Source organism: Benincasa hispida, chromosome 9 (assembly GCF_027475165.1).
Source record: "Benincasa hispida cultivar pf3 chromosome 9, pf3_genome.v1.1, whole genome shotgun sequence".
NCBI classification, from domain to species: Eukaryota; Viridiplantae; Streptophyta; class Magnoliopsida; order Cucurbitales; family Cucurbitaceae; genus Benincasa; species Benincasa hispida.
In genome coordinates this window covers 55183919-55256007 of record NC_143486.1, presented here as the reverse complement: position 1 = coordinate 55256007, position 72089 = coordinate 55183919, and the positions used below count along the sequence as shown (strand labels likewise).

At 38.1% G+C, this 72089-nt stretch overlaps 1 protein-coding gene, 1 long non-coding RNA gene, 2 other non-coding genes and 2 pseudogenes across 6 annotated transcripts; 2 read left to right on the top strand and 4 right to left on the bottom strand.

Annotated features, from left to right (window-relative positions):
* The first annotated feature begins 12044 nt into the window (after positions 1-12044).
* LOC120085749 (RING/FYVE/PHD-type zinc finger family protein) lies at positions 12045-34124 on the top strand. 2 transcript variants are annotated; one of them, XM_090317566.1, is made up of 7 exons: positions 12045-12524; positions 14990-15349; positions 19335-19553; positions 19657-19989; positions 20509-20598; positions 20780-20824; positions 32788-34124. In XM_090317566.1, the coding sequence occupies exons 2-7, from the start codon at positions 15104-15106 to the stop codon at positions 33694-33696; spliced, it is 1842 nt and encodes a 613-aa protein (XP_090173692.1). In that variant the 5' UTR covers positions 12045-12524; positions 14990-15103; the 3' UTR covers positions 33697-34124. The 2 variants fall into 2 exon arrangements, with proteins under 2 accessions (XP_090173692.1, XP_038897858.2); XM_039041930.2 differs by lacking the exon at positions 12045-12524 and adding an exon at positions 14343-14653.
* On the top strand, positions 18168-18316 carry LOC120087433 (U2 spliceosomal RNA; annotated as a pseudogene).
* Positions 22171-23624, bottom strand: LOC120085751 (profilin pseudogene; annotated as a pseudogene).
* Positions 34125-37876: 3752 nt separating the features above from the next.
* On the bottom strand, positions 37877-40578 carry LOC120086672 (uncharacterized). Of its 2 annotated transcripts, none has more exons than XR_005484286.2 (2): positions 38910-40578; positions 37877-38504 (listed from the first exon to the last, which is right to left on the bottom strand). It is a non-coding gene; the product is annotated as an uncharacterized LOC120086672 (long non-coding RNA). The 2 variants fall into 2 exon arrangements; XR_016531861.1 differs by having other exon boundaries at positions 39085-40578.
* LOC120087426 (small nucleolar RNA Z159/U59) lies at positions 39832-39915 on the bottom strand. The gene has a single exon (XR_005484566.1). It is a non-coding gene; the product is annotated as a small nucleolar RNA Z159/U59 (small nucleolar RNA).
* On the bottom strand, positions 40051-40136 carry LOC120087425 (small nucleolar RNA Z159/U59). The gene has a single exon (XR_005484565.2). It is a non-coding gene; the product is annotated as a small nucleolar RNA Z159/U59 (small nucleolar RNA).
* Positions 40579-72089: the final 31511 nt, after the last annotated feature.

The window sequence follows — 72089 nt, the reverse complement described above, 5'->3', positions numbered from 1 at the left end:
AGTGTCAAGAGGCCTTATTCCTAAGACTCTATTCCTACTCATGTGCTCCCACACATAAACAAGATGATCACATACCACCGTATCCTACTTCTTGGACGCATGCAATATCCTCTCCTTAGGGTGCATACGCTGTGTAATAGCAAATGGAGCTTATCTCTAAGTTCCCCATTCTTGCTTATGTGATCCAATCCGCTCTCCTGAGACTTAGATTTGGTTTTTAGACTACTCTCTCAAGAATGCCTAAATGATGAATGATGTGCTCATAAGACAAGGTAATCGTGTAACCTAGTTGACGTAAGATTATTCCTATCTCTAGTGAATACTTGCTTACATTGCTTAATGTGACCAACCACTTACCCTCCCGGGAAGTTAGTTGTTGCTAACTTTACTCATAGACAAGCGTTGCTATAGCTTCACACTAAGCAAATAAGGTTTTCTTACAACACTCACGCAACGCACACCTCCCGGTGGTTTGCTACATGCTTCATATTCCTATGCCACATGATTAAGTATGTGATACTCTAACAGTCTCACTAAGTGATGCAATGAAGATTAAGAATACTAAGTAATGAAGATAGAGATGGAATCGAAGAAAATATAGAAATGCATTGAACACACAATGTATTAATTTCTTAAGCCAAAATGTAATACAATACAATATAAGGAAAGAAGAGAAAATGAAAGGATCAGTTGGAAGCAATGTCTTGCTTCCAACGGATGTGTGTCTGGCTACCGGTGGTGCCATGGAAGGGTGATGGAGCTGACTCTCTCGAGATCTAACTCCGGCGAAAGCTCCGGTTGTCACTCGAAATGGATAAAGGAGATGAAGAACTCTCAAGCTTTCTTCTAACGCTTTGGTTCGGATCACAAGGATCCACCCGAAGGTAGGAAACCTTGGATGAAAACCTTGGATGATTTGAAATTCTGCTCAACGGCTTCTATTTATAGAGGTTGATCGCCAACAACATTAATGGACCTTCTCTGATTCTGACATTCACGGCGTGATGGTTCTTTTCTGAATCTCTGCTGCTAATGGCGTGGTAGGTAAAATGTCAACATCATCATTTGATTTTCCCGAGATATGCGTTGATGCTTCCGTTCCACCAACCTTACGTTCATCCTGCTATTATGGTTATCATCGTGTAGCCGCAATCTTGCAATGACCGCATTCGCTTGATTACCCCAGCTTCTATGCAATGATCGTATTTGCTCGACGACCGCAATTCTCATGCGATGGACGCATTCGCCCGATAGCCGCAACACCTCATACGACTTTCGTATGCGATCACCGCATGCGATTAATGGACGCAATATTCATGTGTCAATCGTATGCGATCGTCTCTGCGATAGCCCAGCTTCCACGTATGAGTCCGTTTTTTTTGTTAACTACAAAAATAAACAATTGAATGCATAATAACGCATAATAGTGGGTTAGCAGAGATTCTTAATGCTAAACGACGCAAACTCATTTCTCGTGAATTCCTAACATAATTGTCGCATATTCTGCTTAACAGCCCTCATAATTCTAAATAAAAGGCCTAAAATGACATGCATTTCTGCCCATCATCAAATACCCAGGGCTCTTTAGTGGTGGTGTCGTCCTCGTTGTGGTCGTGAGTTTGTGGTTTGTTCGTGCTGCTGCAGTCGACGCTTCCAATAGGCATTGGTAGATCGCGTGGAGGGTTTTCGCTGTGTTGGAGTTCCGAAGTGTGAAAAACGTCTTCAACTGGTATGGAATTCTTTCCCTTGTTATTTTCTTGTTCAAAGTATGTCGTTAATTAAGATTTGTATGCATAACTGTTTTTATGAATCTATAATGTTGTATTTCGGTCACTATGAGATTGGAGCGATCCGAACGCGCTCATGGAACTCTTAGATATGAGATTCTTCAATTGGTATCAGAGCCAGGTTATGATACTCCGATTTCATCTGTTGCAACGAAATAAGATTTACATTCATGGTGGGTGCATTTCTACACTGATTTAATGGTTAAATTTGTTGTGGATGTGCCGATTAATGGATGTTTTCGGGATAATTAGCCTCGGTTTGATTTAGATCCTTTTACATTTGCAATTGTTTGTAAAGGCCCCTTCATTTTCGGGCATTAATAATTGTTATCGAGTCTGTATTCAAAGTTTGTTTAAAGTTTTGAGTCGTTCGTCGAAGAAGTAGATCTGTACAAACGTTGCATAAGAGTGGTACGTGATCTGGGCAAGTGTTGTGGTTCTTCGAAGAAGGGGGCGATCTAGAGTTGATCGCATCGTGCAGAAGATGTTCTACGCGATCGCTGTTGATTGCATCGTAAAGATGAAGGAGTATGCGATCGTTGTTGAACGCATCGTTTAAACGATGGGGTATGCAATCAAGAGTTGATCGTATGGTGTTGACGATCGGGTATGCAATCGCTGAGTATCGTTTAATGCATGCGCGCTAGACGATTGTTTAGGTCAGTAAGCTTCATCACTTAGTAACTGACTAAATGATCGCTTAGCATCGTAAGTCATTTACCTGGTTGCACGCATCGTATAGACGATGAAATGATCGCGTATCATTTAAAGCGTGCGCGCTAGACGATCGTTTAGGTCAGCAAGCTTCATCGCTTAGTAACTGATTAAACGATCGCTTAGTAATGCGAGGTAAATCGTTTACCTGTCGTCGCGCTACACGATCGCATAGACGATTAGGCTTCGCAGCCTCGTCGTCGTCTACGTGATCATTTAGTTATGCTTCTATCGTTTAGTGCACGCTGAACGATCGTCTACCTACTTGAGTTTACTACGCGATGAAGACCTCCTAGCGGTTCAAGACCCGGTTCGCCTGTGAACCGGTTTGCTCGATGAAAAATGTAATAGATAGGGTTATTTCATTCCGATTTTTTGTAAAGGCTCACCCCGGTCCATTAATCCTTTATATATTACATGTGATGTATGTTTTTTATATGTCATATGGTATGCACATATAGTAAATCCCACCTTAAGTTATGCAATGGTCATGCATCATCTCTTTATTGTAATTGTTATAATTTAGAGAAGCATGAATTTAATGATGTAAGAGCATGCTCATGCATCATATAATATAAGAGTTATATTTATGACTGCATAAAAAAAAAATTAAAAAAAAGCAGCATTGACATGTTTCATCTTTATATTATAAATGTTATAGTATAAGGGTGAATGATAGCATGTTTGCTTGATTGTTACGCGTTATATAAAAGTTATATATAGTAATGACCAGACATTGCATGAAGTATGACACATAGGTTACTTTATAAATGTTATAAACACCTCGTTGTGCACAATGGTTTTAGTTATTTCTTCTTAAAAGTTAAAGAGAAATTAGAACTAAAAGAAATAAGAAAGACATGCATGCTCACTTAGGTTTAATTCATGGTTTTAAAGTGTTTAAAACTTGGATCACATAGACCTAAGATCACGGTTCTAATATGATTAGTAACCCTAAGGCTTTAATCTTTTAATCAGTTTAATAGGATTAAATTGACTAATAAAAGGTTAAGTGTAGCAAATCTATCTATAAGGAACCTTTTGTCTAAGTCTGGTTCTGTCTAGGCTGGGGTATTTATGTTGACGGAAATGTAACACCTCTACCTAGGAACTTACCTGGAAAGGTGAATTAGATAGATTTGATGCATGCATGCAAGTTAAGGACAGTCCATTAAAGTGTTTAAATGTGACTACTTGAACTTGTTCATATTTCATAGACAAACGTTGTTTATGAGCAGAGTTTAAAAAGATGACTTAGACTAAAATCAGTAGCCGGATTTTCTAGGTTAGTGAACCCCCAGGTAGAATATTCAATGAGAGGTCTTGGGGCATGAGATGCTTCACTTAAACCTTTCACGTTTCTCCTAAATAGTCCACACCATGAGATCTATCCTCGACCTCGCGACACCTTTGGCATGGCCCCCCAACGAATGGTGTTTGGGTAGGTCAATATCAAGGTGGATGGAGAGAGTGTTCATAGTAAGTGGGAGCAGGAAGTGCAACAGCATATCCCTCGGTCTCCCTCGTTAGGTTGAATAAAGTTACTGCGTATCACCTCGAGGCACCCTGGAAGTGTCCCCCTAAAGGATGGCAGTTTTGCGCGTTTCTTTATTTGATCTCCTGTAAGAGGATAAGGTAACTTACTCTTGTCCTAATCTGCTTCTTCCCTACGGTGGGCTCATTAGGGCGGGACTCTGGCACCAAAAGCGAGGGGTTACAGTTACGTGGAATAGTTAAAGGTTAACGATTTTGGACCAAAAAATGGTGGTTGTTAGGTTCAGTTCAAAGAGTTGGTTCTACCTAATGGTTGAGAATGTCTCATCCCAGCGAAGGGGCAACTGATCACCCCACCGGTGGCATTTGTCCTGCCTCATTGAGGCATCATTGCAAAATAGAAGTCTATAACTTAGGGTACTTGAAACTATTTTACAAAACTGATTGGTTTAAAAGTGGTTTAGCAAAATCTAATAAAGTTTTGCTTGTATTTTCAATAACAATTTCAAAATGGCAACAGCCGCGTTAGCATTGCTAAGCATCGAAAAACTTATTGGCGATAATTTCGCAACATGGAAACACATGATCATGACGATCCTAATCATCAAGGATCTCATGTTCACTTTCACGGAGGCTTGTCCTCCTATTCCAGCTCCTAATGCCGCTCGAAATATTTGGGAGGTATACGAGAGATGGACAAGGGCAAATGAGGAGGCCCGAGCCTACATCTTAGCAAGTCTTTCTGAAGTCTTGGCCAAGAAACATGAGCTTATGGTCTCAGCACTTGAGATTATGGAGTCCCTACGAGGGATGTTTGGACAACCGTTTGAAAAACTTATGCATGAGGCTCTTAAATACACATTCAACTCCAAAATGGAAGAAGGCACCTCTGTTCGTGAACATGTGCTTAACATGATGGTCCACTTTAATGTGGCGGAGTTGAATGGGTCTACCATCGATGAGGGCAGCCAGGTTAGCATAATCCTGCATTTTTTGCCGGAGAGCTTCCTGCACTTTGTTAGTAATGTGATTCTTAACAAAGTGAAATATAACCTTTCTCTCCTCAACGAGTTGTAGACATACCAATCTTTACTAAAAAGTAAGGAGAGGCAGAAGGGTGAGGCAAATGTTGTTTCATCCTCCAGGACGTTCCATAGAGGTTCGACCTCAGGAACAAGGTCTGCACCTTCTGCTTCTAACTCTGCAAAAAGGAAGAAGAAGAAGGGTGGTAAGGGAAAAGGGAAGGCACATGCTAACCCACCGCCTGTCACCCCAAGGAGGCGTCCACAGGTTGCTAAAGGAAAGTGTTTCCACTGCAACCTAAGATGGACACTGGAAGATGAACTGTCTTCGGTATCTAAAAGAGAAAAAAGCAGCCAAGGCTAAGGTCAAGGCCGATAAAGGTAAATGTGATTTACTTGTGCTTGAAACTTATTTAGTGGAGAATGATGATTCTGCCTGGATAATTGATTCAGGTGCCACCAATCATGTTTGTTCTTCTTTTCAATAGATTAGATCTTGGCAACAGCTGAAAGCTGGTGAGATGACGATGTGAGTAGGCACCAGGCACGTCGTCTCAACTGTGGCAGTGGAATGACTCTAGTTAGCTTTACAGAATAGGTTTCTTATTTTACATAATGTATTTATTGTTTCCGAACTAAAAAGGAACCTTATGTCTATAAAGTATTTAATGCAATGTAAATATACTATCTCATTTAATGTGGATAAAGCGTTTATTCATAAAGATGGTGTTTTTATTTGCACAACAAATCTGGAATCGAATTTATATGTGCTAAGGCCTAGCCATTAATTCCCTCCATAATACTGAATTGATCAAAACTGCCGTAACTCAATCAAAACGTCAACGAATTTCTCCAAAGGAAAATTCTCAACTTTGGCATCTTCGTTTAAGTCACATCAATCTCAATAGGATTGAGAGATTGGTGAAGAATGGACTTCTAAATGAGTTAGAAGAAAATTTTTTACTAGTGTGCGAATCTTGCCTTGAGGGTAAGATGACTAAACGACCTTTTACTAGAAAATGTCATAGAGCCAAGGAGCCTCTTGAGTTAGTACATTCTAACCTTTTATGGTCCTATGAATGTGCGAGCCCGAGGTAACTATGAGTATTTTATCAGTTTTACTAATGATTACTCCAGGTATGGGTATGTTTATCTTATGCAACGTAGTTTGAATCCTTTGAAAAGAAGGCTGAAATTGAAAACGCATTCGATAGACAGATTAAAACACTTTGATCGGATCGAGGTGGAGAGTTTTTTGGACTCAGCATTCTAGAACTATTTGATAGAACATGGAATCATTTCCAAACACTCAGCGTCGAGTACACCTCAGCAGAATGGTGTAGCGGAAAGGAGAAATAGGACCTTGTTAGACATGGTTCGCTCGATGATGAGTTACGCTTCCTTACCGGACTCGTTTTGGGGTTTTGCAGGAGACTGTGGTATATATACTCAACTATGTTCCCTCCAAGAGTGTTGCAAGAACACCTCTAGAGTTGTGGAACGAGCATAAAGCTAGTTTACGTCACTTCCACATTTGAGGTTGCCCTGCACATGTGCTTGAGGCTAATCCCAAGAAGTTGGAACCAAGGTCGAGGTTATGTCTCTTTGTAGGCTACCCCAAAGGTACACGAGGGGGTTATTTTTATGATCCGATGGAAAATAGGTGTTTGTTTCAACAAACGCTACTTTCCTGGAGGAGGATCATGTAAAGGAGCGCAGTCCACGAAGCAAAGTCGTGTTGCGTGAGCTTTCAAATGAAACTACTGAGACTTCAATAAAAGTTGTTGAAGAGTGCTACATCAGCAAGAGTTGTTGATAGGAGTTCATCCAGTATGTCAGTTCCACCTCAAGAGTTAAGGGAACCTTGACGTAGTGGGAGGGTTGCGAACCCACCCGTTCGCTATCTGGGTTTCACAGAAATCCTTGCTATGGTAGTAGAAGGCGACGTTAAGGATCGTTAAGAACTGGCTAGCGACCTAATTCCAAATGAAAGATTTGGGAGAGGTTCAGTTTATTCTAGGTATACGGATCTTTCAGGATCGTAAGAACAAAGTGCTAGCACTGTCTCATGCATCGTACATTGACAAGATGTTGCTCAAGTACTCGATGCAAGACTCCAGGAGGGGCCTACTGTCGTTCAGGCATGGAGTCATTTTGTCTAAGGAAATGTGTCCTAAGACACCTCAAGAAGTTGAGGAGATGAGACGGATCAGTCTAACCCAGGCCATTTAATGTTACTGGCCCGTTTATGAAGGCTCTCACAGCTACAGTGTTTGAGGGTCACCTACGGAGCATGGGTCTATAGGATAGCTCACGGTTGGACTACGGCAAGTGGGAGATTTTATTGTACTGGACTTTTATGCCCTAGTTTATTGTTTTGTACTAAGTTTTTTGTACACCTCACTTCGCTTTAGGATAAGTGGGCGATTGTTTGGGTTGATGCCCTAAAGTATCGTGTCCTGTAGTTTGTAAACAGTTTATACGAACGCTTGTGTTGTTAATATATGATATTTACTTCACATCTTGTAATTTTGCTTAGTTACTTGTTTTATTTGCTTTACCACAGACCAATAAACATAAAATCCCTGGTTATCTATATGTGACTCAAGCATGTATGTGGTGACATACAAGTGGATCATGTCTTGAGTGATAACCAAAATGGTCTGTAGTATATATATAGGAGGAAAACCTTATCCTGGTAACACTACGGATGCAACCCGCTTTGTGGAATGGTCACAAGTGTTGTGACTTGTCACAAATGGTCTGATCTTGATCATTCGTGTTGGGGACATGCGTGCGGGGGCATCCTATACAAAGAGTTTGTATTGGACCTGACCACGAAGTGTTAACGTCTCGTTATATAACACCGTTCATGACAGAGACTTCACTTCACTAGGATGACCATAGGTAACATGACCTCAATCTTGAGTGAGTTGAGAACTCCTGCCATTGAGGGCGGTCCTTTGATTTGTATGGGTGTGAGTGGCCAGGTCGCCGATTCAAACCTACCATTTTGAGGATTCGGCTGATTTGGGAGCTGGGAACTCAGCTACACAAGATGGAATTCACTCCTTCCCCGAGGCAGGGGTAAGTAGATAGATAGCTCCCTTAAGGGCTGATTCCGGGGCTTGAAGGATGTGGTGCTACACACCTTCTCTTGGCCCGAGAGGTGTTCACACATAGTTGGACTATGTTGTATTGTTCATTAGAGGAATCAGTGGTACTTAAGGAGTGAGATGTAACTATGACATAACGGTAATTTGGCCCAGCTGTAATTACGAGCATCTGTGAAGGGTCATTGTCCTGATGATTGGTTATATCCGATGGACACAGAATTATATTTGTGGTAAGAAGAGTTCAACTGTTGGTCTTTAGTGGAATGCCTGGCAGTTAACGGATGGTGGATCTCGTGGCTAAAGAGTTTAGTCTGCTATTCACGGACAGTTGGAGCTTCAAGCCTCAGGTTCATTAGGTCCCCTAGATAGCTTAGATAAAGTCAAGAACCAATATTTGGGTTAATTTGAAAGTTCAAATTGACAAAAGGAAGTTCGATTATATATGATATAATTGGACTGGTTAATTATATATGATATAATTAGCTAAATGTATGAGATACATTATTTTGGAGGAAATTAGATATAAATATGATTTATATCAAGTAGAGGAAAAAAATACTATAGTAGATATGTGATATCAAACTATAGGATATAAATATAATATGATTATATTTATTAATTAATTAGTTGATTAATTATATGATAATTTATCCAAAATTCACATTCGGACGTGGGTTAGTGGGCAGCGTTGGTTATTGTAACCAATAAATTAAAATGAAAAAGGTTTTCATTTTGAATCGCTCGTTGTCTGTCAATCATCCCAAAGAAAAAGAGAGCGTGCGCGTTGACGAATTGTAAACGATCGCTTAAGAAAATCAAGAGCCTATACGATAGCACTCTTCGCCTAAACGATCGTCCTTCGCGTGCCTAAATGATCGCACGCTATTTCCTACACGATCGGATAGCTTCTCTAAATGATCGTATAGTGTGCCAGTTTTACTAAACGATCGTGTACCTTTTCCTAATTGATCGTTCAGTAAATCCTACACGATCGTGTAGCTCCTCCTAAACGATAAGAATTTTTGCTATGCAATAGCATTTTCTTCCCTCCCACTTGCTTATCGCCTATACGATTCGTGTTTCCTCCTTCCTCTACCAAATTCACCAAAGACCACCCTTTGAGTTTTCACTCCGAGAATACCCGGGGCTCTTTAGTGGTGGTGTCGTCCCCGTTGCAGTCACGAGTTCACGGTTGTTCGTGCTGCTGTAGTCGATGCTGTAGATCGCATGGAAGGTTTCCGCTTCGTTGGAGTTCTAAAGTGTGAAGAATATCTTCAACTAATATGGAATTCTTTCCCTTGTTATTTACTTGTTCAAAGCATGCCGTTAATTAAGATTTTTATGCATAATTGTTTGTATGAATGTATAATGTTGTATTTCGGTCACTGTCTTAGATATGAGATCCTTCAGACCTTGCCTCAGGCATCGTACATTGACTAAATGTTGATCAGGTATAGGATACATATCTCCAAGAGGGGTTTGTTACCTTTCAGGCATGAAATTGTTTTATCTAAGGAACAGTGTCCTAAGACACCTCAAGAAGTTGAGGAGATGAGATGGATTCCCTATGCTTCGGCTGTTGGAAGCTCAATGTATGCAATGTTACTAGACCTGACATTTGCTATGCAATAGGTATTGTCAGTCGATATCAGTCCAATCCAGGATTAGATCACTAGACGGCGGTCAAAACGATTTTCAAGTATCTTCGGAGAACGAGAGACTATGTGCTCGTATATGGAGATAAGGATCAAATCCTTACAAGATACATAGACCTGACATTTACTATGCAGTAGGTATTGTCAGTCGATATCAGTCCAATCCAGGATTAGATCACTAGACGGCGGTCAAAACGATTCTCAAGTATCTTCGGAGAACGAAAGATTAAGTGCTCGTGTATGGAGATAAGGATTTAATCCTTACAGGATACACAAACTCTGACTTTCAGACTGATAGAGATTTTCGGAAATTGACATCAGGGTCAGTGTTCACTCTGAATGGAGGGGCTGTAGTTTGGTGAAGCATCAAGCAAGGATGCATCACAGACTCGACTATGGAAGTCAAATATGTAGCCGTTTGTGAAGCTACTAAAGAGGATATTTGGCTTAGAAAGTTCCTTACAGATTTGGAAGTTGTTCCAAATATGTCTTTGTCGATCACACTTTATTGTGATAACAGCGGGGCTATGGTAAATTCTAAGGAACCTTGGAATCATCGTAGAGGCAAGCATATAGAACAAAAATATCATTTGATCAAGGAGATTGTGCATCACGGTGAGATGATAGTCATGAAAATCGAGTTGGAGGACAACGTTGCTAATCCGTTTACAAAGGCTCTCACGGCTAAAGTGTTCGAGGGTCATCTGGAGAGTCTGGGTCTATGGAACATGTGACATCTTATCTAGGGCAAGTGGGAGATGATACTAGATATAGAGTATGTCTTTGTTTATTGTATATTGTACTGTTTTATGTATTGTACATTAGTCTCCCGAGGCATTAGAACAAGTGGGAGATTGTTGGGATTGGTGTCCTAATTCTCCCGGAGTCTTGTAGTTTGTAAATACTTTTGTACACATTGTTATTAATAAAATAAGTGTTATTTTATTTGCATTTACTCATATCCAATAAACTAAGATCCGTGGTTATTTCATGTAAATTTAAGAATGTATGTGAGACATACAAGTGGATCATGTCTTAAGTAATAACTACATGGTCTGTAGTATAAGGATAAATGAGGGATACCTTATCCTGGTGACACTATGAATATGGCCCGCTTTGTAGATAGTTACAAGTATTGTAACGTGCTACAAATGGTTTGATCCTGACCATTCACGTGGAGACATGCGAGCGGGGGTATCCTATACAAAGAGTTTGTATAAGACCAGACCACGAGATGATTCGTCTCTTTATATAACGCCTTTGATAATTGAGACTTACATCTCACTAAAATGACCATAGGTGACATGACCTTAATCCTGAGTGTTTTGGGAACTCCCGCTCATGAAGGTGGTCCTTTGATTAGTATGGGTGAGAATGACTAGAAGCCTACATTTTTGGGGATTTGTCTGATTGGGGTGCTAAAAACTCAGTTACACAAGACAGAATTCACTCATTTCCCAAAACAGGGGTAAATAGATAAATTGTTCCCTTAAGGGCTGATTTCGGGTCTTGAACATAGTGGACACACCCTCTCTTTGGAAGAGAGGACTAGGTCATAGTAGGATTATGACTTATTGTTCATTAGAGGAATCAATGGTATTTAAGGAGTTAGATGTAACTACAGGGGAAAGACGGTAAATTGGTCCATCTGTACTTACGAGTGATTTGTGAAGGGTTATCACACTGTTGATTGGTTAATAAGAACACAGAAATATATCTGTAATAAGAAGAGTGCAGCTGCCGGTCTTTGGTGGAGTTTTCGGCAGTTAACATATGGTGGATCTCGTGACCAAAAAGTTTAGTCGGTTATTCACGTACTGTTGGAGCTTCAAGCTACAGGTCTATAAGGTCCCCTTGGTAGCTCAATGAGTTCAATTTGAGAATCAGATTTTGGGTTAGTTTGAAATGTTCAAATTAACAAGAGAAAATTGAATTATATGTGATATAATTGGTATGATGCAGATACATTATTGGAGGTTTTAATATAGATATGATTTATATTAAGTACCATAAAATAGAAAAAGAACTATGGTTTATATGTTTCATATGATGAAATATTAAAACTATAGGTTATAAATATAATATGATAAGTTGGTTATCATATTTATTTATAATATATTGATTATATGATGATTAATTTATTTTTCTCTAATGAGTGGGAGGTTATTGGAAGTTTTATGGTAACCGTGAGTTAAAAGGAAAATTGTTTTCCAAATTTAGTAGTTGCTTCATTTGGAAAGTACTCACAGAAAAGGGCTATCAAGTAAAATTGTTTTACTAAGTGATAGCCGTTGAGAGACTAAACGATCGCTTTGAGTTGACTATATGATAGTTAGTCAGCTGATAGTTGTTACACGATCGAGTAGCAAAGTCTATGTGATAGGCTTGTGTTTTCTAAACAATCGAATACATCGTCTATGCGATAGATGGTATTTCATCTCTCACTTACTCGATCGTCTACTCGCTCGCATACCTCCTATTTTTCTCAAGCCAAGATCATACAGAGTCGACAACTCCTGGATTCTCATACCGAGAATACCAAGGTAATACTTGTGGTGGTGTCCTTACTCTATTCGTGAATCGAGTTAGACTCGATTGGGTTTGAGGAGCATTTAGACATTCATGGAGGTTGTGTTCGTTGTTCGTGTTGTTGGTGTTTATGTTCATTGTGTTTGAGAGTTGCTGTGGACGCATTGTAGACTGTTCGAGGGATACTTGAAGAATGGTTATTCAAAGGTATGTATACTCTATCCCTTGAATCACTTATAGCATGCTGTAATTTCTATACATATGCATAATCTGTATGCTTCTGTTAACACTGTAATCATTGTATTCATTCTGAATGGAATTTGGAACGATCCACTTCTGCTGCTCATGGAGATCCTCGTTTGTGATTTCCTTCAGACACTTATACGATAATCCTATAAGGATTTAAGACACTTGAAAAATATGAATCAAGTTTTCGAGAACTGTACTCAATAAAGTTACAGAAATCATTATATGGATTGAAACAATCAGGATGAATGCGGTACAATTGTCTGAGTGGATATTTTTTTAAAGAAGAATATCAAAATAATCCAATATGTCCATGTGTTTTTATAAAGAAATCACAATCAAAATTTACTATCTAAGAAACAATTTGAGATGAAAAATATTGGAAAAATAAAATTTTATCTTGGCTTGCAAATTGAGCATTTAGCAAATGAGATATTTGTTCATCAGTCAACTTATTTGAACAGGTTGTATATGGACAAAGCACATTCATTAAACATTCCCATGGAAGTTCGTTAACTAGATGTAAAGAAAGGTATATACAAGACCATATATTGTATTATCAGTAAATTTATTAGCTGTATATAGTTCTTCTCCAACATAAATACATTGGAATGGAATTAAGCAGATGCTCCACTACCTGTGAGGAATGATTGATATGAGTTTATTTTATTCAAACAAATCAAATTTTGATCTAGTTGATTATACAGATTCTGGATATTTATCTGATCCACAGAAAGCTAGATCTTAATCAGGTTATTTGTTTACATGTGGAGGAATAACCATATCATGGCGATCAGTGAAACACATCATGATGGCCATTTCCTCAAATCATGCTAAAACTCTTGCAATTCAAGAGGCTAGTCGAGAATGTGTATGACTAAAATTAATGACTCAACATATTTGTGGAACATGTAACTTGTCTTCTAGTAAAAATCATCCAACGACATTATACGAAGACACTACAACATGTATAATCCAACTCAAAGGATGATATAATGACTCAACATATTTGTGGAACATGTAACTTGTCTTCTAGTAAAAATCGTCCAACGACATTATACGAAGACACTACAACATGTATAATCCAACTCAAAGGATGATATATTAAAGGAGATAGAACAAAACATATTTCATTAAAAAGAATTATACACTCATGATCTCAAAATAAATGACGACATCACTGTATAACAAATTGATTCAAAAGATAACCTGTCAGACTTATTTACAAAAACATGACCTATTGCAACATTTGAAAAATTGTTGCTTGACATTGAAATGCAACAACTCAGAGACTTTAAGTGATGTTTGCATGAGGGGAGCAAATAAATTGTTTTCTTTTAAGATTATTAGATTATATGAAATATGTAATAACCCTTCATTAGGTTTTTTTGTATTTTACTGGATCTTTTTCCTAATAAGATTTTAAGAGACATATTTCATATATATATTGAACATCTAAGGGGAAGTATTATAAATATTATAATAGATGCCTATGCTTAGTGTCCTAAAATACCAAATGTCATTTTCTCATGCGTCTTGTATTGTCCACGTGTCTTATGATTAGACATGCCTAATGTCCACGTGATGCAATATTTTAGTTGCCAAATTGTCAATATATAGTGGCATTTTATCGATTTTGTTGAGATGTTCGTGGTTGAAAATTTCAGGAGAAAAATCGCTAGATTTTCATATTCGTTTATTTTTCATAATTTGAAAATTTATTATTTTATTTATTTATAGTAGTATATTATATTTCTTCGATATTCGTGTTTCGGTGGTGTGTGTTATGGTACTCCATTTTATAACAACAATTTGTAAATCGTAAGCAAACTGCATATCCGAACCGCCTAATCGGCTGGTCCGAAGAATAAACCGCGTCGTCGGCACAAAACAGCTGCCAAACTCAGAAATTTTTTTGAAAAAAAAGGACCAAGATAAGACCGCTGGTTTAGCCAAAAAAAAAAAAAAGAGAGAGAGAGAGAAAAAGAAAAAAGAAAAGAAAAACCTTCTTCTACTGCTCTCCCGCCTCTTGGATTTTGGAGTTTTCCATTTCAGTTGCATCTTCTTTACACCACATTTTCTTTGCTCAAGTATGCCTCTCTCTCGCTCTCTCTCGTTCCTCTTTATTCCGTTTATTCTTTTTCAAATTCATTTGTTTTTTTGTATCTGTTTTGTTGCTGAGAAAGGGAGAAGAATGGAGTATTTTCGATTTTTGTAGTTTCATTATTCAGCATTTTGTTTAGGAGCTAGTGGATTAGTTTGAAGTAACTGCTTATTTGTTGAATATGTCGAAGTTAAGGCTTTTCCTAGACAGGGGAAGTTGCAGAGATAATTTTAGTGCCAGTATTTTTTGGTTTTGTGTTTTTCTTACCAAATATAACATATTTCTCCAAGTCAACTAAGTGTGTTTTTCGGTTCCTATCTAGTTTTTCGAAGCTTGGGTGTGTGGATTCAACGGGAATTTTCAGAATCTAGTAACACATGCGACCATCGGAACCCTAATCCTATCTGGAATTTAGGGTTTTTATCTTGCCGGGCAGATGGTTATTGAAGATGGGAACAGTAATGGGGATTGCACGGGATGCGCTTTGGAGGTCAAGTTCGTGAAGAGGGAGGCAGTGGAAAACGGAATCGGAAAGGGGGTTTTGAATGTTGTTACTACAGGGGTTCCAGGAACTAGCGATGGCTTTCGAACTTACAAGAGGCGGAAGCAGATTAGATTGACTTCTGGGAGCGAATGCAAGGGAGATAGCAAGACTCATGTTGAAGCTGCTGGTCAATTAGTGGTTCGGGTTTCTAACCCTTTCAATCCATTTCAAATTCAGTTAATTATGTGCACCTATTCCATTTCACTCCAAATTAGTTTAACCTTGTGTTTCTTTACTGCTTTTTTGTTGGATTTAAACTTGGCCTGGTACTTGTACTAAATAAACTGTAAGTTGAGATGTAATTAAATATGAAACCTGTTAAATTCTTTGAAGTATCAAGGAAAAGTCGGAACTTGAAATTTTGGATTCTACACACAGAATTTAACCTTTGAATAACATATAAAACTTAAGGACATCTACATCTACTTTAAGTGCATTTGTTCTCAAGGTATAATGAGGGTGGTTAGGGAAAGCTGTTGAACTGCTTTCAAATTTTTCATCATCATACTACCGAAAAACTGTTGGGAACCAAGGTGGTTATGGTGCCTTTGTCCCACATTGGTTAGAATGAAATGACCAATGTGGTACATAAGTGGCTTGGCTCTCCCACCCTAATAGCTAGCTTTTGGGGTGTGGTTCTCCAAGGTGCTTAAGTACCTAATAATGGTATCAAAGTCAGTTGTTGACGTTTCAATGGATTGGTGGAGGGTTCTGATCGGGTGTGATCCCGAGTGAAGTACCGTTGGAGTAGCCGCCTAGACGTAAGCTTTCCGGGGATGGGGTATTGTTGGGAACCATGGTAGTTATGGGATGTCTTAGTCCCACATTAGTTAGAATGGGATGACCAATATGGTACTTAAGTGGCTCGGCTCTCCCACCCCAATAGTAGACTTTTGGAGTGTGGTTTTCCAAGGTGTTTAAGTGCCTAACAAAAACTTGTCAGTGAATTGACTGTTTTTGTCAGATGGTAGGATACTTGGAATGTAGAGTTGCTGAAACCAGATTTGATGTGATGAAACCCTTCAAGATTTATGACATTCTTTTTCTTTAGGAATTTGTAAGAAAGAATTGATGTTTTGATTGTTTTTTGGGGTAGAATAAATGGTTTAGTCTCCATCTAGTTTTCAAGTATACTAGGGATTGTACATGTGTGGAGGCCTTGATCTTATGTTTTTGTAGGTCTTCGGTGGATTTTTTATCCAGTCCTTATTATAATTTATCTTGTTATGATTTTGTTTTTTTTAAATAAAGAAACTCTATGTTCAGAAATCAAATGCAGTTATGATGAGTTAAGCACTGATTATTTGTTTCTAATTGCAATTTATGAAGTGATTATGGAATGGTTCATAATTGATATGCACACAGCTTTTTTTTCTTTTTCCAAAATTGCCAATGGTATTTATTTGGCTGGCAGTCATTAAAGAAAACGTTTCATAGGATTGTGCAACTTTGGCCCTCTTGGATATTTGTATAACTGGAAACCCAGTTGTGGATCTTTTTCTTTCGGAGAGAGACTCGCTGGTGTTGAGTTTTGAGACAGGATCAAGTAGTTTGCCATTAGATTAGGCATGTTGAGATTTTTGTGGTTTCTTCTTAAGAATTTTATTTTGGTGAAACTCTTGCGCAAGTTTCTTTCTCCAGATTTCCCAACAAAGTGAAAAGTTCATATTTATGACGGTTGACTCATGGTTTTTCTTTTGTAACATTTGATGAATAATTTCTCATAGGATCCTTTTGTTCTAGTGATTTTTTGTTTCCTTATCTTGTACTTTAAGCTATATTCAGTTTCTTAATGAAGAAACTTGTTTCTTTTTTCTAAAAAAAAAAAAAAAAAAAAAAAAAAAAAACTCATAGGTTTTCTTTTCTCTTATGTGATTGTGTGTGTGTGTGTTTTTTTTTTATTATTTGAAAAGGATACTGAAACTTTTTACGAAATGAATGCAAAGAGACTAATGCTCAAGAAATAAGAAAGAAGAAGCTAAAAGCAAAAAAGAAAAAGAAAACATCAAATCTTAGAGGTATAAAAGTTCCATACCAAAAAGAACATAACTGAGGAAACATAAACAAGGAAAAAATAGAACAAAACCAACAACTTAAAAAGAATCTTGAAAGCGTTCCAGCTGCAGCAAAAGTCTTGAAATGAAAACCCCTCAAATGACTTGGAACAAGAGCACGAAGAAGAAGCCTTTAATCGAACTACAAGGAAGAGAACATAAGAATTTTGAGAAGAGTTGGAGAAGGATTCTGAGAACTTTCCATTCAGAAAATAGAAAGGATGGCCTTGACTTGATGCTTCTGATAAAAGGAAGTCAAAGTTGACTCTCTTCTTCAAATTCCTAAAAGACAGCAAAGGGTTTCCTTCAATTATTTAATCCCGAGCACTGGGACCTTCTTACCTTTGTTGAAAGCAAATTTCGTCTTGAACATCCTGCAACCACTTCTTTAAGTAAGACTTCAAAATTCTGAGCTTCAAGAAAAAGACAAAACCCGGCCGACCCCTCCAAATATCATTGAAAGAGAGAAAGAAAATGACTTCTAGTCTTTCTTTCAAAGACCCAATATATAACAATAAAGTCTTCATCAATGCACCGAGAAACATCTTAATAGAAAGAATGTATCCTCCTTTTAAACTTATGTGATTGTATTTTATCACCTGGTATTCTTGAGATGATTCACATTTCTTTCATGTTTGTTTGAAAAGCTAAGGGTCTATTTAGTATCTTATCAAGACACAATTTTGTTTTCAGAATCATAAACATTGAGTAAAATGAATTCATTGAACTTTTGTTTGGTGGATTTATTTCTGAAAATAATATTTGAATTCTATGACTTAGAGAGTAGAAATTTTGAAAACATTATTTTCATATTTCTAGTATTGTCCAATACCAAATCTGCTACTAAAAAATAGAGTAAACATGGAATACAACTCTATCTTCCATTATATCCCTTATTTTCAATACCACTCTCGGCCTTGTGGCTAAGATCAAGTGTATTTTCTTATTAGTTTAAATCCCTTATTTTCAAATTTATGTTTTTTTGGTCCCTAACCAAACACACTATAGGTTAGGTAGAAGTTCCATTCTTTTCTTCCTTGATGGTGTTTGGGCAAATCATTTCATTTATTGCATTCTAGACAAAGCTTGATAGGGTGCTTCCAATTACCACAGTGTTCTTTGTGAAGACGTGGTTAAGGACGTATTCTCTCCCATTATTTGGAGCCTAGTTCTTTTAAAGCTTTGACGCTTATTGGGTGCATGCTTACACTAGAAGACCAAATTATTTCAATCTTTCTGTCATTAGATATTTATGTTTAGGGTGGAATAGGAACATTGTTTAGATAGGAGTTCAGACATGCTTGATGATGAAACAGGAACCTATATGAAATGACATTAATTAGCTGGCACATTACTGTAGGAAAATGAGGACCTTGTCAGACTGAAGGACATAAAAATAGAGTATCTTTTATTTATGTATCTATAAGAAGATTTACACACAGTTATCTATTCATTTAAAGAGTGATTTTCTCAATGAGATTATCTGTTTGTCTTATTGCACCTGATTCCTAAACACTTCACTACTATTGTTGTTGTTTTTATTATATCTGAAACTTTTTTCTCTCTCATGCCCGACATGTCATTATCTTCAAAATCATTACAGTTTTTCTTTGGTTTTGGGCCCACTTTGTTTTGACATGGGGAGACTTTGCATGCCTCTATACTAGCTTCAGAGACCTCGAGAACTTTCCTTTCATAGTTTTCCATTTGGAGGCTTGAACTAAAGACTTTGTTAACCTTTCTTAAACATCCCAGATCCTTAGGGCCATTGTGCAGTTTAACCACATTCTTTAGGGTTTCACAAGATTGAGGACAGAAGAGAAGTTATTTCCTTTGTGATGTTTTTCTTATTTTTTGGGAACTTGGGAAGTTTGATTGAAGATAAATAGATCAGTTTTCATACAGTTATTGTAATCATACAAATAAAACAAAGAACCATCTGCTTTACATAGATTCATCTGACGCAATGGACTAAAAACATAATTTTCTCTATATGCTTCTATGTTTAGATGCTCTGGTATATGGTGTGTTGGTTTTTTCTCTTCTCAGTCTACTTCCTTTTGTGGCAGACTGTCGAAGAAACTTTACAGACGCTAAGAGGCATTAACTCATGTGAGCATGTCCATTCTCCAATGGTCAATTTAGATGAGTCCCCTGAGGACCTCTGGAGATCTGTTTGGTTACAGCAGATATGCCAGTCATCAGGTGTCACTGGAGGAAATGTACCAATGTGTGTCCAGGATGGCCTTGCTTCTCATTCAGGAACCAATGACCGCTCAAGATTTAGGGTTAGCTCCGAATATGTTTTCAAGTAGATCTTGTGATGGGATCTTCTTCTTTTCTTTTGGTTCAGTTTTAAATCACCATTGTTCACCTCCTGTAATTGTGCAGAAATTTGATGCTCAAGGTGCAAACAGCAATAATGACCTTGCACGTACTGGATCAGTGTCTAGCACAGTTCGGCTGGCGTCCCATAGAGAAAATGGTGATGCATCAAATGGATCGTTAGAAAATTCAAACAAATGTAGTGTTAATGAGAGTTGCCGGCGAGCTTTCCGTAGTATTATAGATTCACAGAAGTTTGTCTCATTGTGTAAGCTTCTATCTGAAAATTTCAGAGGAATCAAGGCTGATAATGTTTTTGACTTTAGTCTTGTAAACTCGAGGATCAAAGAAGGGGCTTATGAAAATTCATCTACGCTCTTCCTCTCCGACATACAACAGGCAACGTTTGATTATCTTGCTTCACTTTTTATTATTACTTTATTTTACATTTTTGCTGAATTTCTTGTGGAACTTTTTATTAATCACAATTGCTTATACAATGAATAAATATTTATTTCTAGAGAAATGGGAATCAACTTAATGTTTTTGTTCTCCCATTTTTTCCCTCATTTTTCCATGTATAATAATGCCTGCTTCTTTTCCCTATTTCTGTCAGTCCCTAATATCTATTTCAGCACGACTATCAAACATACTGTTTTCTTATTGTATTTTCGTTGTTCATATTGAAAAAGCTTGTATAAAATTGTTTGTATTCCTTATTGCACTTTTTTCTTCAGTATTCTCTTAGATTTCGTCTGGAATGTTGCTCCAAATATGCTATTCCCGATTTCCTGATTTCTAAACTTGGGGCAGTTTGTAGTATTTGTTGGTGTTGGAATTGTATTTTCAACTACAGTTGTACTCCACTAGTTGTCTTGATTTGGCATTATATAACAGTTAATGTTTGATTTTCTGCAGATATGGAGAAAGTTTCAAGCAATTGGTACTGAATTGGTATCACTGGCAGAAAGCCTCTCAGACTTTTCCAGAACTACCTATCAAGAAAAGGTGAGAACAAGTTTCTTCGGTAGTGATATGATGCTATATAAATTGTAGACTATATGTTTTAATCATCTCTATCCTATTTTCTTTTAAGAAATGCTATCTGGTTTGGTCTACAATCTATTGTGGTTTCTATTAGTTTTCGACCCTTTTATCTTGGATTTTCTTATAGCTTTAAACCTTGTAGGTGGGAGTTTCAGGGCGCAATGTATATCAAGATGGAAAGCACGAGGTAAAAGAGTTTTTATTATGTCACATTTTATATTATCCTATTAAAAAATTGCACAAAAATTTATTGACTATGTTGCCTTAGACCAATATGTGAGAAAAGGAGGATTGAAGTCCTAAGATATGGACACCACATAGTTTAATTAGACCATATTTAATTTTCATTTAGTTATAGAACTTTTTCTATTCAAATTAAGTTCTTCTGTAATCGTAGGTTTTAATAGTCACAACTGTCATTTACCACTTCAACTGTTCCACTATGTGACACCTCATTTAGGTCTTGGGATCTTGGCTAGATCTCTACCTTTTGAATTATCAACTTCATCTATTTAGTGTTGTTTCATGCATGTAAGACTCTTTTGCACTCGTCCTTGTTAATTAGTGTTGTACTTGATATTCAATAAATAATGCTGTTAGATAAGAAGCATCCTTTTGATGTACAATATGTCTATCTTCCAAATGCGTAAACTAGTGGCGTGATGTTTTATTATTATTGTTATTATTTCTTTTTTCATAAGAAAGAGAGAGCATATATTGAAGGGCGATGAGGTCCCCCTCCTGGAAGACCAAAGGGCTACAAAAGAAGGCTCAAGTTGATGTTATGTTAGATATAAAAATTAAGACTTTTCTTTTGAATGCTACAAGACAGGGAGGTTATGCCACTTAGTTAACTGGAACATAATTTCATTACCCAGAGTGGGGTGGATTGGGCATTGAAAACATAAGAGGTAGAAACTAGAAGAACTTATTACAAAATGGGTTTGGAGATTCCCCAGAAATTATAGTGAACTACGGATTTCCCAGAAAATCTAGTGAACTACGGACTTTGATATTATCTAGTGTAGGAGAGAGGTGGAGATGGATGGTTTTAGCTTCATTGGTGACCTGTGGCCCAAAGGCCGATCTAAGCTTGGTCACCGCCAGTGGTATGAAATAAGTTCAAGAATTTAAAATTTCTTCTCCCTTGTAAATAAAGAAATAAATACAATTCACCTTTTTTATACAAGTAGCGTACATACTTTAATAGCTTTGTTGAACATAGTGATTTAATTTACTTTTATTTATTTATTATTTTTTTATAGGAACCAAATAATTTCATTGATAAGATGAAATAACGAAAGGGGAACCTATCCAATGGATTACAAAAAACTTCTATGAGATAAGGTACACTTATAAAAGGAGAGACCAGTTTACACTAACTAAAGGGGACCTTGCCCATGCTTGCTTGAAAAGCTCTTGAGGAGAGACAATGTCGTTCTTCGAATTATTTAGATTCCAGTCTTTTCTTCTTTTTTAGAGAAACTATTATCTCCTCCTGTTATACAGGAGCTTGCTGCAAAAATCAACAGATAGAATAGAAGAGTAATTATAAATTTATGCTGAATTGGTTTACCACATCCATATTTGATGCTACAACATGGACCTCACTTGAAGACCACCACAATATTTCAAAGGAAAAAAAAAAGTGAAAGAGACAACACTAATAACGAGAAGCATAAGCATCACTCCTCAAACATCAAACCCATTTCCATTCAAGAGTCTATAGACTTGTACAAACAATACACGGTTTCCGATATTTAGAGGCCCTGTTCAATGAGATAATCCCCAAGCCTTTCAACAATCATATTGCACTGACCAGGAGTCATTGGTTCATCATAGATGCCAATGACTAAAGCCAGACCAGTCTTCTTAACAGTAACCCCACCTGGGCCCTTCTTCCCACGAATAATAGCTCTAGGCTCTCCTTGGATTACCAACCAAATTTGGAGCAAGCATCCCAGGTTCATTGAAATCATTCAAGATGCCAGTAATTTCTTCAGGCTTGTGCTGAGGGAAATGTTTGCTTTTAGCCCAAACGCTGCCTATGGCCGATAATGGCTGCAGATGTGAGGTGATTGCCCTCAATTTCGCACATCAAATGATCATCGACGTAAACTTGCCATGATATCTTTCCCGGCTGCTGGCTTCTTCTTCTTCTTCGTTCTTCTGGTTCAAATCTCTTCTAGGGTTTTTCCTTTTTCTATGCTAAAATGGATTGAGAGAAAGATTCAATTTATGTCCACTGACGAAATGAGCTCCCAAATGATCCTCTCTCTCTCTAATTCCAGTTTTTTCTTATTCTTGTATTTGTAACTTCTGGGTACATCGACTTTGATTCTATTAAGCTTATTGTGAAAGGGAAATTGTTTGTTAGGGTGCCAAGTGAATGACGCAAATGCTCACAATCTATTTGTTTGTTTCTGTTTGAATACCAACTGACTAAAATTTATTTATCTACAAATTTACAAATGGGAGAGCTGGATTTTTTTTTTATGGTGATATGCATCTTGGGTTTGGAAGAAGCTGTGCGTGTGTTGGGGGGGGAGGGATTTTCATGGATTGAGAATTGAAGTGACACTTCTAAGAAGCATGATTGAAGAGGAAAATTTGTGAGAAACCCCCTCTCTTTCTTTCTTTTTTTGCTGCAACTCAAAGGGAAGACCAATTTTTATTTTTTTATCACGTGGTGCATATCATGATTCTGTTACTATTTTAACAGAAGGATTAAATTATTACCAATTATAAAGTCCATAGTCTAAATCGTTACTTTTATGAAAGTTCAGACCAATAGTGATTTTTAACATTTTTTTTTTTATGAATCATTTTTCCTTTGTTTGGTTAATCCTTCTCCCTCGAGTGTATGTCTTTGCCTTGTTGTGGAGGTGAATTCTAAGAAGGTTTAATTTGTCGTATGGTAAGTGCTCCTAGTGAATACCTTGGATTGAGTAGGGTTGATCAAAACCAATCTGACAAACCAAGTCCATGGCGACGTTGGTCAGTTGGTTTTATGAGGGTTTAGTTGGTGTTGGTTTTGCTACATGCTTAACTAAATGGTTGGTTAGTCGCAGTGGCTATTGAAGAATTTTCAGACCAATGGATGACTTTTTCTTTCAAAAGAGAAAAAAACTATGAAATCAGTGCTTTAGTGTTGCACGTTGCAAACTGTAGTGAGCAGTCTTTTCATTTACTTTTCAAGGAAATGCAATGTAATGAATTTTTTTATTTTATTCTCTTTTTCTTTTTTCTTTTGTCTTCTTGTCACCAATCTTCCATGACATTGGTAAGAGTCTTCTCCTTTCTCTTTATTTCTTTCTCCCTTTCTACGAAATTGGTAACTTTCTAACCATTTCTCTTTTATCTCCTCCTTCAATGTTCTTCTCTATTTGATAAGTGCCCACAATGCTTAAATTTATGCAAAGCTAGGTACTTCTAGGATCCTTGTAAACACTCACAAATAAGATTGTTAAATCACCAATTGACTAAAAAACTTGAGATGATGGGTGAAGATAGATTTAATATTGAAATCAGTGCTTAGTGTTGCACGTTGCAAACTGTAGTGAGCAGTCTTTTCATTTACTTTTCAAGGAAATGCAATGTGAACTTTTTTATTTTATTCTCTTTTTGTCTTGTCACCAATCTTCCACAACATTGGTAAGAGTCTTCTCCTTTCTCTTTATTTCTCTCTCCCTTTCTACGAAATCGGTAACTTTCTAACCAGTTCTCTTTTATCTCCTCCTTCAATGTTCTTCTCTATCTGATAAGCGCCCACAATACTTAATTTATGCAAAGCTAGGTACTTCTAAGATCCTTGTAAACACTCACAAATAAGGTTGTTAAATCACCAATTGAGCAAAAAACTTGAGTTGATTGGTGAAGATAGAATTAATATTGTGTCAATACTTTAACACTATCCCTCACTTATGAGCTTGAAAATTTTTAGAAGACCCAACGAGTGGAAATCAATATTAATAAAGGAGGAATTAACATTGCAAGAGTTTGAACACAGGACCTCATGTTCTGATACCATGTTAGATAACATGGGATTTCATCTAAAAACTAATTGCCTATGAGAGGAGTAACCAATTTATCTTATTAAGATCGTAAGGTCCCTTGATATTTCTAGGATTCTCAATAGAGTTTATCATTCTTGGATTAGATCCAAATTTTTCGTTTTTGGATTGAATGTCCGTTTGGGATTCTTCCCCCTCATGTATGGATAATTGTTGAATAATACTTCTATTCCAAGATTCGTAGTCTACATCAATTTGGTATCAGAGCGCCTTCATGGAAGGGCTTGATGGTGATCGAGAACACCAACAAGCTTCCCAACCTCCAAGATGCAGAAGTATCCTTCTCCACATCTGAAATCGTGAACGGAAGACTTGGCAATTTGGATATCTTTGTAAGTGGTTTATTGGATAAGATGATTACAATGCAGACTTCAATGGCTATTATGAAACAATCAATTGAGAAATTGACTTTTGAAGTAAGAAAGATAGCCAATAATCAATCAAGAATCCAAGATAATCCTATCAATCAAGAAAACCTTAAAAACAAAGGGCAGATTCTTCAAGAACGTCAAGCCATTCAACCTCGTGTCCAAGAACTTGTGGGCTTTGCAAGATCTCCAAGATGGAAGAAGGCAATCTAGACAGCAAAGACTTCTTGAGATTCATCTTATTAATGTGGCAAGAAACCTATAAATTGGGCATTTCCATCTGATAAAAATAAAAGTAGAAAAAGGGAAAAACACAAGACTAATTTACGTGGAAAACCCTAGGCCAGGGTGAAAAAACCACGATCGAATCTTATTATTAAGTTTTCACTGAAATACAGAAAGACTATTCAAATAAATAGACAGACAGGAAGCCCTAGGCCCATAAGTAAATTACAAATAAACCCCTAGGGCAAACCAACCCTTTTTAAAACACTCCCCCTCAAGTTGGGGCATAAATATCGATCAGACCCAACTTGCTGACACAGTAATCAAAACTTTGTCTTAACAACCCCTTTGTAAGGACCTCTGCAATCTGCTGATTTGAAGGGATGTAGGGAATACATATGCTCCCATTGTCCAGTCTTTCTTTAATGAAATGTTTGTCAATGACGTGTTTGGTCCTATCGTGCTGGACCGGATTGTTGGCAATACTTATTGCTGCTTTATTGTCGCAAAACAACTTCATTGGAAGCTCACTGTCTTGTCGAAGATCTGTTAATACTTTCTTCAACCAGATCTCTTCATATATCTCCAAACACATGACCCTGTACTCAGCTTCTGCACTACTCCTGGCAACCACTCCCTGTTTCTTACTTCTCCAAGTGACCAGATTGCCCCAGACAAATGTACAATATCCAGACATAGACTTTCTATCAACAGCAGATCCAGCCCAGTCCAAATCTGTATATACTTCTATACCATGTTTACTAGACTTCTTGAATAGAAGACCTTTACCAGGAGTGCCTTTAAATACCGTAAGATGCGTTCAACAGCTGTCATATGTTCTTCATAGGGAGCTTGCTCAATTTACTAACAACACTCACGGCATATGATATATCAGGTCTCGTGTGAGATAAATATATCAACTTCCCGACTAATCGCTGATATCTTTCTTTGCTAACGGGGGCTCCATTATTAACATTACTCAATTTGACATTATACTCTGCAGGGGTGTCTACAGGTTTACACCCAGTCATTCCTGTTTCTTTGAGGAGATCTAGAGTATACTTTCGTTGTGAGACAGATATACCCTCTTTCGATCGAGCCACCTCCATCCCAAGAAAGTATCGCAATTTTCTCAGATCTTTAATTTCAAATTCTTCAGCCATCTTTGTTTTAAGTTTCATAATTTCATCAGTATCATCACCAGTCATAACAATGTCATCTACATACACAATAAGTACTGAAGTCTTTCCTGAACTCGACCTTTTTGTAAACAACGTGTGGTCTGAGTGCCCCTGATCATACCCCTGAGCTTTAACAAACGTGGTGAATGTGTCAAACCAGGCTCTTGGCGACTTTCAACCCATACAGAGACTTCTTCAATCTACAAACCCAATGGTTAAACTGGTGTTCGAAGCCAGGCGGAGGGCTCATATAGACTTCTTCTTCGAGTTCTCCATTAAGAAACACATTCTTCACATCCAACTGGTGCAAAGGCCAATCTTTATTAACGACAACAGATAATAGTACCTGGATCGTATTGAGTTTGGTTACAGGAGAGAATGTCTCAGAGTAATCAATACCAAAGGTTTAAGTAAAGCTTTTGGCTACCAGTCTCGCCTTATATCTATCAATCGAGCCATCGGATTTGTACTTGACAGTAAATACCCATTTACATCCAATCGTCTTGTGCCCCTCAGGAAAAGCAACCTATTCCCATGTTCCATTTTTCTCTAGGGCTCTTATTTCTTCCATAATTGCAGCCCTCCACTCGGGAGTTTCCATGGCAACTTGTATATTACTTGGAATCATTACTGTATATAGACTGGTAGTAAGAGCCTTGAACTCAGGAGATAGGTTACTATATGTCATGTAACTATGCATAGGAAACTTTGTACATGACCTAGTCCCTTTTCTCAAAGCAATTGGAAGATCAAGAGACGTATCACGGTTTTCCTTTTCTCCACGTTCCTTACTGCAGCTAGCCATCTGATCTATGGATCTTTTGTCAGGACTTGCCACACAATCACCTTCCCTTCCATTCTGCATCAATCTCTATATCTCTGTCCATTCTACAATTATCAGTCTCAACACAATCATCAATATCACAAATAGGGATATTCATACCTGGAACTGAGACCGAATCAGACTCATGAACTGGAACCGGAGAGGCGACAGGTGGCACTGTTTCCTTCCTGAGATTCTTCCTGTAGTAAATTATCCAAGGGACTCGATTAGTGGGAAGAACAAGACTAAGAAGAACAGGGCTAGGATGTTCAGGTTCAGCCGACATCTTTAGGAGAATGGAGTACGTGGATCAGTTAGCTTCTTCACTAGGACGCTCCCCCTGAAGAGGACTAACGGGGAAAAACGGTTGATCCTCGAGAAAAGTGACGTCCATAGACACAAAGTACTTCCGAGACGAGGGATGATAACACTTGTACCCACGTTGATGGAGAGGGTACCCAACAAAGACGCATTTCTGGGCACGAGGAGTGAATTTCGTACGATTGGAACCATGGATATGGACAAAGACAACACATCCAAATACTCGCAGAGGTACGTTAGGAATTGACTGGGTGTTGGGATACAATTCTTTGAAACATTCAAAAGGAGTATGGAAGGACAAGACACGGGAAGGCATGCGGTTGATAAGGTGGGCTGCAGTGAGGATAGCATCGCCCCACAAATAGGAAGGAAGAGAGGTAGATATCATAAGGGAACAGGCGACCTCTACCAGATGTTTATTTTTCCTCTCGACAACTCCGTTTTGCTGGGGAGTATAGGCACACGAGCTTTGATGGATAATTCCTTTAGATACCAGGAAGTCTCGGAATGAGTTATTAATGAATTCACGCCTGTTGTCACTCCGAAAAATGGCAATTTTTGTGTTGAACTGGGTTTCTATGGTCGCATAAAATTGTTGGAAAACAGTGGACACCTCAGACTTATCGGTCAAAAGGAAGATCCAGGTCAATCTGGTGTGATCGTCAATAAAGGTGACGAACCACCGTTTGCCTGTAGAGGTAGTGGTAGGTGAGGGACCCCAGACATCACTATGGATAAGACTGAATGGTCTGGACGACTTGTAAGGTTGAGAGTGGAACAAAATACGACTTTGTTTAGCCGGATACACACATCGCACTGTAAGGATGACATATTAATATTATGAAATAAATGTGGAAAAAGGTACTTCATATATTGAAAACTGGGATGTCCCAGACGGTAATGCCATAACATAAAATCAGTTTCAACAACAGAGAAATTCAAAGAAATAAAACTAGTCCTATAACCATCCTTAAAGGAAGTTTCATCAGTCAGGAAATAGAGCCCCCTACGTGTCGGGCAGTACCAATCGTTGTTCCCGAGCCCAGATCCTGAAACAAAACAATGTCGGGTGAGAAAACAGTCTGACAGTTCAAGTCCCTTGTAATTTTACTAACAGATAGTAAGTTATACGAAATTTCAGGAACATGCATCACGCAATATCAAACCATCAAACGGAGAAAGATGTCCTTCCCCTGCGATAGGGGTAAAGGAGCCATCTGTGATTTTAATCTTTTCATTGCCGGCACTCGGGTGATATGATATAAAATGATCAGAAGACCCGGTCAGATGATCTATTGCTCCAGAATCCACAATCCAAGGTCGTTTACCATTAATGCTAATAAAACCAAAAGACCGAGTCGTACCTGAGTGTGCAATTGCACTGACCCCAATAGCACTTAAGTTATTCTGACTGTCAGCTTGAGGCGGAGTCAAAGTCTTGTCATTTGCCGAGTCACTGGCCAGAGCACGTCCAGAACCAGCCTTGTCCTGTGACTGACGTCGTTGGTAATTTGGAGGTTTTCCATGAAGCTTCCAACACTGGTATTTCGTGTGCCATGGTTTTTTGCAATGCTCATAGATAGGTGGAGGTTTCTTGTCACTATCTGATCCAGATGACTTGGTGGCAAAAGTCGTAGCCTCAGTAGACGTAACAACTGAAATATTCATGGCCTTAGATCTGTCTTCTTCGAGGCGTATTTCAGAGCACACTTCCCTCAGTGACGGTGTAGGACGTTGGCCCAAAATCCTGTTGCGAACACTGTCATATTTTGGCTTTAACCCCGCCAGAAAATCATACACACGATCTGCTTCCTCAAGTTTGGAATACTGCGTCCCATCATGTGTACATCTCTAGACAATCTCACGACATAAGTCAATTTCTTGCCATAACAAGGACAATTTGTTGAAATATGACGTGATGTCCATAGCTCCTTGCTTACATTCATGAACTTGTTTGCGTAAGGTATAAAGGCGGGATGCATTCTGCTTCTGCGAATACAACTGCTGTACTGCATCCCAGATCTCTTTGGCAGTCGTCGTATAAAGTAACGGTCTGCCAATTTGAGGTTCCATGCTACTCATTAGAACTGATCGTAGCAATGAATCTTCTGCTCTCCAAATACGCTTGTGGGGACTACCGGGTTCAAGTTTGGCTATCTCCCCAATTAGATAGCCAAATTTCTGTCTTCCTTCCAGAGCCATTCGTATGGATTGAGACCAAGAAAAATAATTTTCGCCATTCAACTTTTCTCCAATTATAATTCTTGCAGAGTGTTTTATCGATCCAGATAATAAATTCGTGGCAGGTAAAGAATGGAAAGAGTTTACCGGGTTCTCGGAGCCTAGCTGTAAATTTGACGATTCCGGTTGAACTATTTTTGAGTTTGTACCAAGAATCGACTCGAAATTCGCGAGCTGTTGCTGGAGGAAAAAAAATTTGCTTTTAATCTCATCAAAACACTCTCCGGTCAGACCGGCCGGAGAATTCTTCGGAAAAACGACCAGACCGGCGTCACTCTGTAGTCAAAGAGGACCGGCCGTCCTACCACCGGAGGTTGCTGGTCAGAAAACTCCCTCGATCGGTCGCGCAACCCGGTGTGGTCGACATCCCTAGGGTTCGAAGTCGCAGCTGGGAGTTCACGTCTGGGTTGCGCGAAGATGCCTGGGAGATCGGCCGGCCTGTTGTGCACGAAGACACCTGGGGGTGCTGTAGGACAATCGGCGGATCTGGTCGATTGAAGAAGGGTCAACAGATCAGAACCTGAAGAAGGGTCGCCGAACACCATCTGGGCTGCTGGACGATAGGCTGGATCTCGCCGAACACTATCTGCCCTTGATGAATTGGGTTGTCTGCGGCTGAAGGGTGGCTGGGCATCGCTCAGATCTGGGCGCGATCCGATCTGTCCGTCGATGGATTGGGTTGTCGTTCCGGTGACACTCATTTGTTGAAGAAGGCGAGGTAAGGTAGTCTCTAGGTATTGTTGGACAGCTTCCTTAATCGTGTTAGCTATCTCAAAATTCGTCGTCGAAGGAGACTCATCAATGGTGGCTAGGGTTTCATGGCCTAGGGTTTCGTCCCCTTGCTCTGATACTATGATAAAAATAAAAGTAGAAAAAGGGAAAAACACAAGACTAATTTATGTGGAAAACCCTAGGCCAGGGAGAAAAAACCACGATCGAATCTTATTATTAAGTTTTCAGAAAGACTGTTCAAATAAATAGACAGACAGGAAGTCCTAGGCCCATAAGTAAATTACAAATAAACCCCTAGGGCAAACCAACCCTTTTTCAACACCATCCAAGAGTAGCCAATTTTGATTTCCCAAGAGGCTCCCCACATGAACTTCAACCGTGGTACAGGGGTCAAAATCAACTTCTAGCCCATCCCATGTGCCAACAAGGAAACTTTCTTCTCAATTCGTTGGGATTTTATTCAAATTCTTCAGATAATGAAATCGTGGGCAACCAATTTCAAGATTATCAAATTTGATATTCCCATTTTCAAGAAACTCGTCCAACTTATCATAGTGGTCAACATCACCCACCGTTTAGACATAGTGACCAAGAATCTTTTCGAGACTATCAAGATTGGCAATACCAAAATGTGAATCGTCAATCTTGGCACCAAGAATCAGATTATAGAATGAAAATTGACCACCCTGCTATTATCCAGGCCTATGGGGAAAAGAAGCTGAGAGGAACTTTGGTGGATATGACTTCTATTGGAAGAACATCCTTTCTATACAATCGGTGAAGGCTATTGATCCACTAAGGAGGGAGCTTTTTTCTTTGCTTAAAGATACTGGCTCGGTCAGTGGGTACTCAAACACCTACAATGCTTGGAGTCTTGATGAACTTGATGAAAAATTTATGTCTGGACTTTTTATCACAATGTTTTTGTTCAAGATGTAGGTTGGTTTGATCATACTCGGTTGAATAAGTTTATTTTATTTTCTTGATTGTTTCAATTTTTTTTCCTTTTCAAAACTCGAGGACGAGTTTTCTTTTTGGATGGGTAGTATGATGTTAGAAGAATGAGGTTAATTGGGTAATTGGGTAATTGGGTAATGTTCTTGGTTAATTCATTTTTTACCCTCACTTATTAAAACTCTATAAATAAGAGTTTTCCTCATCTATGGACAGTTATTGAATAATACTTCTACTCCAAGAATTCTACAAGATTCGTAGTCTACATCGTCGGGTCCCTTGTTAGGTTCAATGTTTCTCTGTGGTCCTGGATGAAACCTTTTTGTAATGTCCCTTTAGGTCTTGTTTTACTTGATTGGAGCTCTGAAAGTTCAGTTATTCATAAAAAAAAATAATAAAAAAGAAAAAAACTCTTTGGGTACTGTTTCCTTACAAGCCCACCTACTTTTAGTTTTTAAAATTTGTACGTCACATATCTGTGCCCGTGTGTTGTTTGAGATACAGATATTCAGATATGATATTTATTATAATTTACTGCATTTTCTGGTTGGCTTCTTTTCTTTTGTAGTTTTCTTTCTCACTCTATAGGTTGTGTACAGTAGAAGGTTCTGATTTTTTGCATCTTGTATCTCTTTTTTATATGCTAAAGGGGGCTTAGAATCGTATCCTCATTTCTCAGTATGTTATGACTCAACATCAGAATGGTTTTCAAAAAAATAAATAAATAAATAAAAGACAAAAAAACAAAAACAAAAACAAAAAAAAGAAGGAACATCAGAGGGAAATCAAGAATTCCCACTTGAAACAAAAACATAAAGGAACTGACCTTCAAAGTCTAGGCAGCATGAAAATTTCTTCTCTGAAAGGTATTTCCCAACCACTAATTCTAAGATATATAAGGATAAGGCAACTGTAAGGCAAATATCCGTAGTATATCAGAGTTTAGTGGATAGGGTCCATCTCAAAGATGATAGTTCGATTTCAGGTTGAACTAAAAAATTTCAGGTGTATATCCCAATTGGATATCAACGTGGCATGATTAGGAATGCATCTAAACCATGTCCTAGTTATGATTTCACATTTTTTTTATCCTAAGTGCATTAATTTGTTGAGAGGGTTTGTAACATCATTAAAGCTAATTTATTAATTGTCTTCTCATGCATCTGTTTAGAGTTGGATTTTTAAAATGATTTGTTTTTTTCTGCTGACATGCAAATTTCTTGTCCACTTAGGACTCTACTTGGGATTCACACTCTCATGCTAAAGCAGAACATATGGATGGTTATGGAGCGTATAAAGTTTGTGCCTGCAGAAGCTGTGGAGAGAAAGCAGAAGGGATTGATTGTCTGGTTTGTGACTCATGCGAGGAAATTTACCATATTTCCTGCATCAAACCTCCCGTCAAAGAGATTCCCCTTAAGAGTTGGTACTGTGCTAATTGCATTGCAAGTGGATTTAGTTTGCGTCATGACAACTGTGTAGTGTGTGAGAGGTTGAATATACCCACGACGCTAGCCAATGGAGTTGATGTTATTCTGGAAACAAGTGAACACAATCATGGGGATGAGAATCCGAACTATTGTATGGAGGATGGTACTGAACAGCTGAAGGAAGGCAAAGATTTGGGTCCTTGCAAAATTTGTGGAAATGGAGTAGTAGAAGGTGATGATAAATATAGAATATGCAGCCACCTGTTCTGCCCTCATAAATACTATCACATCAGGTGCTTGACTAAGAAGCAGTTAAAATCTTACGATACATGCTGGTATTGCCCTTCTTGTCTTTGCAGAGCATGCCTCATAAATAAAGACGATGACAAGATTGTTCTATGTGATGGCTGTGATCATGGATTCCACATTTATTGTATGAGACCCCCACTTGCTGCAATTCCTAAAGGAAAATGGTTTTGTAGCAAATGTGCAGCTGGAATCCAGGCAATACGCAGCGTGAAAATGGCATATGAGAATTTTGAAAACAAGCAAAGTAAGAGAGGTAAAGATACATTTGGGGTTTATGGAAATTCGGGCAAGGAACGGATAAATGGAGGTGATGAGGAATCGGATACAGGAAGGGGAGGAATGGATATGCTTCTTACTGCAGCCAAGACTCTAAATTATGAAGAGGGTCTGGCTAACCTTTGATATAAATATTTGATTCGACAGATGGTCTGAAGCTCTAAAATTCCATGCGACTGATTACACATTTTAATTCTCATAGAATTTTGTTTCATTATGTTTTCATGGACGTAAATTTCATTAGGTTTTGGACACTTAGATATGCTGACTTTTCGAAAATTGTTACGTGGAATGATGTCTGTAGGCTGTGTAAAAGAAACTTGGCACATCTTAAAATGAAGAGACTGAGAAACCAGGATGCTGTTTGAAAAAAAGGAGAACCAGGTGAGAATCAACCTTGTATTGTTTTACTCATTTTGTACCATGAAGTATATAATCTTCGGGGATCATGAGAATGTCGATGTTTCGACTCTTGTAAAATCCATTTAACACAATGACAATCAAAGGAAATGATGCCTTTTTGTATGTATTCTTAGGCATTCTTTATTTCTTAATTGGCATTGGATATTTTAGATATATATTTATTTTATCATTTTTTGTAATGTAATATTTTGAGATTCTATATCTATTGTTGAATGATGTTTCATTCTTCAACATATTTTATGCCTCCATACATTAACCATTTATTTTCATAAGCACTCCCTAATTTATAGGTTTTTTGTCCACAAAAAAAATCAGCTTTGATACTCGTCGGATCATGCTATACTTGGAAAAAGTACATTTAAATATTACTGGAAAAACAGGTTTTACACAGCTATCAACGACTGTCCATTTAGTTGTAAGTGGAAAAATTCAGAAACGACAAGGTAAAATTTACCATCTTGATTTAAGTTAGAGGCCTAGCATTGATGGATGTGAGGAAAGTCTGACATAAACATTAATCTTAATCTTCATGAAATTGATTGGCAATATGTTAGAGGTGTTAAACTCTTGATAGTAAATAAGTAGACTAGAAAGGGCAATAGTGTCAATTCTCGTCTTAAGTTGGCCCGTGCTTGGTATTTTGTATTATCTTTTGTATTTAAGTGTTAAAGAAGTCTGTGAGAGAGATTATGACATTTTGTGCGTAACTTGAGATTATGTGTGAAGGAGAGATCCCGCTCTCTCGGATGGGTGAATTGATTACGATTTTACTTTGCATTCGTGTCTTTTGGATTGTGAATATTTAAGATCGATGGAATTCTTATAAATAGGTGTATTAGAGTGGAATATTCTCAAGATTACATAAAAATGATGCCAATGAAAGAACCACAAAAGTTCCTAGTTCTGGAGAAATTGATAGCGGACATGTTGAAGAGCATCAGGTAAATCATCGTGAGATTAGAGGATCAATGACAAGCTACAAAAAAAAACTAGAACGCCATAGCAACTCCTAGTGTTGGCATTCTTTGAGTTCTTAGGGGAAGTTCACGAAGAAAGACCCCATGAAAAGGACAACAACCAAAAGGAAGATGGTTGAAAGGAATGAAGGAACAAGTGGTCAACAAGGGGAAGAATAATAGAGGAAACCAAGGGTGAACGATGCTGATGTTTTCCGACAAAGACTTAGATTCCTCTAGATTCCTGGCTCTTTAGAGCTGAGAGACAGTTCAAGATATATGACTTTACTGATGAAGGGAAGAGGATGATGCCCATCATCTTTGAAGGGGAAGTCATAAATCAGTACCAATGACATAGAGGATGTTAGTTCGTTTTCAGCTGTCGTATGAGGAAGACCGTGTGCTCGATTTCTGGTGCTATGTTAGGAACAGTCGCAGATTTCAAGAAACGTTTTAAAAGGCTGGTAGTGCTCTAACCTCATCTGTTAGACGATGCACTTTCCTTTAAGCCACAAGGCTTAGAAATCATTATGAAAATGACCCGGTTGTTAGATGACAGGAGCACCATAGTTGTGAATAAAAAAGGGTTGGATGATAGATTGAATATTAGTTCTAGTAATCCCAATGTGATGCCCAAATGTTATCAAAACTAGCCCCCGCCAACTTGATGTTAATGTGACCCAAATGATCACTCTCATGGCAAACTCACAAACCAACTGAAATCCCACTATACTAGTGTCTTATAGACGCAAAGTTGCAACAGCAAGGAGCTGAGAGTCCTGGTTGTTCATGAAGATGTATGGAAAAGTAGACAGAGTGAGAAGGAAACTAACCTGAAGATGATACAGTTGAGTTAGGGGAGGTAGTAGAATTGTCATTGAATAGTGTTGTAGTAGGCCTCGCGACTCCATGAACCTTGAAATACAGGATAAGTTAGGTGAAGAGGAACTCATTGTGCTTGTTGATCGTGGTGCCGCACAAATTCATTACAACCTGAGTTGTGGAGAAGCAAATGCAAAACTTGGAGATTACGTTTGAAGGAGAGATCTCACCCTCCCGAACTGATGGATTGACTGCACTTGGTATTCTATATTTTGTCTTTGGATTGTAAATATTTGAGATATGTGGAAACTTACATAATATTGGCCTAGTACGTTTAAAACTGAAAGGTTTTCTTGTCTCTTTTCATGATTGTTAGCCTTCTCAATCGGCAAGGATGATCTAGAAGCAATCTTTCCCACTTGTTTGGGATTGTGCAGAATCAAAAGTCATTTTGTTTGGTATCTATGAAACATTGTTTATATGGCAATAGTTAAAGGAAGACTAGATCAACATATGTAACCGTGATTGACTGCTCCTTTATCACTTTGACTTGGCCGAGAAATTGTTCTAAGCTTTTCATTAATCCAAGGTTCCCCCATCTGGTACAGAGGGTTAAGGATGTTGTTGATCAATCACCTACCTCTATGGGTTAGCATTGATACTGCAGTTTTATAAATGCTAGAACATTTCAAGACAGCCAAAATCTTCATTTGAAATCCTTGAATCAGCTATTGTCAATGCATTCTTTTGGTGTAAAAACCTGCTATATTAAAAGTCATGGTTTTTCTCTCTGTTGCAAATTGGAAACATCTACATTGGACCATCTTTTTAAACATCTTTGGATATTTCATTCAATCACTAAAGTAGTTTCTTTTGACCTCTCCAATAATATTTTTCATGGTTTGCTTCAAGTCATGGGGTAAAAATTCATTCAATAGAAGACCAATATCTGAATGTGAAGGAAGATAAGTTTCAAAACTCCTATTCACTACTGGAGGTCATCAATCTCAAGGCCAATGCCATCTTTCTCCTTATCAGCTTAGTTAAATAGGTTAGTTAGGAGGTACTAGGGGTGTACATTGCCTCAAACGGTATATACTTCAATTGGGGGTTGGAGACAAATTAGGTTGTGTCACATGCTTGTTGCCCTTAACATTGATGATAGTCGATAGTAAAAGAAAACGAATGAACCATTAACACGTGCCATCATAAAGGCAACTCTTGATGATTGGCATTCATGGGTTGCTTGCCTGGTTTGCTTGCCCTCTGGGTTTGACCAAGTTGAGTGACACTTGTTTTTGGTAATTTAGTTAACTCATGAATTGACCCTCCCATAATCTGACTGCCCTTGGGTTCCTTGTGTTATCCACGAACCTATTGAATTGCCAACGAATTATGTTTTGTCTACAAGTGAAATATAGATTTCATTTATAATGAAATAAAGAGAGAAAAACTCTCAAATACATAGACACTATTTATTTTCCTTTGCTTATTGATTATCATCTTAAATCTACAATGAACAAAATACACAAGTTGTTCGACCCCATTCTTTGAGCTTTACTTAGCAACTTCAATCTCATTTTCCATGATAAATGTGTGTTATGTGAGATCATCCAACATTATGAATCAGGTAAGTTTTGCAGTCTTCTCTAGGAGTCATGAAATTCAAGAAGAATTTCGCCAAGAAAAATGTAAATTGGTTAATAAAGGTAGATTTGATTACTTTGCTTCATGTTGTACGCAAAACTACATGATGCAGCACTTTGACAGTGAGTTACGTGGACAATTTATCCACATTGATTGCGTTCAATAGAATTGATTTGACAAAAAAACCTAGTTTTTGAAACCTAAAGAAGATGAAACAAAATCATGTTTAATCACTTTGAACTCCCCGTGTTGCTTTTCACATTGACATTCAATGGGTCCTGAAATGTGACTTTTTTTATGCCATTTGTGAATGGAAGTAGGATATATCCTAGCTTTTGATTGATATGTTAGTTATACAAATTTTAAGTAAATATTGCATTTTTGTAGCAACGATCAAAGATTGGATCATAAAATTTATATTAAAAAAGTGATCAAAATAAAATTCTAAAAAATAGATATTAGAATAGATAAAATACACTTTTGTTCCTTATTATGAATACCTTCCAGTCCTTGGTGTAATTGAGTATATATTTTTAATCTATGAGATTTTAAAAGTAACTTTTAGCTCCTTGACGGTCCCAAATCAGACCATCCCGAGTAAACATTTTTTTCATTTCAGATTCCAACCCCACAAGCTTCTTATAATTAGTTCTCTCCGCTACTGTGAGTTCATTAAAAGGTTTCATCAAAACATGGACTTTCATGGCACTCATGGCAACAAGATCATTACCAAGATGGCAACGAGTTCTTTACCAGTGATAATCGCTCGATAAGATTAAAGATTTGACCGCATCGTGGCCATCAGAAAATTCAATAAGTCCACAATGGGTCAAATCTTTGAGCGATTATCATTGGTAAAGAATCCTACTCCTTCAACTGTAATGTCATTGATGGGGTCAAATGTTTTGATGAAACTGATATTAGAGATTCTCTGAAGTGTAGAACAATTGTTGATGAGCATGAAACAGTTGAAGGAAGAAAGAATATGTTGAATTCCTCTTCTTCCACATTCTTGCTGGACTTTCATAATGGAAAAAGGTGCCGCCAGCATAAAGGAATTGTTTTTCTGATGTTCTTGTAATAAACCTGCATAAAGATATCCATAGCATTGTAATAGAAGCACAAATAGATGCTAATTGTAAGTTAGACATGATATAAAATCTCTCTAGGTCTTGTGAATTTTACAATTATTGTTGCAATTGAAAGTGTCACTTCCAAGTTCATTTCGATTCCTGGAGTGTCGTTACTTAAAATCCAAGAAGCACATCTGGTAGAAATATATCATCTGACTTGAGAAAATTACATGTCTAACGAAATATAATTTTACATCAACAGATTTGTGAGCTTCAAATATTTCATACTATGTCCTGAGTAAAGACAAACATCCACTTCCTACCGTATTGTAAACAATTAATTTAATTAAATCAAGTATTACCCAGGAAAAAAAAATAAGAAAACAGAAACAATTAAGCCTTAACGTGTCTCAAATACCTGTTCATGATATTCAAACAACACGAAAAACCAATATCAGTCTCGGTTTTGGTGCACAGCCCACCACTTGATCAGCGACAACAAAACTATATTTTCCGACCAAACCGGCCGACTACCATGTGTTGATAGGAAAATAAAAGGAAAAACAGTATCTGAGAGGGCGCTGCACACCTACCTTCATCTTCTAGTTTCCCGTTCTTTTGTTCTTTCCATCTCTTCATTTTTCTCTTCTTGTGATAGTTCATCAGAGTTCATCAATGATGCTTGGAGTCGGTCCCGATATTCTCTGCCCCTAGTTCACAGCTTTTCTTTTTTTTTTTCTTTACCTTCTAAAGCTTTTGTTTTTATCTTTTGAAGACATAGCATTACAAAGCACTAATTCAAACATCCAGCCTCACTATGACTTCCAAAGCATTGATCTAAGCACATAAGTTGGCCCTACAAGTTTTAATCGTTTCATTAGTTATAGATTTCTTTGCCATTAAGATTGTTACTTGACTAATTTTCAAGAACTATCCGGAATCTTCATCTTCTTCCATGCCCTAAGCCCTAATGTGTCTGAGACAAATATCAAATTACGAAATCCAGAAGAGGAAAGTCATGCACTAAGGCAAGGATGTTTACAAGGCACACCAATTGGAATAAAAGATGTTTAAGCCCACTAAAAATCTCAGGCCCATTTACCAATCGGAGTCTAAACAGAACAAATAGAGCCTTAGTTCTTTATTTATTTATTTTTTTTTGGCAAAAAAATCCTACCAGATAGGAACCAGGAAAGCAAAAATCCCTCACAAGTATGGAAATGTATAATTCCATTGAAGTTGTGAATAGCTAGGCATTGTAGAAAAAGATACTCAATAAGATACTTGATGAAAACATGAAAAATTAAACATACTTCACAAGAGAACATGAAAATAATCTTAACCCTTCAGTTCAGGTCTCCAATGATTTCAGCATTGATAGCCTCAGGAGAACGAAAGTTTCAGTTATGTTCATCATCAGGGTCCAGTAGATCATATGCAAAAAAAAAAAAAAAAAAAAATCAAAGAACAGGAGAGAGATCTCCACACTGAAAACTTACAAATAACCAAGGCAACCAAAAGCTATCAAAATCAAGACAGGAAAAAGAAGTGCAGTTACAGCCTCTTCAGTTCAGGTCTCCAAATTGTTTCCGCATGGAGAATCTCGGAAGAACGAAAGTTAATTTTTTTAATCATCCTTAGAGGCAGACCAAGGACAGTTTGCAAAATACAAAAAAAAAAAAAAGAGGGGGGGGAGGAGAGGGGATCGAACTCGAAGAATAAAAATTCAAACCCAAAACTCATCATCAAACCGAAGACAATGAGAAATTGAAGACAACAGAAACCACATTCTTCGATTACAATAAACGAAAAGATGAATCTAAAACAGCTACCAATCAAATTGCACCTCGAACTATAAAAATATGACGGGAAAACGGTACCACAGTGGCAGATCTGTTTTTTCTTTTTTTTTTTTTCCGCTTTGAACAAACACAAGCGGCATAAACATGGAAATTTATAAGGCAGAGTAGTAAGATTGGGGAGCGGCAAAAACCCTAGCAGCCGAATTGGGATTTATTGCGAGTCCACCATTTTCCGGCGGACTCTTCAATGGGCTTTGCTCTTGGAATTGGCCCAAATGGACTAGAGACAGATATAGACTTTTACATAAAAAGTCATCTTTGGACATTTATTCTTTAAATTTGATTTTTTTTTTAAAAAAAGGCTTTTAGTATCAATTTTGGACCATTCTACCATTTTTCATTTATTTATAGTTTTTTAATATTCTTTTTAATATTTACGAACATCACTTAATGCATCAATTTTTTGGAGAAAGAAAATATATTTAAAATGATATTTTTCCCATTTTCAAGATGCCTTTGATTTGATTTTTTTTTATTTTAAATTGAAGAGATAAAATGCATTTAATATGATTTTGTTTTCCAGTTCGTTTTTCATATTTGACTTTTGATATTATGTGATATATTCTGGTGTTTGTTTTTTAATATTATTTGTTTTCATGTAATACTTCATTGTTTATTTGGTGTATATATCTCAGATATTCTGATATGTATGCACTTCTAATTAGGTATCGCTTGTGTCTGAAATATATTTCCCGATTTTCTTATATGTATGTCATTCTAATGCAATATTTATATGATAGTCTGGCTTATTTGAGTTTGTCTATTATGTTCATTGTTTGTTTTGAGTTTGTTTATATTTTGCATTATTATCTCATATATATCATAGTTTAGATTCATTGTTATTTTTAAATATACGTTAGAACATTGTCTTAGATGTTTACAAATATTCTAACCAATATATGAGATATACTAGTAAGATTGACTAAATTCTATTTAAGTAGCCAGAAATCCTAATAAATCAAAATTTAATAGAAGCTCCTAAGAGAAATCGCTAATTCTTAATTAATGTGAGCGATTCAAATTCATTTTAAAACCTCAAGATTTTCAAATAAACAAAAATGGACTTAATGTGCAATATATATTAGCGTATATATCATATAATAAGAAGTTTAAATAAAAAGTTGAAGATAAATATCATACTATATATCGAAAATCATAGTTCAAAAAATTGAAGAAGTACATATATCACCAAATCAAACCAAATTGGTCTTAGTGAACTGACCAAACCGACCTGATCGAACAAATAAGCCCATGATAGTGAGAACTGAGGGGGGCGACTGTCACACCCCCTCCCAGATTTCCCAGATGACCTGTAAGGAGGTGTGACTGCAGCAATTATCAACCCTCTCGCTGGTATTTACTACCTACTAACTTGCTTAACCTGACTTAGATTCCTGAAATGCATGTTCAACCATAACTTAAGACAATGATAATCATTAACAGAGTTCTACATTACTCTTCAATAATACAACATATACACTTCCATAAGTAGTGAGCCTAACACACTCAACAAGTCCCTACATGACATAATACATGCACTTTATACATAACCCATGCCTAGACTTTCTAACATTTTGGTCTTGAGTGGCAGAGCAACAACAAAGTCATTTTCTGGGGAGTAACCACTACCTGTGAAGAAGATATTTAAACAGGGTGAGCTAGAAGCCCAATGAGTGACTAACCTTTGAAACGTAAAAGACATACATATCAATCATGCTTAATAAAGAGATCGTGAACTGAAACGCGTTGCTGAAATGTAACGACCCAACCCCCTAGGACTCAAATTAGGCCATTACTAAACGCATGCATGCATGAAACTTAAAACGACATCCTTTTATAGTGAAATAAATGCTAAATAAATGAGTTGAACTCAAAAGACCTTTATTAAATTCAGATATTCAAAAACATATGATAGGGTATCTATAAATCATAAATGATAATAAATAGGTCTGAAAACAAATCTTAATAGTAAGTTTCAAACATCAAAACTGAAAGTTAAAAAATATGAAAAGAAATCTAAATATCATGAGCAGAAGCATAAAACTGGTCCTAGTGGCTCAATTACGGATTTCACTTGTCAATTGTCGGTGCATCTCTACCTTTACCTGAAACAATAACATGAGAAAGGATGAGTATAAAATACTCAGTAAGTCACCCCACTGCTGGGGTCAGGCTAGGTCTATGTCCTCGAGATGCCTACATCTGGTAGAACATATAAACTTCTCTAGTCCTCATGGGATACATACATACATGAAAAAATCTAATTTATGCCCTACTGTAGTTAAGTATGCCCACTATCTCTAGTAAGTCCTGTAGGACCCACAACCTCTGGTGAATCCCGAAGGAAACACAAATCTTGGTTAATCTCGAAGGAAACACAACCTTTGATGAATCCCAAAGGAAACACAACCCTTGGTGAATTCCGAAGGAAGCACAACCCCTGGTGAATCCCGAAGGAAGCACAACCCCTGATGAATTCCGAAGGAAACACAACCCCTGGTGAATCCCGAAGGAAACACAACATCTAACTAATCAGTAAGCCTCCTTGAACTGGTGATTCTGCCATAGGACTTTCACAAATGCAATCTCCCTGCGGCGCAATGTCTTTACCTCTCTGGCGAGAATCTCTACAGGTTTCTCCTCGTAGCTTAAGTTGTCATTCAATTGCAAGGGCTTAAAATCAACTACATGGGACGGGTTTGTCACATACTTTCTCAGCATCAAAACATGGAAGAAATTATGAACTGAAGACAGTGCTGGAGGCAATGCCAAACGGTAAGCTACGGGGCCAATTCACTCCAAGACCTCAAAAGGTCCAATGAATCTCGGACTCAACTTCCCTTTCCTGTCAAACCTCAGAATACCTTTCATAAGTACCACTTTTAAGAACACTTTAACACCAGTCTCAAATTCCAGGTCCTTAGTCTCACATCGACATAGCTCTTCTGTCTACTCTGAGCTATTTACATACCAGTCCTGATCTTCTGTATTGCCTCATTCGTGGTCTGCACTAGTTCAGGTCCTAGTAATTTCCTTTCTCCTACCACATACACACAGGAGACCTGTAACTCTTTCCATATAGGGCCTTAAATGGCGACATCCCAATAGTGGACTGGTAGCTGTTATTATAAGCAAACTCCATTAAATGCAAGTGAGCATCCCACTTCCTGAAAACTCTATGGCACAGGCACGCAATATGTCTTCTAATATCTGATTCAATCCTCTATTTGCCCATCAGTCTGTGGGTGAAAAGCTGTACTGAAATCCAACCGGGTCCTCAAAGTTGCCTGAAGACTCTTCCAGAAGTTAGACGTGAAATGAGGGTCTCTGTCCGACACAATGGACATGGCACTCCGTGTAATCTCATGACCTCTTTCATGTATATCTGTGCCCACTTATTTACTGAAAATGTGGACTTTTCAGGTATGAATGTGCTAATTTTGTAAGTCTGTCTATCATAACCCAAATTACAGTGAAAACTTTGACTGTCCGTGGTAACCCCACAACGAAGTCCGTAGACACATGCTCTCACTTCCATTCTGCCACACTCAATGACTGTAACAAGCCTGCTGCTTCTACCTCGAGGCTTTCACCTGTTGGCACACCAAGCACTCACTGACGAACTTCGCAATCTCTCTTTTCATATCATTCCGCTACTAATAATGTTTCAAGTCCTGATACATCTTGGTGTTGCCAGGATGAATAAAAAATAAGGAACTGTAAGCCTCTGACAACAACTCATTCTTAATATCATTATCTGTTGGCACGCACAAACATCCCTGATAGAAGAGACCACCTTCTGCTGATATCAAGAATTCGCCCTCTTGGCCTGACTCCACCCTACGAACTCTCTCCCTCAGATAAGGGTCACATCGCTGCGCATCAATAATTCTTTGCCTTAGACTCAGTCGCACTAACAACTGCGTTAATTTTGCTGTGGCCTTCCCCACTGCCACAACAATCTCTGCCGACTCTAGCTCATTGCACAAATGAGTCTGTCTCGTAATGAGGGTTGCTAAATGAGTCACCTTTCTACTTAGGGCATCTGCCACTACATTTGCCTTTCTTGGGTGTTACAAAATTTCGCAGTCATAATCCTTCACCAGCTCTAACCACCTTCTTTGCCTCATGTTCAACTCCTTCTCACTGACTGTGGTTGGACGAGCCCAGCTTGTAACTGCCTCAATCTTTGCAGGATCCACAGAGATGCCTTCCTTCGATACTATATGCCCTAGAAAGGACACCTGCCTCAATCAAAACTCACATTTAGAAAACTTAACACATAACTTATTGGCCCTCAACGTCTCCAAAACTTTCCGCAAATGCTCCTCGTGTTTGGCCTTTGTCTTGGAATAAACCAAGATGTCATCAATAAAAACAATCACAAAGGTGTCAAGGAATTCCTTAAACACCCTATTCATTAGATCCATGAACACTACTGAGGCATTCGTCAGACCAAACAACATCGTTATGAACTCATAATGTTCGTACCTTGAACGAAAAGCTGTCTTGGGTATGTCACCGTCTTTTATTCTAAGCTGATGGTGTCCTGACCGGAGATCAATCTTTAAAAACACCGTAGCTCCCTGCAACTAGTCAAACAGGTCATCAATCCTGGGGATGGGATACTTGTTCTTGACGATCACCTTGTTCAACTCTCTGTAACCAATGCACAGATGTAACAATCCATCATTCTTTTTCACAAACAAAACGGGTGCACCCTATGGTGACACATTAGGGCGTATGAAACCCTTGTCCAATAACTCCTGCAATTGGACCTTAAGTTCCCTTAACTCTGCTGGTGCCATCCTGTATGGAGCCTTCGAAATAGGGGTTGTGCCTGACTCCAACTCAATAGCAAAATCTATCTCCCGCTGGGGGGGTAGTCCGAGAAGATCATCTGGAAAGACGTCTGGAAAATCTCTCACTACTGGCTCTGAAGTCAAGGTGACTTTAGCCTCTCTAGTGTCAACCACACTGGCCATAAAGCCCTAGCTCCTTGGTCAAACAGTCTACTAACCTTTAATGCTGAAATCACTTTGGGTAGGACCACGATCCCAACCCTTTTAAACTTAAAACTGGCCTCTGTAGAAGGGTTAAAGATGACCTCCTTATGGGAGCAATCTATGTTGGCATGATTAGCAGCTAACCAATCCATGCCCAATATCACATCAAAATCACGCATATCTAAAATTATCAAGGACACATCTAATGCATGATTTACTATCTCTACCTGACATGCCTTTATCTTTTTTGTAGCTAACATGATCTTTCCTAATGGAGTGGAAATAGACATTGCAAAAGGCAAAGGTTCTGACTCTAACATGGCATGCCTTACAAATATGGAAGATATAAACGAGTGCGAAGAGCCAGAGTCAAACAAAACTAAAGCATGATGCCCCAAAATGGGAAGTGTACCTGTCATCACTATGCCTGACTTCTCGACCTCGTGTCGAGTGGTAGAAAATACCCTACCCTGCTGCTGCTGATGACTCGGGCCTCCCTGAAATGAGCTTATGTGCTGACCCCTGAGTTTAGGCACATTCCTCCTTGGGCATTTCTCTGACATATGCCCCTTCTGACCACATCGAAAACAAACCCCAGAGCCGACTAGGCAATGTCCCTAGTGTCGCCTACCACAAGTAGTACAGATCGACCTATCTTCCTTAATAGTCACAACTTGAGAGCCCTGCTGTCCCCACTGACTTGAAGCATTAACTGTGTTCTGGTTCCTTGGCTGATGCTCAGGAGCCCTGGGCTTAGCCTTTCTTTTCTGACCTGCAAAGGTCCCAATCCCGAGCGACTTCCTGTACTCTTGTCTCGCCTGGGAGTCAGCATCAATCCTCACGGTGGCCCACTGTGCCGAAGCATACGTCTTGAGGTCCAAGGCATGTACCATACCTCACAGTCTGCTTCTCAGACCCTAGATGAATCTCTCTGTCCTCGCTACCTCGGTGGCTATTAGTTCAAGAGCAAAGTGGGACAACTTATCAAATTATTGTTCATATTCCTCTACCGACATAACTCCTTATTTCAAGTTCAAGAACTCTGCCTACTTGTTGTACCGGGTGTTGGCCAAAAAATACTTCTCATAAAAACGCTCCTTGAGCTGCTCCCAGGTTGCAAGTTCCCCACCAGTATCAATCATTTTCTTTGCTGAACGTTACCAAATTTCTGCGTTGCCAGTCAACATGAAAACTGCACATTGGAGCTTGTGCTCTTCCGAACACATGAAAAATTGTCTCAATAGATGACAATCACATCTCTGCTTTAGTGGGGTCCCCCAACGATCCATCAAAGGAGCGAGGGTCAAACTTCCTGAAATCCCTTAAATGCTTAGCCTCAAGAGACAGGCCCTACATGTCTCTATTCTATGGCTGGGTCTGTCACACCCCGCCTTGCGCCTACCTCTTGGACCCGAGGAGAGGCATGAGGGGCCGCAAATACCACTCTTTTGTGATACCTACTACCTATCTGAACCTCTTTACTCTCAGTAAACTTTAAGCCAAAGATGTAATCAACAATTATTTGACTAACTCATTTCATGACCAATAGCATAGCGTTTATACAACTCTTTGGCTTAGCTACAAAGTTTACATTAACAACTGGAAGTGTGACTGTAGCTTGTGGCAGACCTTGACCTTAACAGCATCTTGGAACTCCTCAACCTCCGCTACTTGTGTGGGGGGGGAGGGGGGTGGGGAGGGAGGAAGAGATAAAACATGGAAAACGTGAGCTACAAAGCTTAGTGAGTGGCAACTTTATACAAACATAAGTTTGATTTCAGAAATTCATCTTTGGGAAAACAATTCCACAATCAACAACAATTACATAACAAAATGTAATCTCCCTAGCCTATCAGCTGGATCACCCTGGCCTGATTGTGTATCTTTCTCGAGTATTCTCTGCACACAATCAACAACAATCACATAACAACACGTTGAATGAGCGTTGGACTAAGGCTTGTGAAGAGCGTTGTGATTCAAGTGTTCTGCCAGAAACTCGTTACTCGCCACTCGTTTTCTCGATGCTCAATGCTTGTTTACTTGGTAGAATTTGACTCGATGGGCGATTGTACTCGATGGTAATTTAGCAATTTCAACTCCTTTGAAGCCCGAATACTTAAATCAACTTCTAATTGCTTCAAATTAACCTCGTTTGGCTCTAAATCACCAATTCTACCTCATGATTGCTCGGTACCTACAAAATAGGGACATAAACACGTAAAATTCGATAACAAATCATAATTAAGTTAGGAATAATAGCTCTTTTTGAGAGCTAACAAACACCCCCAACTTAAGACTTGATCGTCCGGAGCAAGATTACACTTAGTCATGGAAATTGATAAAACAATCATTCACTCTATTCATCGAATACTTTCTCTACTCTCAACAGTCTTAAGGGTCGCATCACATATCAAAATAAAACAATCACTCAATTGAGACTTGTTATAAAAAGTTATTTTTCAATCAAAGCCATGTATGAATGAAACACTAAGACATGAAACTTTTTTGTAATCGGAAAGTACCCGGAAAAATAAATGTTATTTCACCTTGACATTTACTCGTATCCAATAAACAAAGCTCAATGGTTATCTTATATAAACTTAAGTATGTATATGTGATATACAAGTGGATCATGCCTTAAGTGATAACCTAAATAGGTTTGTAGTATAAGGATTAAGATGGGATACTTGATCCTAGTGACACTACGGATACGACCCGCTTTGCAGAGGTTTGCACGTGTTGTAAACTACTACAGATGGTAGATCCTGACCATTCATGTGGAGACATGTGAGTGGAGGTGTCCTATACAAAGAGTTTGTATAGGATCAGACCACTAGATGACTAGACTCTGCATATAATGCCGTTGATACTAGAGACTTACATCTCACCTAAACGACCATATGTGACATGACCTCAATCCTGAGTGTTTTAGGAAATCCAGCCTTTAAAAGTGGTCATTTGATTAGTATGGGTGAGAGTGGCCAGATTTCCAACTCAACATGCCTACCTTTTTGGGGACTCGTCTGATTTGGGTGCTGGGAACTCAATCCACAAGATGAAATTTACTTCTTTCCCGAAGTAGGGATAAGTAGAGAGATTGCTCCCTTAAAGGTTAATTCCAAGGCTTGAACATAGTGGCCACAACTTCTCTTTGGAAGAGAGAACTCAGTCATAGTAGGACTATGACTTATGTTCATTAGAGGGATCAATGGTACTTAAAAAGTTAGATGTAACTACAGGGGCATAATGGTTATTGACCTAGCTGTATTTACGAGCGATCTGCGAAGGGTTGTCGCACTACTGATTGGTTAAGATGGACATATAATATATATGTGGTAAGGAGAGTTCAGTTGTCGATCTTTAGTGGAGTGCCTGACAATTAATGGATGGTGGATCCCGTGACTAAAGAGTTTAGTCAGTTATTCACGTACCGTTGGAGCTTCGAGCTACAGGTTCATAAGGTCTCATTGATAGCTCAATGGATTCAATTGAGGATCAGTTTTTGGTGTTGATTTGAAATGTTCAAATTGACAAGAGGTAATTCAATTATATATAATATGATCGGTATGGTGTATGAGATACATCTAGTGGAGGATTAATGTAAATGAGATTTACATTAAGTACCATGGAATAGAAAAAGAGCTATGGTTTATATGTTTCATGAGATGAAATATTAAAACTATAGGTTATAAATATAGTATGATAAGTTTTTTATCATTTATATTTATAATAATATCAATTATTGGATAATTAAATATTTTTCTCTAATAACCAATTGAGTAGGAAGTTATTGGTGGTTTCATGGTAATCGTGAGATAAAAGGGAATTTTTTTTTTCTAATTTTAGTAATATTAAATTTTGTGAATTTGAGATTTTCTCTCTTGGAAAATAATCTCATGAAAGTTGTCAAGTAAATAGGATTTACTAAGCGACAACTTGGAGTTAGCTAAACGATCGTGTAGTGTTTGTAGGCAATAGGGACTTAGCTAAGCGATGAGCTAAATGATCGCTTAGTTTTTGCTAAATGATTGGGCATCAACCTATACGATAGGTTTGGCCTTCTCCCACTTGCTCAATCATTTACACGACTGTTGTTTCCTCCATCTTCTGCCTCAAACCAAGTCCACACAGAGCCCATCCTCTGGATTCTCACACCGAGAATACCAAGGTAGCCTTTTTGGTGGTGTCATACTCAACTCGACATTGTCAAGGTTCTGTGGAGGTTGTTCGTACTATTGGGGTATTCGTGACCAAGGCGATCACTGAGTTTGAGTACGCAGTGTTCGTGCAGTGTAACGGTCGTGTTGGACGAGCATTCGAGGTTGCTATGTTCGAGCGTTCATGATCAAGGACCATGGCGCCTACAAATGTGTGTAGCATTTCTCCTTGATTTTTTTGTAGTATCATGTTGTAATTTCTGTAATGAATGCATAACCGTATGTTTTTGTTTATGATTGTAATTGTAAAGTTCATATATGATTGTAATTTGGAATGATATTACAAGTCTGTTTTGAACTTCATTTACAATCTCGGTGGGTTGTTGCATTTTTGCTTAATTGTTAAGTGCATTTGTGGATGGAGTTGATGAATTTTTTGGGTTTAATTGCCTTTAGTTAAAGCTTTCTTCAATTACAAAGTGTTAATTTATAAGGGCCCCTGTGTTTTTGGGTGTAATTAACTTGTAATCGATTCTGTAATTCAAAGAGTTTGAATTAGTCGAGTCGTTTGTGATGAAGTTTTGAAGCATAGAGATTCAGTTCTCAATGAGGAAAAAGACCAAGCATTGGTCATATCATGTAGCCTAAGGTAAACGATCATTGGGATTTATCTAAGCGATCGTGTAGATTTTTCTATACGATCGTGTAGTATTTACTAACAATCGTTTAGCTAATTATAATTGATGGGGTAAATTGTTTACTTTATCGCGTAGTGTTGATTGCCTGATCGCATAGGCGCTGGAGGTAGACGATCGTAGTGGGAGCATGTGATGCTCATCGTTTAGTAAAAGGCGCGCGCCAGACGATTATGTAGTTAGCAAGCCTCATCCCCTAGTTATTACTTACATGATCGCACGTATACGATACGGAGGCGCTAGCTAAGCGATCGTTTAGGCGATGGTGCTTTGTCGCATTGTAATCGTTTAGATGATCGCTTAAGGCAGGCGTTGTGCGGAGTGAGCTAAGTGATCACGTACCTTAGGCTTCATCACTTAGTAAAAGGTTCACGATCGTGTAGTATTTGCTAAGCGATAGAGTGAAGTGTTTGTTTTATCGTGTAGACGATCACAGGGAGTTTAGTACACGATGGTTGGAGACGCGTTACTCCGCTTGAGCGGTTCAAGACCTGGTTCACCTGTTTCAACCGGAGACTCCTTGTCTTTGTAATAGTTAGCTTTAATTTTGTGTTTTTAAGGCAAGTTTACCCAGTTCATCAACATTTATTTTTTATACATGTGATGTATGGTGCTTATATGGCAAAGTGTTTGACATATAGTTTAAAACCCACCTTAGGTTGTGCAATTATTCATGCATCGTGTATTCTAAATGTTATAATCGAGAATGAAGAAATTACTTGAAAGCATGCACATGCATCATGAAATATAAAGGTTATATTTTGCATGCAGTGAGCATTATCATGCATCATCCTTTTATTATAAGTGTTATAGTCTAAGGGTCAATGGAAGCATGTTTTGCTTGTTTCATTGTTGTTTTGTATAAGTGTTATATAAAAGAAGTAGCAATGAATGAACAATGCATTGAGCATGACACTTAGGCTGTTTATAATCATTATGAATGCCTTGCATGTATTAGCTTAGCATTGTGGTTATGGTTTCCGTTTATAAAGTTATAAAGGAAATTAGTCCTAAAATCAATAAGAAAGAGTTGCATGCGGATTTAGGGTGAACACAAGTTTTTTAAAAGGGTTTTAAAATTGGATTAAGATAGACCTAAGTTCAAGTGGTTCTAAAGGGTTTAGTAACCTAGTTTAATCTTTTTAAATCGGTTTAATAGGATTAAATTGATTGAAATAAAAGATTAAATTTGTTTTGAATCTATCTATAAGGGACCTTTTGTCTAAGGCGGGTTCTGGCTAGGCTGGGGTTCTTAAGTTGACGAAAATGTAACACCCCTACCTGGGAACCTACCTAGAAAGGTGAATTAGATAGATTTTCAACAAGCATACGACAATTTGGTCAAAGACTTCGTTAAAGAGTTTAATGGATGATGATAAAAAGTTGTTTAATTATCCAAGGTAAAAGTTACTCTTGAAAAACCTAAAAGTCATTTAGTTAAAATCCTTAGCCGTGTTTTCTCTAAGTAAGCTAAACCCTAGGTTATAAAATACTCAATGGGAGGAAGAGATGTATATGATATGTCTATGATTCCACTCATGTTTCTCCCTGTATGTTCACAACGTGAGATTCATGCTTGACTTCGTGGTGCCTTAGGAGCATCCCCCTTCAGATGGTGTTTGCATGAGTCAATATCAAGGTGAACGAAGAGCGTGTTTATAGTAAGTGGGTGAAGGGTGTGTGTCAACACGTCCTATGGTCTCTGCCATTGGTTCACACCGTGAAATCATTTTGTACTCCCTCGTGGCGCCTTTGAGCATCCCCCTTCGGATGGGTTTTGTGCAATTGATCAAGATCAAAGTGAACTCCAGAAATGGATAGGGTCGCTTTAGGTTTTGCTCCAATCGGATTTTTCCCCTTCGGATTGGCTTTTTCGGGTGGATCTCTAGGGTTTAAAATGGCGGGTCACACTTACGAAAGATTGTTATAAGTAAGTTAATGATCTCTTGGCCAAATCAATGATGGCTAGTCCTTATATGAGCAAAAGTTGTTTTGGTATTAATGACTGGTTGAGAACTTGTCAATTTAGAGGAGGGATAATTGACCTCCCTTCAGCTGCTTTTTTCCTAAACCTTTGAAGCGTCATCGCGAAACTAGATGTCACACGGGGTTCATATTAGTTTGCTAAAACCTTATTGGATGTTGTTTTTGTTTTATAACGGGTATTTGCTTAAAACCTAACGTAGTTAATGTGGTTTTTCTTTTCCGCAAATCGTTAGTATTTTTGTTTAATGCTTTTCATATGACCGACTATTTACAGTGGAAAGATTCGTATGAAACGTATTTCGTGGCAAACGACCTCGTATTTTTCATGGTTGAGAAGTGTCCTCAAGTCCCGACCCTTGATGCACCGCGAAGTGTTCGCAATGCATATAAGGTGTGGTTGAAGGCTAATTCGTTGGCCTGACTTCACATTTTGGCTAACGTACCTGATGTTTTGGCCAAAAGGGTTGAGAACATGATCATTGCACGCGAGATCATGGACTCACTACAAGATTTGTTTGAACATCAGTTCTTACTTTTCGAGCATAAAGGGATGGATGACAAAACCAATAGTGTCAGTTGTTCTAACACTGATCCCATTACTCTCTAAAAGAGGCGACAAGATAGTAAATCTAATTTATTGGTCTTGAAGACGTGTTTGGTAGAGAATGATGATTCTGCCTGGATACTTGATTCAGGTGCTACCAGTCATGTCAGTTCCTCTTACCAAAGATTCAGTTCCTGGCAAACGTTGTCACAGGGAGAGATGACTCTACGAGTCCGTACTGGTGAGGTTGTTTCAGCTGTTGCTATAGGCAGGCTAAAGTTATTTGTTGACAAGAAACTTATCTGTAACTGGATAATGTTTTTGTAATTCCTCATATTAAGAGGAACTTGATCTCGGTTTCTTATCTCATTAAACAAGGGTATACAGTCTCCTTTGTGAAAATAAAGTGTTAGTTTTCAAGAATGGAATGGAGATTGGTTATGGTTCAACGGAAAGTAACTTATATGTATTAAGGTCATTAGTCATAAAAGCCTTGTTTAACACCGAAATATTCAATATGGCAACAGCTAAAAGATGAAAGGTTTCTCCTAAGGAAAACGTCCATCTTCGGCATCTTATATTAGGTCACATCAACCTCAATAGGATTGAGAAGTTGGTGAAAAGTGGAATTCTACAGAGTTTAGAAGAAAACTTCTTGCGGGTATGTGAATCATGCCTCGAAGGCAAGATGACCAAACGACCTTTTACTGGAAAAGGTTACAGAGCCAAGGAAGCTTTGGAGCTTGTACATTCAGACCTCTATGGTCCGATGAATGTTAGAGCTCGGGGTGGGTATGAATATTTCATCTCTTTCATAGATGATTATTCAAGGTTCGGGTATCTCTACCTAATACAATGTAAGTCTGAAGCTCTTGGCAAGTTCAAGGAGTATAAGGCTGAAGTTGAAAACTTGTTAGGTAAGAAGATAAAAATACTACGATCTGATCGTGGTGGAGAGTATATGGACATCCAATTCAAGAACTATATGATAGAACATGGGATTGCGTCCCAACTCTCGGCCCTTGGTACACCTCAGCAGAATGGTGTATTAGAAAGGAGAAACAGAACCTTGTTGGACATGGTTCGGTCTATAATGAGTTATGCTCATCTTCCAGACTCGCGTTTTGGGATTTTGCAGTGGAGACTGCATGTTATATCCTGAACAATGTTCCTTCGTAAAGTGTTTCTGAAACACTTTTTAAGTTTTAGAAAGGCCGTAAAGGTAGTTTATGCCACTTCAGGATTTGGGGCTATCCGACACATGTGCTAGTGACTAACCCAAAGAAGTTGGAACCGTATTCAAAGGTTTGCCTCTTTGTAGGCTACCCCAAGGAAACGAGAGGTGGATACTTCTATGATCTGAGTGAGAACAAAGTGTTTTTTTTTTCTAAAAAAGCTATCTTCTTAGAAGAAGACCACATGAGGGATCATAAGCCCCGTAAGCTCATTTTGCGTGAGATCTCTAGTGAGACTGAGATTGCTGAGGGTTCAACAAGAGTTGTTGAATAGCCCGACAAATCAACAAGAGTTGTTGAAGTCGGTACATCTAGTCAACCAGCTCAAGAGTTGAGTCTACTTCGACGTAGTGGGAGGGTTATGATCCCACCGAATCGTTATATGGGTTTGACTGAAGCCTAAAACGTCATTTTGAATGATGGGGTCGAGGATTTATTGTCTTTTAAGAAAGCAATGGCAAATGTTGACAAAGATGAATGAGTTAAAGTCATGAACCAAGAAATGGAGTCTATGTACTTCAATAACGTTTGGGAGTTTGTTGATCCACCTGATGGGTAAGACCTATTGGGTGTAAGTGGATCTATAAGAGAAAGAGAGGTGTAGATGGAAAGGTGCAAACCTTTAAGGCTAGACTCGTGGCAAAGGGTTATACCCAAGTCAAGGGACTTGACTATGAGGAAACTTTGTCACCTGTTGTCATGCTCAAGTCTATCCGGATTTTCCTATCCATAGCCACATTTTATGATTATGAAATATGGCAAATGGACGTTAAGACTGCCTTTCTTAATGGTAATTTTGAGGAGACTATCTATATGACTCAACCAGAGGGGTTCATAGTAACAGATCAAGAGCAAAGAGTTTGCAAGCTTAATAGGTCCATTTATGAGCTGAAACAAGCATCTAGATCTTGGAACATCAGATTTGACACTGTTGTCAAGTCGTTTGGCTTTGATCAGAACGTTGATGAGCCTTGTGTATACAAGAAGATCATCAACAACTCAGTTCCAAATGAAAGATTTGGGTGAGGCATAGTATGTTCTAGGGATCCAGATCATTCGGGATCGTAAGAACAAATGGTTAGCCCTGTCTCAAGCAGCGTATTTGATCAAATGTTGATCAGGTACAAGATGTAGGATTCTAAGAGGGGCTTGTTACCGTTCAGGCATGGAATCATTTTGTCAAGGACCAATGTTCTAATACACCTCAATAGGTTGAGGAGATGAGACGGATTCCCTATGTTTCAGCTGTAGGAAGCTTGATGTATGCAATGTTGTGTACCAGACCTGACATTTGCTATGCAATAGGGATTGTCAGTCGGTATTAGTCCAATCCAGGATTTGATCACTGGACGGCGGTTAAGAGGATCCTCAAGTATCTTCGGAGAACGAGGGACTACATGCTCGTGTATGGAGATAAGGATCCGATCCTTATAGGATACACAGACTCTGACTTTCAGACCGATAGAGATTCTCGCAAGTCGACATCGGGGTCAGTTTTCACTTTGAATAGAGGGGTTGTAGTTTGGCGAAGCATCACGCAAGGATGCATCGCAAACTCTACTATGGAAGCCGAATATGTAGCCGCTTGTGAAGTAGCCAAGGAGGCTGTTTGGCTGAGGAAATTTCTTTTAGATTTGGAAGTTGTTCCAAATATGGATTTACCCATCACTCTGTATTGGGCTGTGGCAAATTCGAAGGAGCCTCGGAGTCATCATCGGGCTAAGCACATCGAACGAAAATACCACCTAATCAGGGAGATTGTGCATCGTGGTGATGTGATAGTCACGAAGATCGCATCAGAGCACAACGTTGCTGATCCCTATACAAAGACCCTCACGGCTAAAGTGTTTGAGGGTCACCTAGAGAGTCTGAGTCTACGAGACATGCGACATCTTATCTAGGAAAAGTGGGAGATGATACTGGGGTATGCCCTAGTTTATTGTATATTGTACATAGTTCATATTGTATTGTACATTACTAGGCATCGAGCAAAAGACGTTAAATGTTGCTCTACCTGGAGGCAATCGAGAGTTTGAATTTCTTCTACTTTCTTCTGTTTTCTTTGTTTTGTTTTGTTTTGTTTTGTTTCTTTTGTTTTCCTTTTTAATTAAAGAGAGGCCGACTTCATTTACTTTTCTTCATAGAAGAATCAAAATTCTGGCTCTTGAAGGAATGATTTCAAATGGAGCTTATGCCAAAAAAAAAAAAAAAAAAAAAATCCAGGGGAGTTTTTCTGTTTCCTCTTGCCTCTTTTTCTTTTTGCCCTTAGCATTAGTTTTAAGTTGGGGGTAGGCGAGCATGCTTTGGGTGATTTAATATTTTGAGTGAAAATATGAAATTTCTATCTTGACGAGTGCTTAAATGTTTTTGTTTGCAATGTTTGCCGTTTCCTTTCAATGACAATTTGATGACGCACTCAATGGGTTGCTTGTTCTTATAAAGGAGTAATTTACACAATTTTGAGTCTTTTATAATTTTTTTTTCATGAGAACCATGTAAAATGAACCTAGGTTGAAAATTCTTCTATTTTAAGTCCCTTAAAGTCTTAGAAACAGATTATCCATCTCGGATTTTCATTGTCACCTTGAAAGACCCCCTATTGGCTTGGTTGCAACTTTTAGTGCCTAAGACTAAAACTAGATAGTGAGAAAATAACAGCCTTGTATGTGAGAAAAAAAGAGAGAGAGAATTATACTAGTTGCTGTTCTCTTAAAAAAAAAACAAAAGAAAACAAGAAAAAAATGCATATAAAATTGAGGCATAATCGATGTGCCTAAAAAAAAATAGTGTGTGTGTGCATGGATAGAGGTAAAAAGTGTGAAACCTGGATCCCATTTTCCCTACTTAGGTGAGTAATTAAGGAAATAAAAAGGTATAAGTTAATTTTATGTTGAATGAAGAAGGTTAGAGAAAAAGGAAGAAGAAATTTCTAAAGTGTGGAAATAAGACTCTCGGGTGGCTTTGTGTTGGCTTTAGTAAGTGAAAAATTGGCTAAGTATTTGCCAAGAGTAGGCATGCATTGGTAATTAGGAAGCATTGACGCATGAGGCATTGTGTGTGTGGCAACCAAGGCTTGCAGAGGTTGTGTGAGGCTAAGTGTTGAAGCCAAGGACAAATTATGCATTAGAGCTAATTATGAACGCATGAGTTGATGGATTTTTCATGATGCATTGATAAGGTATATGGAAACCAAGTCGTTTTGAGGTTATTGGAGGCATGGTGTAGGTTTGCTGAGCGATGACATGAATGGGTTGTCCAAGCATGGGTGAGGAACATGTCAAACGGCCACAAGAGGCTTGTGTGATCGTGCCAGGAAGGGCCATCGTGCAACAAGTATGGGCCAGGCGCGAGCATGGGCGTAGGGCCTTACGCAAGGGTGATCGCATAGTTGCTTGCGGGGTTGCACGATAACAGTAAAACATTGAGGCAAGGTGATGTACGCTGGAGCTATGCGATGAGCGTGACAAGGTCATGCAATGCTCATGCGATGCCAAGGCTTGAAAGACCATGCGATGAAGTTGCTTTGAGATGGTCTGTGAAGTATATGCCAATCATAAGGCTAGGCATGGGATGTGTTGATAAGTTTTGCCATGTGTTGATAGTGTGCTATGCGTTGATGTTGAAGGATAAAGGCGTGCGGAAAAGCTTGTCCATGTGCCTAGGAAGTTGAGATTTGTTGATTGCATTAGGAGGGCAAGCTAAGGCCTATGCATTGGTACCATGCGATGGAAAGGATGTGATGGTCATAGTCCTAGTTGAACGCATGCGCCAAGTGTGAGTCATGCGAGAAGAAGAGTATGCGGCCAAGTAAGGGCTCGCGATGACTTGAGGTTAGTGTGGCACAAAGGAGGGTGATGCGATGGCCAAGTCATGCGATCAAGTAAGAATGCGACCATGTAATTGGAAGGATGCTATGAAAAGGGAAACTTAGAGAGCAAGGTGGAGTTAGTAACTCATTTGGGCATATGGCTGACTAAGGGATGTTTTGGAGTTCATGCAAATTGAGGTAGGCGCATGTGAAGACATGCAACTTGAGGGATCTGCGTTGGTTAAAGATGGAGAAAACACCTCAAAGTAGGAAAGCAAGGTGAAGGCATTCCAAAAGTTCACCAAGTAGGAGATGTCATGCGTTGGAGCCTTAAGAGATGATGAGGATCGATTGCTAAAGGCCTATAAATACCACCTCAAGGCTTCTCTTCAATTCATAACACAAATTCTCTTTAAAAAAAGTTAGGAAGAGTGGTTGAAGGCAAGTTTGGAGTAGGTCTTGCGTTGATCATGAAGAGCATACGTTGATAGCACGACCAGACGTTGATTAAGAAGGCGGAAGGTGCAGGTGCTGTCTAGGCGTTGGGATCATACTGTAGCACTAAGTTCAAACGAGGAGTTTGATAGACCTCCTATATTTAGAAAATATGAAAGAAGAATCAACAAGAAGAATAAGAAGGGGGTACAAATGTAAATGAGGGAGAAGAAGGGAATAAAGGTAGTTAGAGAGAAGTATGGTAGGGACCACTTGTGAGGAATTTGTTATTTTTGTTACTAAATTAGTATAAAGCAAGGGGAGGGCAACGAGGTAGAGTCATAGAAGATTTTGATCTAAATTCAGCTTGCGAGCTTATAAAGAGGAGGTCTCGGCTTCCTAGGCTAATTTGAGCCAAAACAGTAAATACATAATCGAGCATTTATCAATTTGGTATCAGAGCAGTTCCTTCTTGGGAAGGGTACGGTGAAGAAGATGGAGGCAAGAATATCAGCAGTCAAAGAACAACTTACCGTACAAGTAGGGATGGAAAATCGAATGGACCAACGATTCGTGGAAATGAAGCAAGTCACGAAAAATATTATGGCAGCCAAGATCGAAGCCCTGGGAGAAACGATTGAGCAGAAAATGATACGAGCATTGGAGGTTTGGTCGAAGAAGTCGAAAACAACCAGGGAAGGCGATTCGGGTTCATCCAAGCGGACAGTGACGGATAAAGGGAAACAACCGGCAAAGGAAGGTGTCGGGGATAAGAGAGAAGTGCCATTGTTTGATATGAGACTGAGAAAGTTAGAGATTCCAATCTTCAAAGGGGAAGTAGGGAAAAACTAGTTGGGCTGGTTTCATAGGGTTGAGAGGTATTTTGTGGTGAACAGCTTGTCGGAGAAGGATAAGATCGAAGCGGCAATACTGTGTTTGGAAGGGAAGCTCTGGAATGGCACCAATGGGAAGAAGAAAGGACATCGATGATACCTGGGCAAAGTTCAAAAAGCAGCTTCTGCTACATTTTCTGCCGGTTAAAGAAGAAGATCGACGAGCCCAGTTACTTACACTAAAGTAGGAAGGCAGCGTTTGTGCATACCAGCGGCGATTCGAGCCACTATCGGGGCCGTTGAAGGATCTTTCAGACGAAATTTTAGAGAGTAAGTTCGTCAGCGGGCTGAAGGAAGATACCCAAATCGAGATGCGGGTGTTCAAGCTAATTGGGCTTAAGGAGAAGATGAGGATGACCCAGATCATCGAAGATATGGAGGAAGCCCGAAGGAAGAAATGGGTGGCCAAGCTGATCGGATATGATTTTGACATCGAATACAAGAGAGGACTGGAGAATTCAGCCGCTGATGCCATATCTAGACTACCTTCCACAATGGAAATAGCCATGTTAAGTGTGATCAATTCACTCAATCCAGCAGTGTTTAATAGTCAAGTCGAGCAAGATCTGGAGTTATAAGGCATTCGAGAGAGTATTCGAGGAGGACAGCCGCACCCACAAGGTTATTCGCTTAAAGGGGACCTCTTGTTGTACAAGCAACGAATTATATTGCCACCTTAATCTCCAACAATACCATTGCTGCTCCAAGAATTCCACAACAGCCTGATCGGAGGACACAATGGGGTAGTCAAGATGTACTAACGACTGAAGAAAGAATTTTTCTAGAAAGGCATGAAGGCACAAGTAAGAGCTTTCATGGGAGATTGTTCGGTTTGTCAGCAAGCCAAGTATCTATCACTAGCACCCGCTGGATTGCTACACCCGTTGCCTATACCATTGACTTGGGAGGATATTAGTATGGACTTCATCGATGGCTTGCCTAAACCCGGGGGGTATGATTCCGTTTTAGTAGTGGTAGATCGTTTATCTAAATATGCACATTTCTTTGCCCTCTGCCATCTATACACCGCGACAATCGTAGCTGGGGTATTCCTTCGAGAAATTGCGACTACATGGAGTTCCCCGGAGCATAGTATCAGATAGAGACAGATATTCACTAGCCTATTGTGGGAGGAGCTATTCAAACTAATGGGAACTCAGCTAAAGAGGAGCACATCATACCATCCTCAAACGAATGGGCAAATAGAAGTGGTCAATAGAGGATTAGAAGCATATCTCCACTGTTTCGCCATGGAAACACCATCACAGTGGTCTAAGTGGTTGGCGTGGGCTAAGTATAACTACAACACATCATATCATACAATAATCAAGAGATCACCCTATGAAGTGGTATACGGCCAACCAGTACCCCCACTAGTCTATTATGAGCACGGGAACGCGATAGTGGGAGAAGTGGATGTGTTATTGAAAAATAGAGATGAAATGCTCAAGCAATTAAACAGTACATTAGAGGCAACCCAACAACGAATGAAAGCATTAGCGGATTCTAAATGACGGGAGGTGAACTTCGAAGTCTCGGATTGGGTGTACATCAAGCTCAAACCATACCGCCAAAGCTCTCTACTAGTACACAAACATCCAAAGTTGGTACCACGCTTCATTGGCCCTTTTCAAATCATCCAAAGGATCAAATTGGTAGCATACAAGTTAGACCTTCCCCCTTATATAAGCATATACCCAGTACTTCATTTTTCACAATTGAGGAACGCCGTAGGCACCCTAATGCCGAGAATCACTGCACCACCAGTTTGGCAATTAAGAGAGTAATATAAGCTCAAACCAATGGCAGTCTTGGGAATCCGGAAGATCGACACTACCATATTATCACCTACCGATTTTGAAGTACTCATTAAATGGGAAGGCCTACCAATTGAAGATGCAACATGGGAAGGAGGAGCACAAATCGTCGAACAATTTTCAAACTTTCACTTTGAGGACAAGGTGGTATTTTGGGGGAGGGTAATGATATACCTCCTATATTTAGAAAATATGAAAGAAGAATTAACAAGAAGAATAGGAAAGGGGTACAAATGTAAATGAGGGAGAAGAAGGGAATAAAGGTAGTTAGAGAGAATGAGTATGGTAGGGACCACTTGTGAGGAATTTGTTATTTTTGTTACTAAATTAGTATAAAGAAAGGGGAGGGGAATGAGGTAGAGTCATAGAAGATTTTGATCTAAATTCAGCTTGCAAGCTTGTAAGGAGGAGGTCTCGGCTTCCTAGGCTAATTTGAGCCAAAACAGTAAATACATAACCAAGCATTTATCAGAGTTCTCCCAAACTACTTGTGAAAATCAGGTGATTCTTGAGCAAAAATCTCAGAAATTGAGTTTAGTTTTTGTGTGAGGGCTTCCTCTAGGGAAATCTAAGAGAAGGCCTGTCAAAATCAAAGGAAACCGAGAGGTGTTCATAGAAGTTATGACAACCGAGCAAGATGGAGATATCTTGAGATTCTGAACTCTTACAGTGGATTTTGAAGCTCAAATTTTAAGGTAAGTAATTTAAGACATTTAAACAAGTTTGTGAAAAGGAAGAGTCATGAAATAAGGTGTGGAATAATGTGCAATCTGAGCTTCAAAATGAATATAGAAATTAGGGTTCAAAAGAAAGCCAGAGGAAACCAGAAAAATTGGAAAGAGAGAAATGTTCCAGCAAAACAAGGTGAGTGGTATTTTTTTAAGTTCTTAAGCATATCTTTTAGATTATATGTTTATGTTGTGAATGAGTAGCCAGAATGAGAATGAGAAAATGTGGCCGGGATGGTCAGAGGGTCAACATGAATGAAATCGAATACGAGGATTTCTATGAGCAGTGGAAAGATCATTCCAAATTACAATCATATATGTATTGGGTTTCATGTCCTAAAAACTCGCAGTTTGTAAAATAATAAACATCTTCTATAATCAATATACTTGAGATTTCATAAATTGTACGAAAGTCTAATTCCAATAAACTAAGACCCATGACTATTGTATGAGTACTTGAACTTTATGTAGAGACATAAGAGTGGATCAAGTTCGAGTAAATAGTCAAAATGATCTATTGTACATGAATAAGGTTAGGTACCTTATTCTTGTAACACCATTGGATGCGGCATACTTTGTAGCTGTTACAAAGAGTTGTAAAGTGCTATATACAATGTGATCCTAATTCGTACATGTTATGACATGAGAAGTGAGGCGTCCTATGCAATGAGTTTTCTTAGATCAGGACCAATAAATAAGTCACTCTTACTTTATAACGTTATTTACTGTTTAAGACTGACTATTTCACCTACATGACCTAAGTAACTCGATCTTAATCCTGAGCTAACTATGAACTCCTGTTTATTTGGGATTGCCCTTAGATTTGCATAGGTGAGGGTTGACTCAACAATGCTGGCTCAATAAGACTCCCATTTCAGGAGTAAGACCGGATAAATAGTTGGCGACATAGGGTGCAAGACGGAGTTCGTGCCTACCCAATTCAGGGATAGGAGAAAGGTTGTTCTCTCAAATACTGAATCCAGATCTTGAACTAGGGGCCCCACCCTCTCACTGGGCTGAAAGAGTTTGGTTTAGCGATTGGATCACAAACCAGTTATTCATTAGAGGATCAGTAGGGACATGAGGAATAAGACGTAATCTCGGGGATAAAACAGATATTTGACCCAGCCGTTATTACGAACAACCTGTGAAGGGTCGACTTGCTGATTATGGTTAAATCATGTGGACATAATATATCTATAGTGAGGGGAGTGCAACTATGGGCTTTAGTGGAGTGACCCATTAGTTAATGAATGAGGATTAATATGGTCTAATGAGTTTAGCCAATTAATCTCAGATCGTTGGAGCTCATGACTTATAGGTCCGCGAGGTCCCCCTTCTAGCTCGTAACGGACTAGCTCTAGATAACGTGATAAGTTAGTTTGAAACGTTCAAATTAGAATTAAGGGAATTATTAATTATATGAGATATAATTACATATTTAATTTGAGAATTAAACGGAATAGGAGAATTTATATATTTAAATATGATTTAAATATATAAAGATGGATGTGTGTTAAAATTAATTTAATATTTGATACTAAATTAATTTAAGTTTTATTTAATAATTAATTTTCGAAATTAGTTAATTTTTTCCATTTTTTAAATCAAAATAGATTTTATAAAATCTTTTTTGATTTTATGATAAAATGGAAAAGTGAAAACCAAAAACACAAAAATGGAAAAAGTTGTTTTTTTTTCCATTATCCATTTCCTTAGTTGCTCACACATGAAGCATTTTCTTTGCCTTGTCTTCTCCAAGCATGTGCTGCAACTCATGCAAAGTCTCCTTTCCATGTTGATCTACAATATAATAAAGAGATTGGAGTGAAAATCGGGCATGCAATCTATAGAAAATTTGAGAGAAAATTCGGTTTGAAGAAAAAGTTCTTCAACTAGATTTCTACAGTGAGCATTTCTCCTTCATCCCTTGATTCAAGCTTGTTTTGAGTCCCACAACTCAATCTAGAACACCAAGAGAATAGTGAGGAAGATCTTGAGGAGGTCTGCAATAAGGTTTGGAGAAGATAGCAGCTGGAGAAGGAGCTTTGAAGAAGTTCTACAAGAGGTATGTCCTGAAACTTACTTGTTTTCAGCAAGAGCATGCTTAATATTTTGCCAAAATTAGTGAATTTGAATGCTTAAATGATCCTCGTGCTTCCGCTGTTGCTGATACAATCCTACAATATGAACTTTTCAATTACAGTCATAAACAGAAACATACGGTTATGCATGTTTTAATTAGTTAAAATAGTTAAAATTACATGTTGTAATTAGTTAAAATAGGTCGTTAAACTTGTAAAACTAGGGTTACAAACTCAACCGGTATATAATCCTGTCGAAGATTGAGGGTATTTAAGTTGACGGTCTACGGAACACCTCCTACCTGGGGATTATGGTCGAATAATTTAGCGTTGGTAACCGGTTTTATGAGTATTCGTGAGCGATGTGAGGTAATAAAAGCATTTATCACCTAGACATCGTAGGTTTAAGTCCATTTATAAGAGTTATACATGAATAAACTACATAGACTTAGGGTTATTTTTATTTAGCCGGAAAAAAAACCTAATTATGTAGTTACCCAAACGTTAGAACACTTCAGTGTTAGTGAATAACTTCTATGTGATAGAGTTATTAGAAAACTTTAGCGGGAGATTAATAACCTACTCGGTATGTTATTCTTAGCTCTCGCGTCCCTAAGAGTTCACAGTTTGGATTTAAGCGGTACTTCGTGTCACCCTGGGAGTGACCTCCCTTCGGAAAGTATTTTTTAGCTTAAATTTAGATTCGGGTGAATAAGGGGAAGTTGTTCGATCAGAGATCAAGTGTATGATTTCAACTACCACGTCTCCATATAGCTCACACCGTGAGATTCATATAACGCTTCGTGTCACCCTGAGAGTGACTTCCCTTTGAAAAGTGTTTTGTATGAGTCAATATCAAGGTGAACGGAGAACGTAGTTCATAGTAAGTGGGTAAAGAAAATGTGTTAACATATCCTGCGGTCTCCTCCATTAGTTTGGACAATGAGAGTCCTATGTTGCGCCTACTGGTTAGCTATAAGTGGCCCTTTGCTAGTCGTTGAACGATGGCCATCCCCTTGGAGGGTTGTAATATAGGATTCGGAACAACTCAAGCTCTAGAAATGGATAGGATTTCTTTGGTCATTAGTGGCCTCTGACGTCCGAAAATTACGGGTCTACACTTATAAAATTATTAAATGTTAATAATGTTTGACCAAAAGCGGTACCTAAATGACTATCGGAATATGAGTTATTCTAGATGTAGTATTTAGTCAAGAATGTCTTGATGTAGTATCGTTACAAAAGAATAATCTTGGGTAAATTATTAAAATTGCTAAGATTTGATTGGATATAAAATCTTAGAATGACAAGTTCATTAATAAAAGTGCTGGCGTCAGATAAATTTATTGGGGATAACTATGTGAATTAGAAATCAAAATTGAACACGATACTTGTGATAGACGATTTGCGATTTGTCTTAACTAAGGATTGTCCTCCCATTCATAGCTCTAACACAAACCGAAATGTTCGGGATGTATATGACAATGGGTCAAGGCTAATGATATAACCTGTACTTATATCCTCGCTAGCTTATTTGATGTGTTGACAAAAGAAGCATGAGGATATGAGTACTGCCAAAGAGATTATGGAATCTCTGTGAGGGATGCCATTAAGCACGTTTACAACAGTCGCATCAAAGTGGGGACTAATGTTTGTGAACATGTCTTTCATATGGTAGAAGTAAACGGTACTGTCGTGGACGAGAGAAGTCAAGTTGGTTTTATTTTAGAATCTCTTCTGAAGAGTATTCTGCAATTCAGAATGCATTTATGAATAAAATTTGACTACACTACTAAGTGAGTTATAGGCTTAATTGACAATGTTAAGAACAAAGGGTCTGGTGTCAGAAGCAAATGTTACTACTGTTGAGAAGTGAGGAATGTCCTCCAAGCCTGAAGTTGCTTCCTCTTCGAAGAGTAAGAGTATTCTTGTGAAGAAAGGCAAAGGAAAAGGGAAGAAAAAGCCTACTGGATTGAAAGGCAAGGATAACGCTGCAAAGGGAAATGTTTCCATTGCAACGATGAAGGGCACTGGAGGAAACACTACCCTTATTATCTTGTTGAAGAGAGTAAAGAAAAGGTAGCCAAGCTAACTTGACCTTAGGACCATTTGCTCAGCTCATCCAGTGGAAGAAGTTGCTACTTGTTTTTAATTGTTAAAACTTGTGTAGAACAAATTGTATATATTTTTGTGATAAATGAAATGTTCATTTTAAAAAATTATTTTTGTTCTAGCAACCTCTGTTGTGAATCAAATTGTTAAATGCCATTTGTAGATATTCAGATATCTAAATGGCTAGATCAAAGTATAAAAAGTTTAAAGATTTCTAGATCTGACTATTAACAAAGAGTTGTTGAGACAGGTCAGATGCATCTTGCTCAAAGAGTTGAGAGTACCTCAATGTAGTGGGAGGAAAGTGTACTTCCTGGCCATTATTGAGATTAAGATGCAATCCCATTATAGTTTTATCTAAAGCCTATTGTATACTAAAATGTTTACAATAATTCTCTCAGCTAAAGTGTTTGAGAATTACCTAGTAGGACTAGGAATATCAGATAACCTAGGGCAAGTGGGAGAAATATCGGGTATAGGGATACTGAATGGTAAAAGATGGGTGCCCTAGTTTATTGTATTTCTCTATAAAACTCAGAAACTCAGTCTTATATATCGGATGTATAAGTTACCACTGGAGTTTTAGTCCAAGTGGAAGTTTGTTGGGTTTTATGTCCTAAAACTCGTGGTATGTAAACAATAGAGCTTATTCTGAAAATTCAATAAAGGTGTTATTGAATAGATCTATTGATTGAATAGAAATCCAATAAACCTAAAAGTCTCTTGACTATTGGGTACTTGATCTTTATGTGGAGACATAAAGGTGGATTAGGTTAGTAAATAGTCAAAATGATCTATAGTACATGGATAAGGTTGGTTACCTTATTCTGGTAACACTATTGGATGCGGCCTGCTCTGTAATTGTTACAAGGAGTTGTAAAGTGCTACAAATGAAGTGATCCTAATTCGTTCATGTTGGACATGAGGAGTGGGGGTGTCCTTGTGCAAAAGAGTTTGTACAAGATCGGACCATGAAATGAGTCACTCTTACTTTATAATGCTGTTTGCTGTTAAAGACTGACTATTTCAAAGCGATGACCTAGGTAATTTGACCTTCATCCTGAGCTAACTATGAACTCTTATTTATTTGAGATTGTCCTTAGATTTGCATAGGTCCGGGTTGGCTCAACAGCACTGGCTCAATATGACTACCATTTCAGGGGTAAGATTGGATAGATAGATGGGGACATAGGGTGCAAGAGAAAATTCGCTCCTACCCACTTTAGGGATAGTAGAGAGGTTGTTCCCTTAAGTGCTGATTCTGGGACTTGAACAAGGGATCCCGCCCCCTCATTTGGTATGAGAGGGACTCGGTTTTGTGATTGGATCACAAAACAATTGTTCATTAGGGGATCAGTGGGGACTTAAGGAACAAGAGGTAATTTCGGGGGTAAAACAGAGATTTGACCCAGCCGTTATTACGAACAACCTGTGAAGGGTTAGCTTACTAATCATGGTTATATTGAGTGGACATAATATATCTATAGTGAGGGGAGTTCAACTATGGGCTTTAGTGGAGTGACCCATTAGTTAACAAATGGGGGTTAGATCGGTCTAATGAGTTTAGCCAATTAATCTCGGATCGTTGGAGCTCATGATCTGTAGGTCCATGAGGTCCCCCTACTAGCTCAGAAATGGATTAGTTCTAGATTAGTGTGATAAGTTAATTTGAAATGTTCAAATTAGAATCAAATGGAATTAGAGAAAATATATTTAAATATGATTTAAATATATGAAGATGAATTTGTATAAAAATTAATTTAATATTGGATATTAAATTAATTAGAATTATTTAAATTGTTTAAATAATTATTTATTAATTTTATTAGAAAAATAATTTATGAAATTAATTTGTATGCGGACAAGATCAAACCAACTCAAATGGCACAAAGGGTAAAGAATAAGTGATAAGGAGCTGACCAATCGAGAAGCTCAACAAGATCAAACCAACTCAAATGAAGAGGAAAATGAAGTTCACCAAGCTCAAACTAGCTCAATTGAAGTTCATGTTGATAATCCATGGGAGAACTTTCCAAGTCAATCCAATCACGAAGCAATCATTATGCCTCAAGGACCAATGACAAATTTGTATGAAGTTTGGTTCAGAAGGTACTTATGAACCCAAGGAAGGAATTTTGTACCTATGTGGTCGAACTTGGGCAGTAAGGGTACAGAACGAGACTAAAAAGGACGACCTTTGGGTTTCTACTTGTCAAAATGTGCTCCAAGTAAAAATTTGGACGAACTCTTTTTGACATATTGTGGCATGCTTCATCCACATAGGTACAAAACTTCCCAGGGTTCATAAGTACCCTTTGAATCAAAGTTCGTTCAAATTTGGAATTATAGAAGACTTCGACATGTAGAAACCCAAAGTTCGTCATTTTCAGACTCTTTCTTGACCTATTGTGCTTAACTTTGTCCACCCTGGTACAAAACTCCTCTCCAGGGTTCATAAGTATCTTTTGAATCAAACTTTTTCCAAATTTAGATTTGGTGCACATTTAAATAGAAACCTAAAGTTCGTCCTTTTTAGTCTCGTTCTTTACCCTCTCTACCCAAGTTCGTCAATATAGGTACAAATTTCCTTTCTAGGGTTCATAAGTACCTTTTGAACCAAACCTCGTCCAAATTTTGAATTGGAGCATTTGGACAAGTAGAAACCCAAAGTTTGTCATTTTTTTGACTCTTTCTTGACCTAGTCCAAAGTTCAACCATGGAGATACAGAACTCTTGTCCAGGGTTCATAAGTAACTTTTAGACCAAACTTTGACCAAATTTAGACCTAGAGCACATTTCGACACGTAGAAATCGAAAGTTTGTCCTTTTCGGACTCTTTCTTGACCTTTTATGTAAAAGTTCGTCCACATAGGTACAAAACACCTTTCCAGGATTCATAGTATCTTTTGAACCAAACTTCATCCAAATTTTGACTTGGAGAACATTTAGACAAGTAGAAACCATAAGTTCGTCCATTTCAGACTCTTTCTTGACATTTGGTGCCAAGGTTCATCGCCAAAGGTACAAAACTATTAACCAAAGTTCGTCAAAATTTAGAATTATAGAAGACTTCGTCATGTACAAACCCAAAGTTCGTCCTTTTCAAACTCTTTCTCGACCTTTTGTATCTAAGTTCGTCCACATTGGTACAAAGTTAATGGGTTCATAAGTATCTTTTGAACCAAACTTCTTCCAAATTTGAACTTGGAGAGCATTTCGACAAGTAGAAACCTAAAGTTCGTCCTTTTTAATCTCGTTCTTTACCCTTTGTGCCAAAGTTTGTCCACATAGGTACAAAATTACTTTCTAGGGTTCATAAGTACATTTTGAACCACACTTCGTCCAAATTTTAAATTGGAGCACATTTCGACAAGTAGAAATCCAAAGTTCGTTCTTTTCAGTCTCTTTCTTCACCTTTTGCCAAAGTTCATCTACATAGTTACAAAATTTCTTTCTAGGGTTTATAAGTACCTTTTCAACCAAACTTCATCCAAATTTTGACTTGGAGCACCTTTCGAGAAGTAGAAACACAAAGTTCATCATTTTTTAACTCTTTCTTGACCTTTCGGTCCAAAGTTTATCCATACAGGTACAAAACTCCTATCATGAGTTCATAAGTAATTTTTAAACCAAACTTCGACCAAATTTGGACTGAGAGCATATTTCAACATATAACCAACCTTCGTCTTTTTCTGACTCTTTCTTGACCTTTTGTGTCAAAGTTCGTTAACACAGGTACAAAACTCTTATCCAGGGTTCCTAAGTATCTATTGAACCAAACTTCATCCCAATTTGAACTTGGAGCACATTTTGATGAGAAACCCAAATTATTCCTTTTCGGACTCATTCCTGATATTTTGTGCCATGGTTCATCCACACAGGTACAAAACCCCTTTCCAGGGTTCACAAGTACCTTTGGAACCGAAGTTCATCCAAATTTCGAAATATACTGACTTCGACATGTAAAAATCTAAAGTTCTTCCAAATTTGAACTTGGAGAACATTTCAACAAGTAGAAACCCAAAGTTCATAACTTTTTTTTAACTCTTTCTTGACCTTTTGGTCCAAAGTTCAACCATAGAGATACAAAACTTCTGTCCAGGGTTCATAAGTAACTTATAGATCAGTCTTTGACCAAATCTGGACTGAGAGCACATTTCGACACGTAGAAACCCAAAGATCGTTCTTTTCAAACTCTTTCTTGACCTTTTGTGTCAAAGTTCGTCCACACAGGTACAGAACTCCTCTACAGGATTCATAAGTATCTTTTGAACTAAATTTCGTCCAAATTTGGACTAAGAGAACATTTCGACAAGTTCTATACCATAAGTTCGTCCTTTTCGGACTCTCTCTTGACATTTGGTGCCAAGGTTCATCCCCAAAGGTACAAAACTTCTTTCTAGGGTTAATAAGTGTAGGATTGTATCAAGAGTAGCGGAAGCACAAGGATCATCTAAGCATTCAAATTCATTAATTTTAGCATAATATAAAGCACGCTTCTGCAGAAAAATGGGTTTCAAGACATACCTCTTGTAGAACTTCTTCAAAGCTTCTTCTCCAGCTGCAATCTTCTCCATATCTTATTGTAGACCACCTCAAGATCTTTCCCATTATTCTCTTGGTGCTCTAGATTGAGTTGTGGGACTCAAAACAAGCTTGAATCAATGGATGAAGAAGAAAAACTCACTACAGCAACCTACGTTGAAGAACCTTTATTCAAACCAAATTTTCTCTCAAAATTCTGTAGATTCCATGCCCGATTTTCATTCCAATCTTCTCATTATATTGCAGATCAACATGCAAGGAGAAGAGCTGCATGAGTTGCAACTCATGCTTGGAGAAGACAAGACAAATGGTTGCTTCATGTGTGAGCTACTTCAAAAATGGATAATGGAAAAACCCATTTTTCCATTTGTGTTTTAGTTTTCTTTTCCTTTTTCAATTTTATCTAAAAATCAAAATTTGATTTTAAACAATCTATTTGATTTTAAAAATGAAAAATCAATTAATTTCATAAATTAATTATTAAACAAAACTTAATTAATTTAATAGAAAATATTAAATTAATTTTAACACATATCCATCTTTATATATTTAAATCATATTTAAATATATAAATTCTCCTATACTGTTTAATTCTAAAATTAATTATATAATTATATCTCATATAATTACTAATTTCCTTAATTCTAATTTGAACGTTTCAAATTAACTTATCACGCTATTCTAGATCTAGTCCGTTACGAGCTAGTAAGGGGACCTTGTGGACCTACAAATCATGGGCTCCAACGATCCGAGATTAATTGGCTAAACTCATTAGACCAAATTAATCTCCATTCGTTAATTAATGGGTCACTCCACTAAAGTCCATAGTTGCACTCTCCTCACTATAGATATATTATGTCCACATGATTTAACCATAATCAGTAAGTCGACCTTTCATAGGTTGTTCGTAATAACGGGTGGGTCAAATATCTGTTTTACCCCTGAGATTATGTCTTATTCCTCAAGTCCCTACTGATCCTCTAATGAACAACTGGTTTGTGATCCAATCACCAAACCAAACTCTCTCAGCCCAGTGAGAGGTGGGGTCCTTATTTAAGACCTGGATTCAGTACTTGAGAGAAGAGAGAACAACCTTTCTCCTACCCCTAAATCGGGTAGGCGTGAACTCCGTCTTGCACCCTATGTCCCCAGCTATCTATCTGGTCTTACTCCTGAAATGGGAGCCTTATTGAGCCGGCGCTGTTGAGCCAACCCTCAACTATGCAAATCTAAGGGTAATCTCGAATATACAGGAGTTCATATTTAGCTTAGGATTAAGATCGAGTTATCTAGGCATCTAGGTGAAATAGTCAGTCTTAAATAGTAAACAACGTTATAAAGTAAGAGTGACTTATTTCTTGGTCCTGATCTTATGCAAACTCATTGCATAGGACGCCCCCACTCCTCATGTCATAACATGTACGAATCAGGATCACATCGTATGTAGCACTTTACAACTCTTTGTAACAACTACAGAGTAGGCCGCATCCGATGGTGTTACTAGAATAAGGTATCCAACCTCATTCATGTACCATAGATCATTTTAACTATTTACTCGAACCCGATCCACTCTTATGTCTCCACATAAATAGTACTCATACAATAGTCATGGATCTTAGTTTATTGGATTTAGACTTTCATACAATTTATGAGATCAGTAACAAGTATATTGATAATAGAAAATATTTATC

Bases quoted from the DNA above. Each gene is read 5' to 3' on its own strand.
- LOC120085749 (XM_090317566.1), top strand. From the start codon at position 15,104: ATGGTTATTGAAGATGGGAACAGTAATGGGGATTGCACGGGATGCGCT. The intron at 15,350-19,334 runs GTTCGGGTTTCT...CTTTTGTGGCAG, and splicing joins AAGCTGCTGGTCAATTAGTG to ACTGTCGAAGAAACTTTACA. The intron at 19,990-20,508 runs GCAACGTTTGAT...GATTTTCTGCAG, and splicing joins TCCTCTCCGACATACAACAG to ATATGGAGAAAGTTTCAAGC.